At 45.4% G+C, this 72,089-nt stretch overlaps 1 protein-coding gene across 3 annotated transcripts; it reads right to left on the reverse strand.

The window, feature by feature from the left end:
- Positions 1-17,155: 17,155 nt before the first annotated feature.
- Positions 17,156-55,645, reverse strand: LOC130479173 (membrane-spanning 4-domains subfamily A member 12-like). 3 transcript variants are annotated; one of them, XM_056851521.1, is made up of 6 exons: positions 55,392-55,637; positions 48,861-48,980; positions 26,837-26,893; positions 20,621-20,752; positions 17,821-17,931; positions 17,156-17,482 (listed from the first exon to the last, which is right to left on the reverse strand). In XM_056851521.1, the coding sequence occupies exons 1-6, from the start codon at positions 55,479-55,481 to the stop codon at positions 17,360-17,362; spliced, it is 633 nt and encodes a 210-aa protein (XP_056707499.1). In that variant the 5' UTR covers positions 55,482-55,637; the 3' UTR covers positions 17,156-17,359. The 3 variants fall into 3 exon arrangements, with proteins under 3 accessions (XP_056707499.1, XP_056707500.1, XP_056707501.1); XM_056851522.1 differs by lacking the exon at positions 17,821-17,931 and having other exon boundaries at positions 55,392-55,645; XM_056851523.1 differs by lacking the exon at positions 48,861-48,980 and having other exon boundaries at positions 17,157-17,482; positions 55,392-55,635.
- Between the last annotated feature and the right edge of the window lie 16,444 nt (positions 55,646-72,089).

A 72,089-nucleotide genomic window follows, 5' to 3' on the forward strand; every position in this document is an offset into this window, starting at 1 on the left:
AAGTGTGAATTTATCTTACAATGAAATTCTCAGGATGCTTACTTGGGTCAGCATACATGCCAAAATATATGAACTAAGGAAGTCAGTCCTATCAAACTCAGTGGAACTCACGCCCACAAAAACATGCTAGGGATTGGATTGCCAGTCCTGTAAGCCTAGTTGCCAGATCATATTTTTCTGCTAGTCTGTTTTGTCCTTGTACATTATTTTTCACAGGGCACTTTCAGGGCACTCCAGTGTGCCATCACATACATTTTCAGAATCATATGTCAGTCTTTTTCCTGGCAGGGCTATTCCTCCATGAGATCTAGTCTCTGCAAAATTGCTTGAGTGGCTTGGAATCCTCCAGTTACACAAAGGTCATTTATGCATGGTCTAACCTCCTTTATTCCCCGTTTCAGCCAGGATCAAATTTTTCAGTATGCACAATACCTTATTCCTTGGAAGCTCAACGCTGTTTCGACACAAAGCGAACCCGGCTTTTCCCATTCCTCTTCTGGCCTGAATTAAACCTTTCATCCTGGCTCATTCTGGAGTCACGGAGCGTGCATACTCCATTCTCAGGTTGAGCTTCCCGCGCCGTCACGGCCCACCCTTTTTCAACCCCCTCCTCAAAGCAGCATGCCGATGGTTAAACAGGGGAAGCACAGAAGATTGGCTTCACGAAGCAGTGTGTAAAGAGGCGGGGATTCAAGGGCTTCCTGCTTCCTGCTACCTCGGAGCTCTCTGAGCAAAATAAAGGCTTTTTTAAAATGAGGCTTGGATTCCCCCCCCCCACTTCTTTCAGATTGCTCCGGGTTTTTCTTTTTTTTGTTCTTAAAATGCATTTTTTATGTGGCAATCGGGTCTGGGGGGAAGGAAATCTTCTCTCACGTGGAGCAATGCGAAGTAAGCCAATTACAGAGCAGCATTTATAGGGGTGGGTCTTGATTTGAGCTTGGGAGACTATTTTTCTGTATTCATGGTTCGATTAGCAAACAATTTCGTCCCTGATCATTTAAGTCAATGCATACAGTTTCCCCCAACCCGGGTTACTTTAAAGTGCGTTGAACCCAGGTCCAAGCAGGGAGATCCAACCCATGCATAAAAGACCAAAGAAGCAACTTTGGTCTAAGAGGCTTGGAACAGGGCCACATGTAGCCTTGAGCACCATCTGCTGGTATTACATTGCATATAATATACCTCTGCTTTACACAGATTTTTCCACATTGGGCTTTTGCTGCAGCTCAGCTTCTTAACTGCAGCATTTTACAGTCCCTTACAAGCCATATCGTTTGCCAGCCATTGTTCTCCCAGTTTTTCTTCGAGTTTTTGGCCTCCTGCCTAAAAATCAATATGTTGCTTTAATACATTCCATCTTCTATAACGTTGCCTTAACATTATATATACTCATATAAAAAAACATGGAATGTGATATACATAAATCTTTTGGAAGGAAAACCGTCTGGCTTGATATATGTAGTACTAGTATCCTTTACTTTAAAGTATTTCTAGATTACCAATGTGCTGCTGTGATTCATGTGAAGATTTATTTATTCATTCTTTTATGCCCCCTTTTCCCCAGAAGGGACCCAAACTAGCTTACAGCATTGTTCTCTCCTCCTCCATTTCATCCTTATAATGCCCACCTTGTGCATTTGGTTAACTGAGATAGAGTGACTGGCTCAAGGTTTCCCAGCAAGTTTCTGCAACAGCAAAGGGATTTGAAACTTGGTTTCCCAGAAAGATGCAATTATGTTAAGGGAATATAGCATTTTCCCAGGTGTGAATGCAACTGACACATGAAAACCGGAATAGTCTAGCATTAGGATCAGAAAGATTCAAATCTCCCTCCGCCCATGAAGGCTTTGAATCATACAATCTCAGCCTAATCTGCCTCACAGTGTTTTTAGAAAGAAAAGGAATCTAGGGGCGCAATCCTAAATACTCAGAAGTAAGCCCTGTTTTTTCACTGGGATTTACTCTCAGGAAAGTGTTCTTAGAATTACAGACTAGACTATGTTAATACACTCCACACGGATCTGCCATTGAAGAGTAAACAATACTGACCTAGATAGATCAATGAATGGTCTGATTCAGTATCAGGCAGCATCATGTGTGTGCGGTACACTATTTATTTAGAAAAACACTCTCCCTCGAAATGATTTGGCCAGGCTATTTTTCTAAATCCGTATCTTGTGCACCCTGAATAGTTTTGTGGGTCAGGCGTTCTCATATTTTTCAATCATACAGATGAGGAACTGAGGTTGATAGTTTTTGCCCCAAGACTATACAGTGAGCAGACAGGCTGCCCCATCAAGCACTTCATCTACTGCAAGCCCCTTCATGACTAGGGATCCTCATATCCGAAGGACTGCCTCTCCCTGACACTGCAACTGAGCCTGGTTAGGGAGAAAAATGCTTCAAGCAATAGGCAGTAGATGGAACGTACTCACAGTTCAATCCTATGCAGAATTACTCCAGTCGAAGTAACCACGCATAGATTTGTAATGTTATGCTCCACTTGCTCACACACTGCATTTCGTGTAAAGCAGGAGACCTTCCACTCCCCTTCCTGCCTTACGCATGAACAGAGCAGACATGGCGGCGCCAACCACATTAAGCGTGGCCCTACGGGTCTGGCTATTCTTAGAAGTGCGCTGGGCTAGTACGAACAAGGAGTACCAGCTTCTTGCTAGAGGCACCACATCTTTGGAACATCCTGCCTAGGGAGCATCACTGGCCACCACACTGTTCTGCTTTTGGTAATAAATGACCTCCAGTTCAGGAGTTGCTCTTTTCCATGGGAAATCGATCAAAGTCGAAACCGTTACTTGAAAACCTGTGATTTGCAACGGCCTCTTGTGGGTGGGGAGGGGTGTTGTTATTTTGCATTTGGGATCATTTTTAAATTGCATCAATAACGGGCTTTGTGTCAGGTTTTGCAAGCCGCTCTGAGACCATTGCCAGCAAGTGGAGTATAACTGATTAAATAATAACAATACATTTTAACATATGAGTAAAAACAGCCATGCCCAGAAGCCCAGTAAAGAACACTGCATAACTGAAAACCTTGAAGCTGGCATAATGAAAGGTATCCCCTTACAGTGTTTCTCTCCCTGGAAGACAGATAAAGTTTCCCGACTGAAAGAGGCAAGCAGAGGGTTCTGCATTATACATCAGGGTATTTACAGGACTGACCTAGGAGTGAAAACCAAGACTTTTTAGCTAAATGCTCTTAAGCATTATATGCACCTTGTTTCATTTGTTTAGCACCCTAATTCCTTATTTTTTTGTGTGTGTGTTATAGGACAGTACATTCATGACTCATCCTCAAAGGCGTTGATGTATCATATACCACCTCTGGTACTCAGGAGAGTACGTAGACAGTCAGTGGCAAGGAGTAATGACAATGGTAGATCCCACCCTCCCTGCTTGAAATTCCTGGCAGCGTTTGGTTTAGCATTGTCTGCAGAATCTCTTTCTCTGAATATCCCTGTTGATTGCATATCCCCGGGTTTGTCTTCCTTTCCGTCTGCACCTTGTCATCCCTGCAGGTTGCATTTCAGCTGCTCTCCTCTGTGAGGGATTAGATTCTGGCGCAGTGTCCGCTGCACAGCTAAGTTTCCATCTGCTTTCCCACTTTCACTGCTGTTGGCAGTTGTATAGAGGCAACACCTATTGTGTTCTGGTGAAATTGGGGGTTGGTTGGGGAGATCCTACTACCTCCGAACACATCCTGGGTTCTTTGCAGGGAAACCATGGCACTCGAAGCCGTTTGATTCAGAAGAGTAGATAGAGATTCCCTTAATGAAGACTCTGCAGTTAGCATCATTGCCTGGCTTTGGGGGAGGGAAAGAAGGGAGGCAGGATTGTTGCACCTTGGAGCAAAGCCGCAGGACTCTTAATATGCTTAATTGTTTTCTTTCTTTCTTTTAATGACGATATAGTGTTGGCTTTCTCTGGGACCCTTTGAGTCAAAAGAACAGTAAATGAAAATAAACCCAATGTAACTCTTATTTTAAAACATGCTCATCTACCATCAGGAAGGATGTGTGTTTGTATTCATCCACATTAACCAGCAAAAAGTGTGCTTTCTATTCTAACTAGATCTATCCATGCTTTAAGAGAGAGAGTCGGTTGTGCATTTGAATATAACACAAATAGTTGATATTATCTTAGAAATTACTGCCAGAGTTACTTTTTTTTTGCAATATGATAAATCAGATGAATATAAGTAGAATATTTCTCTCATTCTCAGTTTAAAAATCTGAAGAAGTGAGCTGTATCCGAAGAAGTGAGCTGTGGCTCACGAAAGCTCATACCCTGCCAGAAAATATTCTTGTTAGTCTTTAAGGTGCTACTGGACTCTTGCCCTTTTCTACTACTGCAGACAGACTAACACGGCTACCCACTGTGAATTATCAGTTTAAAAATATTTGTCTATTTAAGGCTTATGTTACATGGTAGAGCAAAAGACACCCAACAATTTTACTCAAGATTTTCAACTGGTACTTTCTGTCAAAAATCTCAAAAACCACACAACAAATGTAATCACTGCCGCTCTGCCTCATTAGGCAAGTGTTGAACTCTCATCAAAGATCAGTTTCACACTAGATATCTAATTTTAGGGATGCTTGAAACACACTGATTTGGCTTACATCCTGTTTGCCAGCTGTGAACAAGGCGTTGATTTTTTAAATAATTGTTGTTTGTGTTTGTTGACCCATTCATGGTTGTTTGATAGACTGCTTCAGTGTATTCTTTCATACCACTGCAGTACAGTACAGTTGGCCTTATTTATGGCCATAGCTGCCACTTTCCCTGTTGTGCCACTAGAAGGCTTTTGAAAGTTTTTAAAAAAGTAATTACTATTGTGCTTTTGTGACCTAACATTCTAACAATGTATTGCCATGATCGCTGCAGTCCCAGCCTTCATATTCAAAGTCATTTGCTAGCCCCTTTCATTGAGGAGTTATAAGGGAAAGGTACAGGCAGCAGGTTTCCCGTTATAACTCCACAATGGAAGGGGATACTGGCTTACTTTTAAAAAGTGAAAGCTGGGATTTAAGCAATCATGATAGTACATTGTTAGAATGTCAGATTACAATAGTGTAATAGCAGTTTTTAAAAAAAAAATAATAACGGCCCAACAACAGGCAAAAAATGAAGGTGAAATGGTGGGTTGCTGTTTGTATGCAAGTATAAATAGTAAATCAGTCATAAAAGATGCTGTGTTTTTAAAAACTCCTAACCTTCCATGTTTGTCTAAGTCAAGTCACAGCTGACTTATGGTGACCCCATAGGGTTTTCAAGGCAGGAGGTGGTTTGCCATTGCCTGCCTCCACATCACAACCCTAGTGTTCCTTGGAGGTCTCCCATCCAAATACTAGCCAGGACCTACTCTGCTTAGCTTCTGAGATCTGATGAGATCAGGCTAGCCTGGGGCTATCCAGGTGAGGGCTGCACATGTTTAGTTATTGGGGGGGGAAGAGATGTAAAGCTGTTCAGCAAGCATTCGAGTTATTCACTGCCAATCGATGAGGCTGAGGAAGTTTGACTGTCAAAGATGTTTGACATGAAGCTAGTACCATCCCTATTTAGTTTACAGTAGTAATGACTGTTTATTCTGTTTTTATGGACCATACAGATGATATGGTCAACTGGTTGCATTCCAGTATTATCTAAGTCATTTTTTTGTCTTTTTTTTTAGACCTCACTTGATAAAAGGATAAAACAGTAGTGCAGTGCCAGACTGCCCTTTGTAGACAATCAAATAGGGTTGCCAGTTCTGGATTTGGAAATACCTGGAGATTTTGGGGGTGGAGCCTGAGGAGGGAGGGGTTTGGAGAGGGGAGGGACTCCATAAAGTCCAATTGCTAAAGTGGCCATTTTCTCCAGGGGAACGGAGCTCTATCAGCTGGAGATCAGTTGTAATAGCAGGCGATCTCCAGCCACCACCTGGAGGTTGGGCAAGGAGAAAACAGCACAAGCTCTAAGTTTAAGAAAAAAACACCAATGCTATTTATAGAAACAAACTATATACAACTAAGTATATAGTTTATACAAGACATATCAACTACAATGCCATGGAAATACTAAGCAATATCCAATTGAGACGGATTATAATGAAAACTCGAGAAATTCCCAAAGTTGGCAAGCAGGACTTGAGAGGGAACGGCTTGAATGACAAGAAAAGGTAGGACATGCGCAGTAGCAAAGTTGAAGGCAAACACTATCTTGGACATGCGCAGTAGAAAGAATAGTTCACAGCAGAAGGGCTGTAAGGGCAATCAGCAGTTTGTCATGCGCAGTCAGCAAATAGAAGGTAAGTTCTGTCAGAGTAGTAGGATATGCACAATAGGGAAAAGGACGTCAGACGTAAAGCCTGGCAGTGGTATTCATGCACGGTACTGAAAAAGCCGTCCCAAGCCGTTTGTAGCGATCTCAAAGGAAAGATGAATGCACAAAATAATAGTCTAATAAATACCAAAGTCCATGGCATAGATAAAGAGATTCATGGCATGGAACGTGGTCTCTAGATTACATTCACGTTCCGCTAGGGGTCTTCATCAGCCATTAAATATATTCTTATACAGTCAATGCAGCATAACTAGGACCCATAGGTTCAAACAATGAAGGAAGGAAGAGTCTCTCAACTTAGAGCTTGTGCTGTTTTCTCCTTGCCCGATTGCTATTGTTACAGCACTATTCTACTTTTTGTACCACCTGGAGGTTGGCAACTTTACAATCAAAGCACAATCAAGGCTTTCCTCATCTACTGTTCCTTAACCATCTTTCCTCCTGGCACTTATCAGTTTTTGCTCTCTTGGGGAGGGGGGGCTTAAGAATTTGTTTTGCACTTTGTAGATCAATGGTACTCGCTGTGTGGCTCACAGAGAACCACATTTACAATTACCATCAGCAAAAACAGCCACATTTACTTCCATCCCTGTCATGAGGACTGCACCTTAGGGAGGTATGCACCAACATCTCCAGTTAAAAGGATCAGGCAATAGCCTGTGTGTACCTGGGGCCCTGGAAAGTTGCTGCCAGTCAGAGGAGACAATACTGACCTTAATAGACCAAGAGTCTGACTCAGTCTAAGGCAGCTTCATGTGTATATGTCTATTATAAAAGTTATTTTGAGGAAATGGTCAATAAACAGGAGAGTAACTGCCAGTGCTGTTTAGAAACGCATACGTACATATAATTACTCAGGCATTAACTTGATGACTTGTATCTAGGGTTGTGGAATATCAATAAACCCGAACCAAAAATAAACCTGAAATTAGCCAATTCAGCAATATTCGGGTTTCAGTTTTATTGGATACCAAAACCTGGGAATAAAGCTGAAGCCGAATAGCCGATCACCAAATCAGCCAAATAGGTATTTGGCTTTTTTGGGCACCCCATGCATGGTAAAGTTTACAATGTTTTTCTATGGGGAATGGAAGCTACCCATTCAGGACCCCATAAAATCGGACCCCCCTGCCCAAAACTTTACCAAACTTTGGGATTCATGCAAGGAGAGTCCCTTGCAGCTATGCTGTGAATTTGGTGACCTCGAAACATGTCACTACAGGAGCTTCGAAAAAATCCCCATAGACTACAATTGATGCGAATTTTTCAGTAAACCCGGAAATAAATCGGAAATACAAATGTACCATTATGGATATTTGGCTTATTCCGGGTTTACCAAAAAAATCTGGCCCAATAAACCCAAACCTGAAATTTACTGGGGGGGGGGGTTGGTTTTTTTTTTTGCACAACCCTACTTGGATCCAAAAAGAGATGTTCCACAGGCAGAAGTATTTCTACCCACACAGCATTACTTTCTTGTCTCCCCCCTCCTGCTTCAGTCCTAAATGCCCCTCCCCCAAGGATGCTCCCCATTTTTGGAGAATTTTGGGCTGCCGCAGGAGGGGCAGATGAAAAAGTTGAGCTCCTTCATAGTAAAAAATCGCTCCACCTGTGAAATGCTCAATTGGATCCAAGCCAAAGATAGTCCATACTTGTTAATACCAGCAAGTCTGCCTGTTTCATCAGACCAACCTAAAAAGGTCTAAGTATCCCTTCCATCTAACGAATGGTTGGACTGGCCATCTAAAGTTGGAAGGTGTCTATACAGCAGGTCCATTGACTGAGAGCATTCTGGGTTGTTCTCTATAATTTTATAGGCATGTGGCCATTGTTGTGACCAGTTTGGGTTGCACACTTTCCTTTTGTGGCCTGAATTTCTGTTATGCAGTCCTACTTCCCTTTGGAATCCTGAAACAAAATGAAGGCTCTTTCTCCTAGTGTAGCCCCTTCAGAAAACCACTACACAAGCCATGGTTGGTAGCAAAAATAGAATCATAGAATCATAGAGTTGGAAGGGACCACCAGGGCCATCAAGTCCAACCCCCTGCACAGTGCAGGAAATTCACAACTACCTCCCCGCACACACACACCCAGTGACCAGAAGATGGCCAAGATGCCCTCCCTCTCATCATCTGCCTAAGGTCACAGAATCAGCATTGCTGACAGATGGCCATCTAACCTCTTCTTAAAAACTTCCAGGGAAGGAGAGCTTACCACCTCCCAAGGAAGCCTGTTCCACTGAGGAACCGCTCTGACTGTTAGAAAATTCTTCCTAATGTCTAGACGGAAACTCTTTTGATTTAATTTCAACCCCTTGGTTCTGGTCCGACCTTCTTGCTCAACAGAAAACAACTTGGCACCCTCCTCTATATGACAGCCCTTCAAGTACTTGAACATGGTTATCATATCCCCTCTCAGTCTTTGCAGGCTAAACATACCCAGCTCCTTCAATCTTTCCTCATAGGACTTGGTCTCCAGACCCCTCACCATCTTTGTTGCCCTCCTCTGGACAAGTTCCAGCTTGTCTACATCTTTCTTAAATTGTGGTGCCCAAAACTGAACACAGTACTCTAGTTGAGGTCTAACCAGAGCGGAGTAAAGCATGCTTAAGTAGAGTTGCCAGGGACGTTTGGGGGACAGGGCATGGGGAGGGGGAGTGTTGCTTGATGTGGTGAGGTCACTTTTGGGTGAAAATTTGGAAGTGATGTCACTGTGTCAAGTGATACTCTTGGAATTTCTCAAATCTTCATAGTAGATACCATAGAAATTGGGGAAATCCTAGAGTGTCGCTCAACATGGTGACATCACTTCTGAGTCTTCACCTGGAAGTGATGTCACTGCATCATGCAACATCAACTCCCTCCCCATTTTTGCTCCCACTGCAGCACTGCACTGCAGCAAACTGTCCATCCTATGTATAGCCTGTTACAGGCTAGCAATAAAAAGTGTGAAATGCAGCTTTACCTGATGGGTTATTAATAACAGAAACAAGAGACCAGTGGCACCTTACATACCAGGCCAGATCAGTTTGTACTTCTCTGCATCTGATGAAGCGATCTCTGACTCATGAGTGTTTAGGCTAGAATAAATGTTGCTGGTCTTTATGGATTCATATTTTATTTTGCTGCTGCAGACGAACAAGGGTACCCATCTGGAAGTATCTGTGATGGTTGCCTGATCACTGCTGATGTGCTTTTATCAAATAACATTGACATCTGCTGCCATGGCACCATCTCTGCCAAGATACTATAAAATCTGACAGGGTCAGTTTATAAACATCCATGTCCATAATTCATTACATACCAGTGTTTCATCATGAAATGACTAAGCTAAATGTGTGAATTCATTGAAAAGCATTGTTTGTAATTATGTGGGATGCCATGAATGCTCAAGGATGACTGTTTCACACACCAGTTTGTGGTGCTGTGATTAAGTGGTAAACATTAATGTGTGAACTCATCCTTAAAATCCAGGTTGGCTCATTCTTGCAGATAATTCGTTTTGGTTGTATTACATCTTGAGAGTCCTATTGCTTTCAAAAGACAAGACATATGGTCAACTGAAGGTGTGAGACAACCATGACACAGACTTTATTGTTGCTTCCAAACTCTAAACGTGAAAAGAAAGGCTCGTGATTTTGCTCTTTTTCTGTTTAGACAACATACAGAGTGTGTGCATGACAGAGGTTTATAAAAGTATGCATGGGGTGGAGAGCCAGTATGGCGTAATGGTTAGAATGTCAGACAAGGATCTGGGAGACCCAGTTTTGAACTTATTTAAGCTGCTTTGGGTCCCATTGGGGAGAAAGGATGGGTATAAATGAAGTAAATAAATAAGAAAAGTAAGAAAGATAGTGGGTAAAGAGGACTTTTCTCTCTTCCCCAAGGGTATCTAATGAAGTTAGTGGGCAATAGATTCAGGACAGACAAAAGGAGGTACTCCTTTGCTCAACAAGTAATAAAATTTTGAAGTTCACTGTTAGTAGATATAGTGATGGCGACTTGCATAGATAGCTTTAAAAGTAGATTAGACAGATTCATAGAGGATAGGTCCATCAATCACTATTAGTTGTGGTGGTGTGTAAAGGGAACCCTCCATATTCAGAGGCAGTAAACTTCTGAATGCCAGTGCTAACAAGCACCATCAGGCCTGTATGCCCTGTTTCTTGGCCCCCAGGGCAACTGGTTGGCCACTGTGTAAAACAGGATATTGGACCACTGGTCTGATCCAGTAGGCCACTCTTACACTCTTATGTCCAGTTTGGTTCTGGCAATTCTATTACAAATACCACCTCTGCTGTTTTCTAAAACCTGGAAGCACCATACATGGAGAATCGACGGTAATTCAGCCGAACAAGTCAAGTCCTTCAGATACCTGGGCCTCCTTTTTCATTAAAACCTCAATTGGTCGCACCACCGGAAGGCAGTGACCATTGCAGCAAGAAGTCAATCCCAAGCGGTGGCACGCTTTCACTATAAAGACGGACATCAGTTTGCCCCTGCAGCGATTCAGATTTACATGCTGAAAGTCTCCAATCCATTACTCTATGGAGCCCCTGTTTGGATCCAAGCCTTTACTTTGGATGTTGACCACAGCTTGACCTTTTTGAGGCGAATACTGGGTTTGCCCAGTTCGATTAACCTTTACACTCTTTGCAAAGAGTTTGGCCTCCATCTTCCATCCACAAGAGCTTGGATTGCCACCGTTAAGCTGTGGCTACGTATCCACTTCCGCTCTGATCCCTCCGCTTTATTGTACGACATGTTAACAGATTCTTACGTCTCCCTGTGGTATCAGCACATTCGGCTGAAAATTAATCCATTAGGAATTAATTTAGACTCTCTAAATAATTGTGGTGAGTCCCATATCCTTTTTATCATCCGGCAAAGAATAAGGGACATTGAGGAACAGATTATATCGGCAGGCTCCAAGACGACATGCTCCCCCAGTTTTCACAGATTGTCAATCTATACCCCAGGGGGAGCCCCTTACATTCAAAACATCACCAATCCCCTCTATCGGCGGGCTTTTATGCTCCCCAGGCTGAATGTCTTTCCCTCGGCAGTCCTTTTTGGGAGATTTCATAATATCCCATTTAAAGATAGATTATGCAAATACTGCCTCCTTGAACCTGACTCTTTAACTCACATTTTACTGCTCTGCCCCTCCTTTTCTAGTCTAAGAAATCGCTTCATAGACCCAATTATTATGAATTTCCCTGGCCCAGTGAAGAGGACCACCCAACTCTTACTAGCCGATAAGTGCCCCTACTTGACCGAAGCAGTTGCCGAATATTTGGCAGAAAATTTAACTATGAATCTCTGCACTGACAAGCAATAGCTTTTATTCCATTAAAGGTTTGATGTATGATGTATGAACTAAAAAACTGTATTAAAAAATCTAGGGTGGATGAATCAGTGCTCCAGGTGGGCCATGTATCACCCCAGATTTGCTTATTTCATTTTGTGCCATTCCTGAAAGCCCAGGAGAATGCGCCATATTCCCAACACAAGTCAGGAATGAGGATCTCTGCTCCATTTTGGGTTGATTGTGGGTGTCTGGCTTTGGGCATTTAGCACCAGTATCACAAGGAAGCATTTTCATCCTTATCCATTTGGCCCCAGACAACTCACAAGGGAGCCAGCTTGGTGTAGTGGTTAAGAGCGGTGATTTGGAGCGGTGGAGTCTGATCTGGAGAACCGTGTTTGATTCCCCACTCCTCCACATGAGCAGCAGAGGCTAATCTGGTGAACTGGATTTGTTTCCCCGCTCTTCCACATGAAGCCAGCTTGGTGACCTTGGGCTAGTCACAGCTCTCTCAGCCCTACTTACCTCAAAGGGTGGCTGTTGTGGGGAGGGGAAGGGAAGCTGATTGTAAGCCGGTTTGAGTCTCCTTTAAGTGGTAGAGAAAGTCTACATATAAAAACCAACTCTTCTTCTTCTCTTCTTAGTCTCTGCTCTCTCTGTCTCTCTCTCTCTCTTTGTACCCATCTGTAAAATGTACTTTTGTCTCTTGGGTGGGTGAAAGGAGGAAGAGACAGAGTGTTTCCAAAACTAGACTGTGTCATGCTTCAGACCTTGCTTGACTTTCTCATTTGCCTGTCTGTTATTCAAAAGATATCTCTCTTTACCTGTTTGGATGGGTGGAAGAGGGGGGAAAGGTTCCACAACTGGACTTCATTTTTAGCCTTTGGCAAATCACTTGCTGTCAGATTCACCATATTGGTAAGGACCTCTGAGCAGCAACTGGCCATGATTGCAGTTATCTTCCAAGGTGACAAGGAGTCTAGTGATTAAGGTTGCCAACAATTTTCATGGCTCTGCTCCTAAACCTTCTACACTACAGTCAGATAGTACCTCCTAAAATAAAATATTACAACACTGATAGATTATAAACATATAGTCTTTTAAATAAGTTCAATATAGGTAGGTTATAACTCACCATGAAATGGTCATCAAAAATATTTCAACACAACTAATATACAAAAATTAACATAGTGGATGTTACATACAAAATCTGCTTACATAACAGTATATGAAATAATCTTACAAATATATATTCAACAGGTAGTACAATTCAATATGAATTCAAATTGTTGGTTCAACAGGTAGTGTTCACCAGGTAGTGTTCCAACTGGTCGTGGTAGCAGGTTTATTGGTGTAAATTTAGAATTAACAAATGATGTAGTCCTATTGGAGCAAATTGTTGGTTCACTAGGTAATATTCAACAGGTAGTGTTGACAAGTTCCCGGGTGTAAGCTTGTTTCGTATTAATACTTCTTCAGATATTTCTCTATATTTAACAGAAAATATTATATAGAAATAAGTTCTTAATTTAAATTCTTAGGTAGATTTGTCTTCTAAGGAAAAAAATGACTAGGTTTAAAATCTATATTAAACACTGAAATTTATGTAAACAACACTCTTATTAAAGTACCTGAGGTAGCCTTTATGATGCAATGTGCTTAATTAACCACTTGAAAAGACTCTGATAAACACAGGTGAGAATCAGGCTAGATTACATGACGAAGGAAGAGAGCATGAGAAATATTCCCCCCGTTTTTTTTCTTGGTTATATAGCCTAAACCTTCTACAGCAATCAGCTATACAAAAAGAAAAATAGCTGTATGCCAGGAAAAGCTTCACCAGCTAAAATGGCAACATGCCAGACTGCTGTTAAAGGCAAAGGAATAAAGCCAGTAAAAATGTTGGCAGCATGATTTGTAGTGCTCAAGTTTAAATATGACATTAAGACTCATTTTCAGCATGCTGATTACCCTTTTTCTGGAAATCGGGCAGTGTTTAGGTCTTACAGATGAAAGATAATTTTGTTCAATCCCTTTGGCTATATCATTTGTCAGATGGGATCCCTGACTGACTGTGACATCCTCATTTGCTTTGCAAAATATATTAGACAGATTCCTAAAGAATTCATGCTGCATGGAAATTCAGCAAATTAGAACATAAAGAAAGAAACAATGCTACGTGAATCTCCCTGATGCTACATTTTGCATGCTGGGTTGCTCTATAGCTACTGTATAATATTGCCTTGCCGCTTGACTGAGAATACAGCATGGTTGCTTGGCAAAGTCTGTGTGGGTTAATTTCTACAGAATTGTACAGTGGTTGCTTTAGATTTTGGTTCAGAGGAGCCCCGCACAAACAGTTACTGGAGCCTCCAACCATTCCTTCCCACTGTCAGAGCAGCTGGAAGGCCAAATTCCCAAGTGGGAGAAATCAGCCTCATTCCACAAGAGATCCAAAGCCGTTTACGTCAGATGAAGCCTTGCCCTGTGTTTCTATATTAAGCAGCCAGCCTCACACAGAGTCTTTTTTTTTTTTTTAAAGGAGCCGTTTTCACACATGCGTTCTTTTACAAACCTCTTATCTCCTCTGAGTAGCTTCTCCACTGGGTAAGGATATTAAAACTGAACAGACACTTTCAGGATCTGTCTAGCCAGCACTCTAATTAGGACCAGTGTCATGGGCCCAGTTTCCCAACTCACTGAGAGCGCTGGGGGTCACAGTAGGCTGGGCAAGGGCCTCTTCCCCATGGGCCAGGGTAAGAAAGATGAGCACTCACTACTCACAGAGTATCAACAAACAGGCTGTGGTTGAGTTCACCCAGCCCTGTTACAGAATGGCAAACCCAGACTCCTCCGCCAGCCACCCCAAGAATGGCATGCCACCCCCTTTAGTGTGCCCCCCAGCATCTGGTGCCACCCCTCCAGTCTTGGTCTCACCTCTGCTTGGAGGCAGTCACATCCACAGATTCCTAGGAGCAGACCCTTGCCTTGCAACACCGCTGAGGTCAATATCCACCCATAGCTTGTCCAGCCAAATGTGACCCATGGGAATGTCATGCTGCCTCCTGCCTTGGGCCGGTCCCTGCCTCTGCTCCCATTGTCTGCTGCCTTCCACCCGGCTAACCTCAGGGTGCTGGCACCACTGGCCCCGTGGGCTGTGTCCCACTCATACATGCCCAGGTCCTCCACCACAACCAGTCTAATATAAACCATTTCAGTAACCAATATGTTTGCACAGTGGAAAAGAGCCTGAGTGACCAGCATCATATCAGCATTGGGAGTGCACGCAGGATACATTCTGATGAAATGATCTCAAGTTGAATGTTACATTTGTTCAGACAGTGATTCCTGAATTAAATAGTCAATATTATTTTGGAATCTGAAGGCATATTTTAATATTGTATCTAGAGGAGGACCTGAAGCTCCATTGGAGAGCACCTGCTTTGCAAATTCCAGCTTCGGTCCCCAGGCTGAAGGCAAAGACCTTTCTCAGCCTAAGACCCTGAAAAGGTGATAGCAGAGTAGGCCATACGTAATTACATCGGGCTGATTCCGTGTATGGCAGTATGATGCTGAATTCTAATCAGCAATGTTATAACTGGAGATGTGCTGATTATTCCCCGTTATTTTATATGATCATCTACATTGAGCTCCCAATAGAAATATAGAACATAAATAATACAACACGGCAAAATTCTGTCTGTGGAGCAGCAGCTGGGCTGCAATTAAGAGGGCCATAGGATGGGGAGCTGGCTCTCTATGGCCCAAGTTGTTCAGGAGCAAGAGGACATCCTGCAGGTGACAGTAAAAGACAACAGAGAATATTCAAAATACAAAATACAGAATTATATTTGTTTAAGAGAAATGTTTTATTTTCCTTTTTTTAAAAAACAACAATGAAAAGCAAGATCCATCATACATAGATAAAATCAGCCGCAGAATCTAAAATCTAAATTTGTCCTTCGAAGGACCAAGTGAAAAATTAACAACTCTGAAAAGCGGATCTCTGCAAGGTCACCCAACATTAGGTAACCCTAGATCACAGACAGCCATCTGATAGTCAGTAGAAAAAAATCCCATGAAAACATGCTCTGAAGAAATATTAACCAAGATGCTTGGAACTCAGTGGAATGGATTCCTATCCAGCCATTCCCAGTTTCTTAACAACAATGATAAAATCTCTGAAAACACCAGCTACTACTAATACAATATGCAGAAAAAAACTCCCCAAACCAAACCCATTATCTTGGAGACCAAGGACATAGTCTACCACAAGTTCTCTTTCATACACCCCTTTGGAACGAATCGAAGCAGAGTAAGAGCATTACTTATGCAACTCTCATTCATTTCAATGGTACTTGCACAGGAGAATTTTCCAGGGAACTTTGTCTAGAGGTTACAATCCTGCACTTCATTAGGCACACAGAAATTATATTTTGTTCAGTAGGACTTCAAGCACATAAAACCAGGCCAGGAATGCAACCTACTTCCTACTTGCAGGAGAAACTTTTTTTGCTTAGAAAGTTACTTCCTACTAAACCAATAGGGATTGCCTATTAATGTAGGAGCAGAGATCAGTGCCAGTGGGACCTGTGACTCTTGTTCTTGGGCCTATATCTCTGGCTCATAGCTGACCGAGAATGGTCAAATGCTAGAAGACCATCATGGAAGCCAGTTAATATAAAAAGTTGCTTAAAGTTTTCCAGCATTCACTAAAAAATGGATCCCTAGTGAAAAGAGTGACGCATAACTGCTATGTTAGTTCACTCATAGCTGCCAGCTATACCATCACAAAGAGGCTGTGGTTTGATCCCTTTGTGGAATAAACCTGCAGAAATTTCCCTTGGCATGGGTTGCCGCCTTGGGCCTCTGTTATTCAGAGTAACAAGGTGAGATATAAAATATTTAAAATAAATAAATTGTTATTCTTTACTTGCATATCTGTACGATGATTAGAAATACATGTAGTAGGCAATGCCCAAATATCCAGCATTGCTGATAAGCTTTACAAGACCAACCAGCTTTGATGTGCTTTTCAAATTACTTCTCAGGTGCAGCTTTTCACACGGAACCCATGGTCCCATATGGAAGCACAAGAGGGACAATAGCAGAAATGGTGGTCCCGTTCACCAGTTACTCAGAATGAGTTCGATACAGAGTTCAGTAAAGAGTCTTCATCAACCATCCGCATGTGTTCAACTTCAAGAAGGAGCCTTTATCAACCAGCTCTAATACTTGGCACCAACCCATTCAAATCAAGATCACAGACAAGTTTCACTTTTGTTCTGTAGCTGGGTTAGCGTCAGAGCCAGACAGAGGCAGAAACGATCCACTAATGACTTACCCATGCTTTCTCTGGATCCCCAACTGTCCTGTGACCACCCCCAACACTGTATCTAGACAGTCCTCAAGCACATTTTTGACGTGTTAATAATCCATTTGCCAGACCCACTGGAAGTTCCACACTCAACCTATGCAAAGAGGAGTCTCTGTGTTCCCTCCTAGTCCAAGGCAGAGCATATCGAGCCACGTGTTTCTTGATCTCATACTGAGTCTGTAGTGGAGAAAGACAAGAGGTAGCCCCTTTGGCCTCACTGGCCTGGCAGCTAGGCAGTACTTGAAGGAAATCTGTCATGCAGGAAAAGGGCCAGCTTTTTTGTTTACCTCAAAAGAGGTGTAATTCCTTCTTACATGTTTCTCCTTGAGTCTTCTACACAGTCTCTACTTTTAGATCATAACTTACATCATTGGAATTTGGTGGATAATTTGCAGATGACTCTATGGAAGGGATCTCAGCATCTGTCCTAATAGTGTTTGGTTCGATCAATATGGCCTGGAAAACAAAAGGGCAAAGGCTCACATGTATTCCCATTGCCTTCCACATCCCTAACTCTGGAATGATCATATTCTGCATCCCCATCCCAACCAAAGCCATCTTCTTAATCATCTGAAATAACTGCCCCCGTCATATGCCCATTTTGTACCAAGTCCCCTCTCCATATGCCCAGTTTGTACTAACCTTGGCATCTTCTTCTTTGCAGATTATTACATACATGCTTATCATGCACTTAAACCAGAATACACCAAAAGCAAATGCTGTAATTGAATTCCCAAACTAAAAGGATGTAATTAGAAGGGAGCAATTATCATCCTGGTGAGAATCATAGTCACCTCATTGGAGTCAGAGCGGGTTGCCCGGCACCAAAAATAGGCAGTGGCAGATGCGATGCAAAATTCCAGGATAGTGAATGTCAGCAACACAATGGCAATCCTGTTGCCCGTCTACTCCACAAAGAAAGCATATAAGAATATTACAAGACATTGAACGAATTGAAATAGATTTTCTTTCCCAGGCTGCCTAGATTTATACATATTTTTCTCTGCAAAGGGAATGCACCAAAACGATCTTTCAGGATATAAACCACATGTCAGCAGAGGCTCCTTTTTTTATAATGGCAGAATTCAGCCCGGGTGGAAATCAACTTTGTGTGGGTGTTGATCTGCAAACAGCAGATGATGCTCTGATTCAGAATGTTCTTCCTAGTCTGGATTATTTTACTTGAGCAAACAACCTTTTTAGTATTTAATATGCAAGCTATTTGAGAATATGTATGTAGCTGCAAGTATGAGTAAGACAGGGAGGGAGAAGACTGTGTTGTTCCCAGCACAATCTGTCCCCAGTCTTTCAAGATTTGTAATGGAATGCTTCCATGGTGCTAATCACCTTGGGATAGGGTTGCCAACCTCCAGGTGGTGCCTGGAGATCTCCCACTATTACAGCTGATTTCTAGGTGACAGAGATCAGTTCACCTGGAGAAAATGGCTACTTTGGCAGGTGGACTCTACAGCATTATATCCCATTTAAGTCCCTCCTTTCCCAAACTCTGGTCAGGCTCCATCCCCAAAATATCCAGGTATTTCCCAACCTGGAGCTTGGAACCCTACCTTGGAACCCCTCTCAACTAGGATTTGAAACCATAATTTTAAGTTGGGTTAGTAAACCCTAGCTAAGTGAGAGGACTAGTTGCTAGCATTTACCACGGTTAACATCAGTGGTAGTTAAGGTGGGCAGGAGAAGGTCTGGAGGAAATAATGCTGGAGAAGGAGCCCAGGGGAAGAGACATGGAACAGCATGGCCTGCTCCCAATCTCAGAACCATGATGGGCTGGCTCCTCAGGCTTCCCGGACAGCTGCTGCTGCGAGTCGCCTTGTTTTCCCCCCTCCAGCAGCCCGCCCTGCAATTGCCCGCCAATCCACCTGGCTGCTCAGGAGCAGAAATAGCATGCGTGTGCGGCAGTGCACACGCAATTACGTCACTTCAAGGTTTACCCCCAGAAGCACAGCATCACCACGGCCACTTTAGCACTCAAGGAGGTTGAGTGCTAAAGCTGCTGCGCTTCTGGGGCTAAACCCAGACATGAAGTAATCGTGTGCATGTGGCCCCGTGTGCACATGCATGTGATCTCCCCAGCCCCGCCCCCTAAAACCTCCCACCGATCGAGAGGGGGAACCTGGCAACCCTACTCCCCGCTCATCAGAGCTTCGCCACCGATCAGCTGTTTTCCTGATCAGCTGTTTGGTGGCGAGGCAGGAGGATGGGGCATCAGCTCACCTGACGCAAACAGGCTTCCTGGCTTGTCAGCCTGTTTTGCTGCCGTTGCTCCCCACGTTGGGGTGGTCATCCGGGGCTGCTTCTTTCTCCAGCGCCCCTGTTGGGGCCACCCCAAACAAACTGTCATTGTGTAGATGATGCGGATCGCTCCCCCTCCCTTCCCTCACCTGCTTCCGCCTACCAACTTGCTGAGAGTCGGTGGGCAAGGGAAGCAATGGGCGGTAGATTGCCCACCCTAACCGGGCAGTTGGGGACCCTAGCTGTCAGGCACCAGGGCCCAAGCATAGTCTGGGTTTGTTACAAGTTTGAAATATGTCACAAATGCTCATCATCCTATCCTATACATACAATCTCATGAAGACAGTTTTATTTCTGAAATATAGGATTAGCAGGAGACCCAGCAGGGGACCTGCCTGAGCTTTAATATCAATGGAGACCTTCCTATGAGAACACAACTTGTTGGGGATAAGGTTGGCAGAGACCCACGCAAGGGCAGCTACTCCTTCCCCAGGAAGTGAGCTTGATGCCATCTCTGCAGGCCTTCCAGAAAAAGATGAAAACATTCTTGGTCAGGGCTAGTAGGGCTATCAGGAAATTCCCAGGAGATCACCTAGGGTGCCATGTATTGAGGGGGGCACCAAAGATGAGAGTTGAACCACTTGTTTCCCATGTGTTTTTCTTCTGAAGGCTGAACGGAAGCCACTTCCCACCTGCCATCCTTCTTTCCCTTCCTTCTCTTAGGCCTGTGTAAGTGCCAGCTGTTTCCACTGCTGCTGCGCCACCATCAGCATCCAATGGCCAAATAGAGCTTATCTATTTTATTGTTATATTGTTCATTTTGAATGTCCAGTAAGTAAAATATTCATTCTAGCCTTCCCACTTTTCTGTCTTTTGACGGGGAGAGAAAAGAAAGAAAGAACACTTTGGGACCAGCCCTGATTCTTGTTTCAGAAAGCTTTCAATCTGATAGATTCTTGATAGCACTGATTCCTCTTTTATTGCCTCCTGTTTTATCCTGTTTAGAGGTATGTTTTTAAATACAAAATAATATAGAAACATATCTCAAAACAGGATAAAATAAGACTCTTAAGTCTGATTAACATCAGGGGAACAAGGAAGCAGAGAAAAGTTGCCTAATAAAAGATAAGCAATTGGATCTGCATGCTTAACAGCCCTTCCCCCAATTCACCATCTGGATACATCCTAAGCAACTTGCAAATGCTATAAAAGTATTTGTCCTGCATTTTTTTCCCTGATAAAAAGAGAGAGAGAATGACTGTACCCACCCCCCTGAGCCTTCTACTGCTTCCAAAGGGTTATTTCTGGTGACAAGGCTGTTGTTAAGGTATAGAAACCTACCATGACCAAGGAATAGTGATGGTTATCTTCAGAGTAAAATGGCCCATTTATGCTCAGATCTACTATAAAAGTCAGTATTCCAAGTAACGCAAAGATGGCACTGATGATATTCATGGCTTGTGAGCCCTTCACCTGAAAAACACAAATACTGAATGCAGGTTACTGCTGGGAGGAGGATAGTGTGAAACAGGGTGCTAGCTGCTGTGCAGCTTGGAAGGCCTGCTTACTCTCTACTTCCCCATCTGTGGTCTTCAGGAATCTCTCTGTGCCTCAAATCAAATGTCAAGTGTTAATGATGATACTTTTGTACTTCACTGCACTATACACAGATCACAGGACTGTCAGCTACAGAAACTGGTTAGGTTCAGGCTGGCCAGGTCTACCACTATAGCTGCCTCCTGCAGCAAGCCAGCAACTCCCAACACCTCTCAGTAGGCCAGCAGAAGTAAAAACAATTAATTATAATACTTTTTAAAATTTAAAATTGCCATCATGGCAATGATGTGATGTCATTTCTGGGCTGCAAAATTTAAAATGGCCAACATGGCAATGATGTGATGTCATTTCTGGGCTGATCCCAGAACTGGCATCATGCCACTTCAGCAGAAATTTCGCTGCACCCAAGAACATCATGATGTCACTTCCAGGTTGGGCCCAGCAATAACGTCACTCTGTTGTGGCAATGGCACCTCCCTCCTATCCCTGCCTCCCAGTCTCCCACTGGTTATAAACTGTTGACTGGCAATCTGAGTTAGAAATATTGTCAAAGGCTTTCACGGTCAGAGTTCATTGGTTCTTGTAGGTTATCCAGGCTGTGTGACCGTGGTCTTGGTATTTTCTTTCCTGACGTTTTAACCTACAAGAACCAATCTGAGTTAGGTTTCTAGAGACAGAAAATAATCATTACAGGAGTTGTGTTATGATACAGACTATGCTTTGGATCTCATGCAGAATCTCCATTGATGGAAGGGATTTGTGTCAATAGAATAGGATTTCCCCCTCAGATGCCCCCCACCAAGGCTGCTCTTATGGGACAGGGGAACCTAGGAACAGCATCAGGGGAGAAATGGAGATCTGATACCAGGTGGGGGAATTGGCAAAAAAAAAAAAAAAAAAAAAAAACCCAAACCCCATTACTAGAAATATTCATTCCAGAGGATCCAACCCATCATTTCATGTTCTTTATACTCTTATTTCTTTTGGTCCATTGACATCACTGATCAAATGAATTAAATGGGTTTTGAAATATCCCCCCAAACCTGCATTATTTATGGCCAACAGCAGGATGGGTGTGCATGCCATGGGCAAAAATGCCCTATTGTGGCACTCCTAGCTCTCTGAAAAAGCTATTGCCTGTCTATCCCAATGAACCAGCTCTCCTCAGTATAAAATCTTGGCCTTCCAAACAGTGAGTTCATTCACAGCCCATTCCCGAGCTGGCGGCGTGTGGGACGGCGGGGAGGAGGTGCTGCCGCAGCGCAGCGGTTCCCGGCACGCTGAAAACATTTTAAAAGCCTTTTTGCGGCTTTTAAAATTTTAAATGGGGCTTTTTGCCCCATAGAGAATAGAAAGGCTGAGGCTGCTAAAAAGCAGACACAGCAACACCATCCTTAGCACTGGTGTCCAGGGCTGAAAGGGGACAGGAGGCTGCATAATGGCAGCTCTTCACCCCGGAACACCCCAGGAATGCCTCCTGGGGCCCCTGGAAAGCAAGGGCGGCCCTTTACGCCGGTGGATGCCGGCGGAAAGCCCTGCCAGCATTCCAGGGTGGCACTGCCCCGGCGGCACCCAGCATCTGGGCCTCCACGCTGGTGCTGAGGCCACTAACGCCGGGATAAGTAGCCCGGGCACCGGCACAGGGAGCCCGAACGCCAGCGCAGCGCCTTCCAGGCCTCCTAAGGACTTTTGCCCTTGAAGGTCAGGAATACGCTGTTGGTTTCACAGAGGTACGAAACCTCACCCCAAAAGACTTTCTTCATCATTCTTCCCATAAAACTGAAGACTGAAAAGCATGCCAAAATCTTGCCGCCCCCTCCCTTGGGTGTTTACTGTGTGATGTCAGCCCCATTACATTCAGTGGGGATGACTCCCATGTTATGTGTTCTGACCTAAAGCTGAGTATTTCTAATAACTGGCAGGGATGGGCTAGGATGCTCTTGGCAGCCTACGCCGGAAATAGGAAACATTTTTCCTTATTCCCATACAGAGTGAATTTTTAAGAAGTGGGACTGCTGCAAAGGTCACTATAAAAGGAAGTAACATAACAATTGGCATCCACATATTGCTTAAAGCGACTCTCATTCCTGAGGGGAGTGAAGCTCCATAAATGCCTGTTTAACCCAGGATAATGGGCACTTATGCCATCCTGGGTGGCACACATGCCGGTGCCTGTCCGCCCCGGAGGGTGCAGTCCTCCACCGCTACAGCCACCATGCCGGGCCTAAATCCTGGAAGCAGGAGGCTGCACCGGCATCGGGGTGGGTGGGATGGGGCATTCCCAGGGCATTCCCAGGGACGGAGCTGACATTAGTCATCTTTCTAACCCCTTTCGCCCTGGGAACACCCCCTTGAGCTGCGGCACGGTTGTGTCAACTTTATCAGTTGGCACAGCCTCACTGTTTTCAATGGGGCATTTCCCCCTTTCCCCCTTTTTTATTTTAAAAAAGCTTTTTCCCCTCTGTGGTGGCTGAGAAGCCTCTGAGGAGGCAGCATGGCTCCACCGCTTCCAGCCACCGTGGGTCTACCCCTCCCTCAGGAATGGGCTGCCCATCCTAAGGGGAATAGGGAATTTAATCTGCAGTAAAGGAAGCGGAAGTGATGCTCCAGTGTACAGATTGTACGCTTTGGCGTCTGATCAATGTGAATGGGGGCTTTTCCACATGCTCGGCTTATACCTGATTTTCTTGTGAGTTGATCCATAAGCACTGGAATCAGTGTGGGCACAGGTGTTTCCGCATGTCTGCATACTCTATGCATTTTCACAATTGTGGAGCCAGTTTACTTTCTTCTGCATGTGCCTTAAATGATGAGGATGGGTGCAGTCTTCATTGGCGGTGTAATCGATGGTGTCACAGCATCCCCCTCTTTTTTTAAAAAATAAAGACACTAAAATATTGATATATCACTGGAGCATTGTAACAATAGGCTTAGTAGGTTCTCTGAATTCCCAGTTTCCATTTTTTTTTTAAAGTAAGGCTCTAGTCCAGTGGTTCCCAACCTTTTTTTGACCAGGGACCACTAGGACTTTTTTGTTCGGTGCAGGGACCCCAAGGTTCAAAATAAAAATTCAGAGAATTTGAAAATAAACTTTAATCATAACTGTTAGTTAAACATTAAACTTACAATAATATTTGAATATATATATTTTATAATAGAGAACTTTTAATTGAAAATATTAATTTATTATGGGTTTATAACTTTGTTTCGCGGACCTTAATTTAGTTCCCGCGGACCCCTGGGGGTCCACGGACCCCTGGTTGGGAACCAGTGCTCTAGAATCTTCCCTCACAGAGCTATAAGGAAAAAGGCGAAGGACGGAGATAGAGACTTACTTTTTAAAAATGGAAGCTGAGAATCTGGAGAACCTCCTAAGCCTATTGTTACAATGCTCCAGGGACATATCAATATCTTTGTGTCTTTATTTTAAAAAAGGAAGGGGATGCTGTGGCACCAAAAAGCAAGCAAGCAAACAAACAAACAAAAAACAAAACCCTAGGTTTGTCCTAAGGGGACTGGAGCCAGGGTAAATTAAAAGAGAATTGTAATGCACCATAACATCTGTGAATATTTCCTCAATGAGGGATAATTGTTAAGAGATGGCTCTGTTCAGCTAAGAGTTTGGATAAGATTCCCCCTCCCAAAGAGGAGGAGAGGATGTTAAGAAATTACAGTTATTAGTGGGGAACAGAGAGACAGAGAAGCAGACAGCCATGAGTTAGGTTAGTGGGGACAAGATCTCTCTGTCTGGGAATATGGAGTGCCTCTTTCCTTTCTCCAGCCTTCTGCATGTGTAAACCGAGCATTACCGAAACACCAGACGACTCTATTTCTTTCTCCTCCAAAGGGAACTAGCTTAGGATGTGATGCCCCTGGAATCCACTCAGGAGAGTAGGGACGCACAGAACAATATCTTCTATCCTCTAAATGCCCTCCTCCAAATGGTCTGCACGTAACTGAACTCCATATAGTAGCCTAATGAATTCTAACTCCATATGGAAAATGTTCCAATTCACAATTAGGACTGAAGTAAACTTACCAAAGGATATAAGTGCCATTGCATAACAAATAAACCCACCACTGTGTTCACTTTAAAAAACATCTCCTGTTCCATAGATATATTCCAGAGTAGCCCTTGCACACCTTGTCTGCTCAAAAGCAAGTGTGATGCCATTGTTAATTAGACCAGGATCTAGAAGACCTGGGTTCAAATCCACACTCTGCTATGACATTTGCTGGCTGATGTTGGGCCAGTCACATTACTCTAGCAGCCTAAACTCTCAGGATTACTGTAAGGATGAAATGAGGAAGGACCATCTATGCTTCCCTGAATTCTTTGGATGAAGCATGTTATAAAATACACTCGCTAAGAAAATCTTGTTAATCCTATTGCCCAATATATTCATCATTTAGCACTACTAGTTAAGATAGTTACATCCCCCCTCCTTTCAGCAGGTGGCATCTGTCCATTCAGGGTAATGGGGTAATGATTTCCTCACATTTTGGCCTAGTGATTTATGTGCAGAGTAAACTAGAATATAGAATGAGTGTGTACAAGTAGCTGAACACAACATACAACTATTCTTGGGATGTACCACTTCAGACTTTAGGGAATAGACTGCATATTTGAATGCTTCCTTCCTGAAAAAAATCCTTTAATTGGGCAGGGTATGTGACTCTGCATTTTCCACTTGTAGTCAGATGCAGCACTGCCTAGAAAGTTATATCACATGGCTTTCTTCTTTTGAAGATTTATCCATATTGGTTGAGTCTATAAAAGCCTATTTAATAGATGCACCTACAATAAAATCATAGAATCATAGGATTGGAAGGTACCTCTAGGGTCATCTAGTCCAACCCTCTGCACAATGCAGGAAATTCACAACTACCTCCCCCCACACACACACCCAGTGACCCCTCCACTCCATGTCCAGAAGATGGCAAAAACAAAACAAAACCTCACCAGGATCCCTGGCCAATCTGGCTTGGATGAAGATTGCTTCCTGACCCCAAAGTGGTGATTGCCATTAACCTGGGCATGTGAGAAAGGGCCAGGAGAGAAAAAACATTGACCCAACCCTTCCTGCCCTCCCTTTCATGATCTGCCTAAGTTCACAGAATCAGCACTGCTGTCAGATGGCCATTTAGCCTCTGCTTAAAAACTTCCAAAGAAGGAGAGCCCACCACCTCCCAAGGAAGCCTGTTCCACTGAGGAACTGCTCTCACTGTCCAGAAGTTCTTCCTAATGTTTAGTCAAAAACTCTTTTGGTTTAATTTCAACCCATTGGTTCTGGTCCAACCTTTTGGGGAAACAGAAAACAACTTGGCACCATCCTCTATATGACAGCCCTTCAAGTACTTGAAGATGGTTATCATATCACATCTCAGTCATCTCCTCTCTGGGCTCAACACATCGAGCTCCTTCAACCTTTCCTCATAGGACTTGGTCTCCAGACCCCTCACCATCTTCGTTGCCCTCCTCTGGACACGTTATCCTCTGCTGGACACAATAGCCAGTGTGGTGTAATGGTTGGGTGTTTGGATTTGGACTGTAGAGTGCAAATCCCTAATCATTCCATGAGCTCAGTGGGTGACCTTTGGTCAATGACTATTTCTTAGCCTAACTTACATTTCATGCTTTTGTGTGATGATAAAACATATGTGTTGTCCCCTCCTGCACCTGCATGACCTCCTCCTGACCATCTTGGCGTTAAGGTGGGATACAGATGCGTTAAATAAGTCTCCCTCTACATATAGCTTGACATTCCCTTTGAAAGCTGTACAAAACCCCAGGGGAATTCCATGAAATTAGGTTACATGCTTCATGGCAACCAGTTTGGCCCCAAATTGTGCTTTGAAAGGGGCCTCCTTGCCCTCATCTTTTCAGCTGAGATGATTCTTTATGTTCAGTTGATCCCAGAGACCTTATATGTTCAGTCTGAGCGGGGCGAACAGTGAAACAACAATCACAAAAGAGAATAGAACATCAGTCTGACTCACTGCACATTCTGTGGGGCTCTTCTCAGCACCAATGGAGAGGCATCCAGAGACGATGTACTGTTTGGGAGGAAGAAAACAAGTGAGTGGTTGAAACTGTTATGGATAATATCCCTTCCCATCACAGGACCCACTTCAGAAAATTTGTGGCAGAAATGACGAAGGAGATTGGTATCATCCTTGTTGGTGATTTTTGATATTATTCCCACATCAGATTAAGAGAGACACAGAGAGCGGCCATACTTCTTTACACCTTACAACAAGATATTTTGGCATTTGACCTGAAGATCAGCCTTTCTTGGGTAAGTAACCCCTGTGCTCTTATATTTTATTTGTTTTTAACATCCCAATCTTCTCCTTCAATCTTTGGGGCTTCAGTATCAAAACTAAGGATGTTTCTGCATTTTCCCTTGATAGGAAGTAGCTATGAGGCAGAAACTGGAGGTGTTGGATGTATGATAGTTAACACCTCTGTCCTGCCCTGGAACTGTATGAAATCCTGGCACACAATTGTTCAAGTGATAAGTCTGAACCATGGTATAGATCCTGTGGCTTGGAGTCATAGAACAGCGCAGAGTGGTTGTTGATGTGGTTGTTAGGGATGAGCCAAAACTGTTTTGTGAGTCTCAAAAAAGTCTCCAATTTTCAGCATTTTTTAACACATGGAGGACATGTCTCCTCCCCGCCGTCCCCGGCTGCCAGCAGCTCAGGAATGTGCTGATAATGTAATTCAACCTGATTGGTTGTCATGACTCATGATTTTGGTCAATGCTAACACAATCCATTCTCAAAATGTGATTCTTGTATATATATTTATATATGACAGCTTGTAAATAGGAACATTTGTCACCACCACCAACTGGATTTTTAAAAGGCGTGGAACAAATGAAGCCAAGAATAATGAGGGCAGAAACATACCAATACTTGGTGAGAAGATTCCCCCCACTCAATACTTTCTTTGGCTGTGCTAATTTTGAGATGAATGTTGAAATTAGAAAATATTTGGCACAGCCCTATTTAGGAATGACAAACAAACGTACATGAAGAAGGTGGCTGTTTAGACACAGCCTAAAGGAGCTTTGATATGTGAAGGTTAAATCACTTTTGAACTGCTTCCTTATTATTTCTGTGAATGCATGTTCATTGTCAATGGAGCACAGAAAGCAGAACAGAAGCATTTGTAATGCCAATGTGCTCTCTGTCCAGTGGAGATTTTGTATTCACATCACAAAACCATTAAGCAAGAGCCACTTTAAGCCTTGCATATGAACATGTGAGACAATACAGAAAACAAGAACAACAAAATCAGTAAATCTAGTGAAAATCAGGCTGGGAAGAAAGATTACAAGGGAGAACAGGCTAGAGAGTGGCAGATGGAGAAATTAGGAGGCCTCCATAGACAGCGACATGCAAATGAAGGAAAGAAGTTGATGAAGCTGCTCCAAAAAGACAGTCACAGGTTGACAGTGGGAGTGCACATAAGACGATTCCATCCCTCCCATCGTTAAACAGCAGTTACTATTTGCAGTTGCTCTAAACCTAGTTCCGGATGCCTCCAGTTTGGAGTTGACATGTTTGTTGTTGTTTGCATGATCTGTTATAGATCACAATCCATATTTAGAACTCAACTTTTCCGTTTTAAAATGTGAACATTTGCATAAGGATGTAAAGATTTTTCTGCAGGTGGCTTGTGCAGTTTCATGTCATCTCTTTTCCTGGTCACTGTCCACACCTGCACAAACCTTTCCACAAAGGAACACTTGTTCTTTGTTTCTTTGCTTCAGATCCTATACTCATGTGATTGCACCCATACAGTTTTTCCTACAGGCACCTTAGTAATGCCTGTAGGCTGTTATTTTAAACCAGTGGTTCCCAACCTTTTTTTGACCAGGGACCACTAGGACTTTTTTGTTCGGTGCAGGGACCCCAAGGTTCAAAATAAAAATTCCGAGAATTTGAAAATAAACTTTAATCATAACTGTTAGTTAAACATTAAACTTAGAATAATATTTGAATATATATATTTATAATAGAGAACTTTTAATTGAAAATATTAATTTATTATGGGTTTATAACTTTGTTTCGCGGACCGTAATTTAGTTCTCGCAGACCCCTGGGGGTCCACGGACCCCCGGTTGGGAACCAGTGTTTTAAACAGAAGCTCAACTTGGCTTCACAAACTCAAAACGGAACTACCTCGCAATCTCTCCTCAAAGTTTTCTTTCCCCCCTCTTTTTCATATGACATTAAATGTGAATGGGGTACACATTCCAATTTTGCAAATTCAGAAAATTAATACGGAGTATCCGAAGCCAACAATCCCAGGAGGAGGAAGGATGCAAAAACAAACAAATAGTAATGCGACAGTGACCGACAAAAGAGGAACAGAAATTAAAGTGCTTAGTATGGCACACCTTTTAAAATTAAAACTATTGTTCTCCCCCCACACACACTCCATTATAAAAGGCCTTAGTAGACGTCATGGGGGACACATGGCTGCCACTGACCTGCTGAGCTCTCATGTTACACCCCAGTAAGGTTTCAGCAAAAGAAAATATGGCACAACATCATTCTGCTTAGCATCCCTATCACCACCACTACACAGGTTAATTGGTGGTGATGGTTGCCGGGATAGAGAACACTGAGCAGATGACCACATCACATATTTCTTTTACATGATGTTACCAGGGAAACACAAGAAAAGAATGTGTGGGAGGGGAGCACCCACACTTCCTCTGTCATATCCATGCTGTTTTCAGGCACTTTTCAGCATGTACAATGAACTCACTGGGGGCAGGGGGGGGGGCAGGATTGCCGTGGTAAGCATAGGTGCATGTGATCAGAAATCCTGCTGGCACATAGGCATTGCATATAGGTCAGGCAGGGCGTGAAGCTGCCAATGTAATGCTGTTCCCCCTTTTATTTTATTTTTATTTTATTTAGAACATTTTTACGCCACCGCTCTAGGAACCTGCCTGAGCCGGCTTAAAAAATAAAAAGAATAAAAAGAAAACATAAAAAGGTATTAATTAAAATTTAGCACTAATAGCCAAGCCCAGAATAAAAGCATGGCATAAAAAAGACCACTGACACCTTAAAATAACAGTTTACAGACTAAAATAGTGTTAAAAGATCAAGCCCTTAATTAAAAGCCTGGATGAACAGAGAAGTGTTGGCCTGGCACCTAAAAGAAAGCAACATAGGCACCAGGCAAGCCTTATGGGTAGGGTTGCCAACCTCCAGGTACTAGCTGGAGATCTCCTGCTATTACAACCGATCTCCAGCAGATAGAGATAAGTTCACCTGGATAAAACGGCCACTTTGACTATTGGACTCTATGGCATTGAAGTTCCTCCCCCCCCCCCGCCCTCCTCAGACTCCGTCCCAAAAACCTCCCGCCAGTGGCAAAGAGGGACCTGGCAACCCTACTCATGGGAAAGGGCACTCAAGGTGCCACTACTGGAAAACCATGTTGCTGGTTGCCACCCAACACACCTCTCAAGGTGAGAGGAGGGCTTGTGAGGCAGATCTTAACTTGAGGGCTGCACAATGTGGGAGGAGGCAGCCCTTCAGGTACCCTGGCTTTAAGCCATTTAGGGCTTTAAAGGTAAGAGCCAGCCCTTTTAATTGTGCCCTTTGACGCATGCTTATTGTGTGCACTTAGAACAGTGGTTCCCAACCTTTTTTTGACCAGGGACCACTAGGACTTTTTTGTTCGGTGCAGGGACCCCAAGGTTCAAAATAAAAATTTTGAGAATTTGAAAATAAACTTTAATCATAACTGTTAGTTAAACATTAAACTTAGAATAATATTTGAATATATATTTTTATAATAGAGAACTTTTAATTGAAAATATTAATTTATTAGGGGTTTATAACTTTGTTTCGCGGACCTTAATTTAGTTCTCGCGGACCCCTGGGGGTCCACGGACCCCTGGTTGGGAACCAGTGACTTCGAACGTCTGAAGAGGACTATGGTTAAGGCCTTAATAAGGGTCAATGTACCAGAAGAATAAGCATTTGTTGCTTAGCGTTTGATGAAGAGCCTGGAATCTAAAGCCACAGACAGCTGCATGAACCCAACAGCTCTCACTCTTAAAAACAGTTTTCTAGCCTTTATGGTGGTGTGCATGTTTCAACATGTTTGAGAGGACTCCTCTGGAAGGTCAGGAGGAAAGAGAATGGTAGGGGAGGACTTTCTCTGGTACTAGGGTGGGACTGTCTTACTTTGCACAGTTTCACATATCCTAGTTTCAGTTTCCTCAGCCTAGTTACTTCCAGAGATCTCTGTCTCTGCCTTTCTTGCTTTGCATCCCTGCAAGGTAAAAATGCAACCTCTGTAAAAGCCAACTCTGGTAATCCGAACAGATAGATAGGCACTCACACAGGGTTGCCAACTCTGACTGGTGATATTCCTGGAGATTTGGGGGAAGATCCTGGGGAAGGTGGAGTTTGAGAGGGGGGAGCTCATAGGGGTGTGATTCCATGAAAATTGCCCTCTGACGCTGCCATTTCCTCCAGGGAAATTCATCTCTGTCATCCAGCTATCAGTTGTACTTCTGGCAGAACTCCAGATCCCACCTGGAGGATGGCAACCCTAGTGCTCAGAGAATTAGCTATGTTCTGTGGCGTCTCGCGTTCAAATGTCACTTAAGTCACAAATTCTTGGGGGACCTTCAGCAAGTCATTTAGTCTTCATCAGCAATGTGAGGATGATAATAATACTGGCTTTCCTTACCGTTAAGGCTGAAAATTCTGGGTTGGGAAATTTGGGGGGTGGAGCCTAGAGACGGTGAGGTTTGGGGAGGGACAGGAGCTCAGCAGGGTATATAGAGTTACACCCTCCATATAACGCCATACAGTTATACCTTCCAAAGCAGCCATTTTCTCCAGGGGAACTGATCTCTGTCATCTGGAGGTCAGTTGTAATTCCAGGAGCTTTCCAGGCCCCACCTGGAGGTTGGCAACTCTACATGACTATTGTATAGATTGCAGTGATAATTGGCATGAAGCACTTTAAACATGGAAAGTGCAGTACAAATGATGCTAAGAATTTGAGTAATTTTGAGCAAATAATAAATTTTCATTACCTTTCTTAAAAACTTATTATTATTCATTATTTATTTGATTCTCCAAAATATGTCTATCCATGGTAATGGCTTAGGGTTGTCACATGCCTGCTGGCGGACAGGAGATCTCCCCCCTCCAGTGGCCCCTTGCCCACCTGCACTCCAATGGTGGTGGGAGAAAGGATTTAAAAAAAAAACCACTGTCAGTGATTGCATGATGTCACTTCCAGATTTTCTGACAGCGAAAACCCAGAAGTGACATCTGTCCTTTCTAGGAACCACAAAAAAGAGCAGCATTTCCAGTGATTCCAGGTTTTCCCAGAAGTGATGTCACACTCACTGCCAGTCTCCTGCTGCTTGCCAGGCTGGGCAACCCTATAATGGCTAGAATGTGCCAGACACAAATTTGCTGAATGCACATTTGACTATTCAAGTTTCCGCTGTGACCATTCAAACCCATACAGGATTTTATTGGCTTTTATCCCTGAATAGTCCCTTTCTGAGGTCCTAATGACAAAATATACCAGGAGTTCCATGTGCAGAGCACCCAGCATTTTTTAAAACTCACTTAGCATGCATTGGGCTTGCAGTTTGCCCATCCACAGTGGGCAAGCCCCCACCCTCAACTTTTTGAGGCTTCTGAAACCTGTCGATTCTACCCAATAAAACTGCTTTTGTGGATTGGTTGTCTGCTGAAGTCTGTTTAATGGGGCCGCAAGACTAGAGCTTACATTAGGACACTAGTCCTATCCTTACTTGCTGACCTTGGCTGGAGCCCTGGAGGGTTCGCCTGGACACTCATCTCCTTGGCTTGGGGCACAGGACGAGCTCCCCGAGGACCCTGACTTTCTGCGCGCAGTCTTGGAGGAGGCGCAGCGGACTTACGCGGAGTCCACCTGGCTGGTTGGGCTGGTGATTGATCAGTGGTGTCGCCTGGCAGCAGCAACCCCCTGGAGGACTCAGGACGCTGATCTGCGTGCCCACAACAAGCTTTTGGGACTGGATACTTTGCTGGAGGAGTCCCGGTTAGCGCAGGAGGACTTTGCTCTGCTAACTTGGTTATTGGCTGAGCTTATGTTCTGCAGGACGCAACAGGAGTCGGCGGCCCCAATCCAGGGTCTCGAGTTCTGTTTCCCAATGGCGGGGGCTCCCTCCCTGTGGAGGGAGACGTTCCGCAAACTGTACCGGATCCCACCCATGCCGCCGGGAAGCACAGTGCACTGCCACCAGGACAGTCCTGGTCCTCATGGACTTACCACCAACCACGGAAACGGCGGCTGATGTCGAGAAGGTACTAAAACCTGAGTTTGGTCCTTCCTCTGCTCAACTGGTCCAACCGCTGTTGGGCCAACACAAGAGATCCAAATGCTCTTGGGACAAGCAGCTGAACCAATTCTGACGGCCACTGCAGTTGCCAAACTCGAGGCGGACCGAGCGCTCGCCGACCAGAGGCAGGCGGAGGAGCAACTGTTGGTGGATGCGGCCGCCGCTCGGGCGCAAGCGACAGCAGGAACTGGAGCACGGTCGAAAGTTAGCGGGGGACTGGACTGGTCTTTCCCCTCATTTTCTTCGGGCTCCCTGGAACCTGGCCTGCCCCGGGAGGTAGCGCACAGGCAACGGCTCACCTTTGCTCCTGATGTGCAAGAATATTCGGAGGAGGTGGACTTGTATGCAGAGGAGGGCAACTGGAATACGAACTACCGACTCAGCCAAGCCCGATGGACTGGGGGGGCGTTGCCCTGTTTTCTGCATCAAGTGGGCAGTTACATGAGAGAACAAGGGCATACCTTTCCCATGGAAGACAGCTGAGTGAGATTCGTTTCCTCGCTCTTGGCTGGAAAGGCTGCAGAATGGATGATCCTCCAGTTTGATACTGGGGCTCGCTCCATAAGGTCGCTTAATGAATTCATGCGAGCATTAAGGAGACGTTTCGAGGATCCATTTCAAGGGGAGAAAGCTAAAGCGGCCTTCCTACAACTCCGTCAAGGATCCTCCTCAGTCCGAGTTTGTGGATGAGTTCCAAAGACTCGCTAATAAAATAGTAGATTGGACTGAAGCGACCCGGGTGCATTACTTCAGAGCAGCGTTGCATCCTGAGATTCTAAACTGGGCATACATGCAGCGAGACCCAGCCACCTTGGAAGAGTGGATTTTACTGGCGGAGGAAGTGGAAAGCCGCCGCCAGTTTATTTCCCTTGCCCGACGGCAGGCCAAGGAGGGGAGAAGCCAGAAAAACCCTCCCAAACCTGCCGCTCCTCAGGCCCGAGGAGGCCGGCTCTACCTCCGCAAGACTGAGTGTTGCGGTTTCAAAGGGGAGCCTGCCTCATTTGCGGTGCCATGGGTCACTTCGCTGCCACTTGTCCGTCACGTCCGGTACTGCCGAGTCCCACTCCCCAGCCAGAGGGGACTCCTTGCAGGAGAGGACGCGCTTGGGGGAGGGGTACCACAGCTGAGCGGGGCATCGCTCCAAGATGAAAAGCGCCCCCAGCTCTGCACGCTGGAGTAGTGACGACAGACCTTTCGCCAGCGGACCCGTCGGGGTCCAGGATTACAGTTACTACTCCTGGGGAGAGTAGCTCCGTGTCTTCAGAGGAGGGTGACCACTGAAACTCCCCAGCCCTTAACTTGGAGTCTCCCCTCGAACTGCCAAAAAACGGACTGGGTCTGCGGTAGAGGGAGCGATAACGCAGACCTCCGCAGGTGTTCCTGCGAAACCCGAGGCTCCTGTCATGGTGAGTGAAGTAGAAGAGACTGTGTATGTAGATGTGATATTACGACATTATAGAAAAAGTCCTCAATTACAAGTTAAAGCCTTAATAGACTCTGGATGTGCCCGCTCGTTAATTAACGAAACCACCTTTAAGGCACTCCAAGTGAAGTCAGTCCCTTTTCCGGCACCTGTTCAATTTGCTCAAATGGATGACAGTGATTTCAGGGGGGGCAGTTGATCGTCGCACTGACGGAGTGGCAATAGGAATTGGCCACCATTGGGAACAAATCAACTTCTCTATTGTGCCCAATGTTCGATATGCTGTGGTGTTAGGAGCAAATTGGCTCAAAGGACACAGCCCCACCATAGACTGGGAAGCTGAGACTTTAAAGTTCAATAGCCCGCTATGTGAGTTACACCGATATGAAGTGGCCATTAAAACCATAATCAAATCAACTCCTGCCCTGGCCTCGGACACCTCCAGTCCGACTCAATTGCCACCTGACTATCAGGACTTTGCAGACGTATTTAATGTGCAGGAGTGTGATGTGTTACCCCCCCCCCACCGCCGGACGGACTGTGCTATTGAGGTGGTGCGGGATGGAAAACTGCCAAAGAGTAAGATCTACCCAATGCGTCCTACAGAACGGATGGTACTCCGCGAATTCTTAGACAAGAACTTGGCTCGCTGTTTCATCCGACCCTCCACCGCGCCCTATTCAGCACCAGCTTTCTTCGTGCGTAAGAAAACAGGAGATTTGTGTTTGTGTATTGACTTTTGAAAACTCAATGCTGTTACTCAAACGAATGCTTATCCCATCCCCCTCATTTCTGATCTCTTGGGACAATTGAAGGAGGGACACATTTTCACCAAATTGGACTTAATCGAGGCTTATTACAGAGTCAGAATCTGGGAGGGGGATGAATCTCTGACAGCCTTTTCCAGTTGCTTTGGGATGTTCGAATTTATGGTGATGCCTTTTGGATTAAAAGGGGCCACGGGGGTCTTCATGCAACTCATTAATGAGATCCTCCATGATCTACTGTTCACAGGAGTGGTGGTTTATTTAGATGACATTCTCATTTACTCTAAAACCATGGATGAGCATGTTGCCTTGGTTCGAGAGGTATTGCAATGTCTCAGAGACAATCAGCTATATGCTAAAGTGTCTAAATGCGAGTTCCATAAGAAGCAATTGACTTTCCTAGGATATATTATCTCACACCAGGGATTGACTATGGATCCTGAAAAGGTGCAAGTGGTGCTCAGTTGGGAACCACCCTCTACTCGTAAACAGGTCCAAAGATTCCTCGGGTTCACAAATTTTTACAGGGCGTTCCTCCCACATTTCGCTCAGATTGCGCTACCCATCACGAACCTCCTTAAGACTAAGGGAAAAGGGAATACCGCCACCTTACCCAACGCCCGGGTGGAGTGGACCCCCCAGTGTCAAGTCGCCTTCGATAGTCTTAAGAAGCTTTTTATATCCGAGCCTGTTTTGCAGCACCCAGACTGCAATCAACCATTCATAGTGCATGTAGACGCTTCCGACGTAGCGATGGGGGGTGCGCTCATGCAGCGGGGGGAGGATGGACACCTGCATCCGTGCGCTTATTTTTCTAAAAAGTTCACTCAATCCGAACTCAATTGGGCCATTTGGGAAAAGGAAGCTGCCGCGGAAAATCATGCCCTGACAGTGTGGAGGCAGTTTTTAGAAGGTTCCAAGGTGCCTTTTGAAGTGTGGTCCAATCACAAAAACCTAGAGGCCCTAACGGCGGCTCGCAAGCTGTCCGCGAAGCACGTGCGCTGGGCGGACTTCTTTGTCCAATTTCGATTCGTTCTAAAATATGTACCAGGGAAGCAAAACCTTCTGGCTGATGCTTTATCCAGACTTCCCCAATATCCCACCAAGGTTGATCGGCCCACAGAGTCGCTCTTCACCCCTGCCCAACGAGGTCTATTGCCCACTTTGGCCGTACAAACCCGTTCTCACACCCGACCCCCACCGCCGCCGCTTTCAGTGGGAGGGGAAGCCCCACACCTGGCTGAGCCGGCAGCACCGCCTGCCTCACTTCCTCCTCCCCCTGAGCGACTGACAGCCACGATTCCCGAGGTGCAGAGACCCGAGCACCCCGTTCAGTCGCTCCCTGCACCTGTGTCGGCTCCGTCCCCAGTCAAGCTGCCCACCGGCACAACTCCGGAGGGGGTGGAAGGACTGACTGATTCCTTTAAGGAGACCCTCCTCCGCAGTTATCAAGCAGAACTTTCCTCGCAGGCCCTTCCAACTACTCTAATTAAATGCGGGGAGTTTTGGTACAAAGATTCTAAATTGTATGCTCCGGAAGTGTTGCGGGGGGAGGTTTTGGGTTTGGTTCATGGCGCCAAGACCGCCGGACATTTTGGTTTTCTCAAGACATTGCATTTGCTATGGAGACAGTTTTGGTGGGCGGGCATGCGGTCAGATGTGGACTCCTTCATCTGCAGCTGCCTCACATGTGCAGCAGCCAAACGATCTCAGGGCAAGCCACCCGGATTTTTACAACCGTTAGAGACTCCCTCGAAACCATGGGAATTAATTGCAATGGACTTCATGATGGACCTACCCCCTAGTGGGGGAAAGACAGTTCTTTGGGTGATTACTGATCTGTTTTCGAAACAGGTGCATCTTGTACCCTGTGCAGGTATCCCTCCTGCCGCGAAATTGGCCTGCCTCTTTGTGTCACATGCCTTCCGTCTCCATTCCTTTCCGCGCAAAATAGTCACGGACAGGGGTTCAAATTTCGTGGCCAAATTTTGGAAGGCTTTTCTCAGATTAGTCGGAGTAGAACAAGGACTGTCTAGTGCCTTCCATCCCCAAACAGATGGTCAAACCGAACGGGTGAATGCGGTGTTGGAATGCTATTTACACTGTTATGTTAATTACCATCAAGATGATTGGGTAGACCTGTTGCCTTTTGCTGAATATGCTTATAATAATACAATTCACCAATCCACAGGGTTCAGTCCTTTCCAGGTTGTCCATGGTAAAGAGTTTGGCCCCGCTGGTCATGTTGATGTTTCTGAGGAGGAGGGGGGAGCTGACGTGGCCAGATGGGTACGTTCAATTCTAACAACCTGGCCATGGCTGGTTAAAAATCTGGAGCGAGCCAAACGGCATTACAAGGCTCAGGCTGACAAACATCGTTCCCCTGGTATGGAATGCAAAGTGGGGGACCTTGTCTATCTGTCCACCAAGAACCTACGATCCACCTGCCCGTGCGACAAACTCAGTGCCAAGTATGTGGGTCCGTTCCCCATTTCCCGGATTATTAATCAAGTGGCTGTGGAACTCTCCTTGCCCAAGTCTCTACGAAGAATTCACCCTGTGTTCCATGTCAGTCTTTTAAAACCGCATGTTCCTTCCCAAAAATGGAATCCTGAGCCACAACCCGAAGTGCCTGAAATGGTGGGGGAGGGAGGAGCATTTTGAAGTAGCTAAAATACTGGATTCTCGCATTCGCTACGGTTCCCTTCAGTTCCTGGTCCGCTGGAAACATTTTAGTCCTGCCCAGGATGAATGGGTGCGCACCTGTGATGTCTCCGCCCCCCGCTTAGTACAAGAATTCCATGCCACCTACCCTCACAAACCCACGGTGGGAGGGTGAAGGGGGGTCTTTAGGGGGGCAGAATGTCAGGAGCAGGCCATGAGGATGGTATGCGGTAGTGCGATTGTGCTGCTTCCAGGTGCTGTTGTGCTATTCTGTCCAAGGCCAGTCTATGCCCCGTGTTTAGTCTTCATAGATTCCCATACTGTAGGAATCACCAAGTACTCCTTCCTGCCTCCTGGAGGGGGGGGTTTGCCTGGGTAACCGGTTATCTCCTTTTGCTCTTCCATATATGCTGTGTACCTTGCCTTTGACCCTTACTAGTGTCCTTTTGAATATGGCTTCTGAAACCTGTCGATTCTACCCAATAAAACTGCTTTTGTGGATTGGTTGTCTGCTGAAGTCTGTTTAATGGGTCCGCAGGACTAGAGTTTACACCTCCCCAGGCACCACCGCTAAAATCTCCTGGCATTTGTTGGTGTAGGCCTGGCAACCCTAGCATGCATGCAGGAGCACAATTTGTATCGGGACCATGTCATAGGGGAGGGGGCTTCTAAGCTTTTCCCCTTCATTGTTTTCCTAATCAAAAACAGCCCCTAGAGAGTGCTATTTGTCCTGATGTGAAAGTGCACATGCCCAGTACAATGCCACACCTTGGGCATTTTGAAAGTGCACATGCCCAGTACAATGCCACACCTTGGGCATTTTGATCAGGAAAATGAGTCAGCAGCGCTTAAAACAATATCCCCTCCCTTCACACCATGGTCCAGGATCTGAATTTGACCCCAACATGCTTGCTAAGTGAGTTTTTAAAAAAACTGGGTAGGGTTGCCAGCCCTTGGGAGATTGGTAAGGGTGAGACTTACCATAAACATGACCATGACCTTCTGATGCCGCAATATTGTGTCTGGCTGCGTAGAGTATGCTGTAAATCCTTTAATGCCACATGATGCAGTGATATCACTTCCAGCTATGAAGCCAGAAGTGATGTCACGGCATCAAAATATCACAATTTTGCCCCCACATTTCCCCCTACACTTGCTGTTTGCCCACTTAGGGTTGTCGGATCCCTCTTTGCCAGTGGTGGGAGGTTTTTGGGGCAGAGCCTGAGGAGGGTGGGGTTTGGGGAAGGGAAGGACTTCAATGCCATAGAGCCCAATTGCCAAAGTGGACATTTTCTCCAGGTGAACTGATCTCTATCAGCTGGAGATCAGTTGTAATAGCAGATGATCTCCAGCTAGAACCTGGAAGTTGGCAACCCTATGCCCACTGGAGGCAGGAAATCTCCCACCCCCAGGAAATCTCCCAGTTTCTGTTGCCTGCTAGCGCTCCAGCAGCTGGTGGAGGGGAAAAATCACTATCAGATGATGACACTACATCACTTCTAGGTGAAACCAGGGAGTAATGTTGCATTGTTCTAGGAATCTCCAAAAGCACTATCTCTAGAAGCACTATGGTAACATAGTTTCCAATAATACCTACAGCAATATGACATCACTTACGTGTACCCCCCAGAAGTGACATGATGCCGTCACTTTACAGTTCCGTCCCCCCTCCCACCAGTTGGCAGCCAGCAACCCCCACTGGCCCATTAAGTGCTGGCAGGGGATGAAGCACCAGCACCTCTTACAGTGGGTGCTGCTTACATGGAACTCCCCACATATTGTATAGTTAGTGTCATGACCGCTGCAGAGTAGGCTCTAGATTCCAACTCAGAATCCTCAGTAGGGTTGCCAGCTATGGGTGGGAAAATACCTGGAGATTTTGGGGGTAGAGTCTGGGGAAGGTGGGGTTTGGCTGCGATCTGAGCCTCCAATAAGGTGGAAGTTTTGCCCAAGCTCATAGACACCAGCTCCCAAAACCAGGAATCCTTCCTCTCTAGAACAGCCTGACTCAGCTCCTGCAATTGTAGTTTTGCAAATGCATGCTTCTTTTGCTTTAGAAGCTTCTAAGAGATATTAGGTCAATAGGGAGGGCTCCAGCTTCATAGTTGTGTATCTGGAGTACACAATGAACTAGCTTCCTCCTAGCTGTTCTACACTCCTGGTCAAACCAGCTTACAGAATAATGTGATTTAGATTTTGGAGGTCTATCATTAGAAAGGAAGGGTCTAAACTGACAAACAATTTTCTCAACGAGTTCCAGGGTCCAAACCATCCTTCAATGTTTCTTGGCGCATCTTCCAAAATAAATGCAATATTAGAATACAGGTGAGTTGACTACCTGATTCTTCTTGCTCCCTGTTTGACCCCTTCAGGAAGGTCCTGCAATCTTTTAAGAAAAATTGCATCTGAGAAGCCAAGTGACATACTTAAGGGACAATGATCACTCTCAGCCCTATTGCCTACCTCAAAATGGTGAATATGTTGTAGTAGCAATGATAAAACTGAGATGTAACCTCTTGTCCTAATACCACGAGTAGACAGGAATGTATAAGTGCCATGAGAAGAGGCAGACATGGTTCCAAGAAGGCAATGTAGATGATAAGAGGATAGTATTTCAAGGTTCAGGTTCTGGTACCTTTACTGGCATAACAACAGTTGGCAGAATACAGTAAAACACATAGAAATCTATTGTAAGGCAGAAAGGATTGCAATCATACCAACAAGAAAGTTAGCCACGATTTCTATAATATTAGGGTCCTGATTATTAAGAAGAGTGAAAAACATTAAATAATTAGGAAATTCCTCAATCTGAGTTAAGATAGAATTTAAGAATTTTAAACGTAACGTTTGATAAAAGGGGCACCGGAAAAAAACATGTTGGATAGTTTCAACCTCTTCGTTTGAACAAGGGCAAAATCTATCAGAAAGGGGAACACCAAGATAATGACCAGTTAATAAAGCTGATGGTAGTACATTAAATCTGGCTAAGGAGAAAGCCCTGCATAAAGCTGGGGTATACAGTTGATGTAAATTCAGGGCAATTTCACCAGACTTAGGAAAAATTCCATGATAAAGAGGTGAACAAGTCTTAGTGGCAGCCTCATATAATAAGTGCATTTCAGATCGAAGTAAACTAGCTCTTATAGTTGAAATGGCCTCAGAATCAGAATCCAAAAGAAGAGAGTCGATGGTAATATCTAAGGACCTAATTTTAGATTCTATACAGGAAACACAATTTGAGTCATTAGAGTCTAAAAGAAATTGAAAGAGATAACTAGAGGGATCTGAATGGAACAGGAGTTATCATCAGGTTTTGACCATTTTCTAATCAGAGAGCAGCATAGGGCACACATGTAGGTACACCAAATATTTTCCTCAATAAGCACGATTGAGGCTGTTCTAAAGACTTATCGGCTGCCTGAATCCAAATAGGGGCGCCATAAAATAGTTGGGACCCTACTTTGGCATTGAAGACTTGTAGAGCTGCCGGGATGTATTGATTTCCTCTTCCAGAAAAATAAAATTTAGAGATCGCTGTTATATTTACTTTGGCGGTATTGATGACTTTTTTCCGTTGGTGGGTCCAGGAAGCATTATACTGAAAATGAACCCCCAAGGTATTTAAAAATTTTCACCTTTTCTAGAGAGTGACCCTTGATTTTCCAGTCAAAAACCTTCCAAGACTTAGAAAAGACCATTATTTTGGATTTGTCATAATTTAACTCTAAGTAGTTAGTCACACAGTAATCACAACAATGTTGTAATAAGTGTTTCAACCCCACACGGGAAGAAGATAAAAGAACCACATCATCGGCATAGATAGTATTTCAAGGAACTTCAAGCCAGACTTGTTCAAGAGCTTGTCCTGAGATGACCTAGCCAAATAACATGCTTGTAAAGCAACCCGGTTATTTATGCCCTTTGAGACGCCAGAAGAACCAGCGCCAATCCTTGCACTGAAGTCACTACAAAGGACTATGTGGGAGTGGAAAACTAGGAGTCTAAGGGGAATTTTTCACAGAGGTTTGCTGCTGTTTCGACGCTGATTTGCGTCGGAGTCAAATTTTGGTTGTTCACTGCAGATCCGGCTTTTCCCTGACAGAGGTATAAAAGCCGCTTTATGTCAGCGGCAAACCAAACCACTTCTGAGCCATACTTTCCAGTAGAAGCGCGTTTTGTTGCTCGGATGCCCATGAAAAAATGTTTGCTTCGGTTCCGCTGTCCCTCCCCGGGACGTCTCCTTTCTCCTCCCCCAAGAACGGTGATTGGCTGGGGGAGTTTCGCGCTCGGACAAGAATACCACCCCTTTTGCTGCCTGCCTGCCTGCCTGCCTAGAGTCCTGGCACTTCTCTCCCTACATCCTGGAGGCTGGCGGGCGGGCAGGTGGCACGCCTTCCCCGCCCCTCGCCCGGGATGGGCCTTGGAGCTGGGCCCACACTTCCAAGCCCAGGGGGATGTCGGAGGGATGGCTCCAGGGGGAGACTGGCGGGGCCACGCCATGTGCTCCTCGCTCGCTGGGGGTGGTGGTGGTGGCAGCTCGGTCTAGGGCAGCTGGACCCGTGGGGGAAATGTTCAAGGGAAGGGGCTGTTGGCCCCTCTACCCCAGCAGGGAGGGGAGATTTTTGAGAAATCGGATGGGAAAAATGCGCATCCTGAGAGCAGAAAACCCAAGGCAAAACTCCCTCCCATCACTCTTCTGAAGAGGGGCGGCCAGCCTGCTCTTATCTCCCTCCTCTCTCTCGATGCACTGTGGCCGGATCATGGCCGGCGCGCAAGCCAGGGGCCTTCTTTCCTCTCCCCCCCCCCGCCATTCCCACTTTCAGCTAAACACTTCTCTGGGCACATGGATGCAATTCCTGTTCCCATGAAAAACCAAAGGTACAGATAATTGACGGGGATAAATCGCGGCCATGAAAAACACATTTAAATCATGGGTTTTTTTTAGTCCGTGGCAAAACAGAAGCAAAATCTACCATGAAAAATGCCCCTAAAGCATCCCAGGTGGTGGACTGGTTAGCCCAGATAGCATCTACACTCAAGGACTTAGAGCCTTTGGGAGGAATATATGTATTCACACAGAGAAGAAATCCAATGTGTTTACCTTTAATTTCCAGGACCTGGATGTGATTCTGGGCACTACTGTTCAGAACGTAAATGTCAGCCTTGAGCTCAACTGAAACAAAGATTGCCAGACCCCCACTGGCTTCCTTCCCCTCTGAACATTCACCGAAGCAAGCTGGCCCACTCCCTGATCCGTATGCTGTGATGTTAGCCAGAGGTGCCTCGGTTTGAGGAGCCAAGGCAGAAAACTGGTTAGAAGTGGGCACATTGAACACATTGAGGGATTAGTATACACACACACACACAAATGTTCAGTTCTGCTCTGTTTGAAGGCTGGAGGGGGAATTAAATCTAACCACCATCTAGAGCATTTTCTACATAAGGTAGAAACATGAGGTGACGCTGTGCCAGAATGGTTGCTCATTAATGTCACAACCACTGCCGAGAATCCATATGACATACCATTTTGAAGCCAGTACTGCAGTGGCAGAGCCAGATGGTAGCCCAACATGATCCCCCATCAGACTCAAGTTCAGTGTGCCAGTTGGCATTGGCACGGGGTACTTCTCTTTTCTTACACTGCCTCTTTTCAATTAGGTATAAAACATGGTAATGCACAGGAAGATGCCAGTAACTCCCAAAGAACAAGCATCTCTTTAAATACCCACTGTACTCTATTGTAATCTAACTTATTGCTACAGTAGGTCATTGCTAGAAATTAATAGCTCCTTATTAAGTTCAGAATATCTCAAATTGTGACTGCTGTTCCCACTACACACTGCTGCCTAGGAACCATACTTGGGCCTACCAAACCACCAAATTGCCTCTCTTCATGCCTCACAGCCACCTAAAACTACAGCCAGACTTCATAATGAGTTCCTCAGCCCAGCTGCAACATTTAGATCACATTCCCATAGAAATTACCCCCATCACAGTGAGACAGGCTAAGCCCTACCAGACAGGGCCAGCAGCCGCTGGCTGAGAGACATTAGGCACAATGGTAAACTGTGCATAAGGAAAAAAGGGGAGGAGCAGATCCTCAAGCCAAAAAGAGAAGTGCCAAGGATGGTATAAATGTGTATTGCATATTTTTTGTACAACATTTTAATACAAGGGTGGGGAACGTCAGGCCCGGGGGGCGTATAAGGCCCGCGAAATCATTTGGTCTGGCCCTTCATGGGTCCTGGTAGATTCCTAGCTCAGAAGGATGCTGCCCTGCCTGAATCTCTTGGGCCCAGCTGGGGCAGCAGAGCTCAAAAGCCAGTCGCTCTATGTGGCAGACACTCGGAGCCGTCTCTGGTCGTGCCTCTTGGCTAAATGTTTGACCAAATATAGCAGGCTAATTTTTAAGTTGATAATTTTGTATGGCCCCCGAATAATGTTATAAATATCCAAATGGCCCTTGGCAGAAAAAAGGTTCCCCATCCCTGTTTTAATACAATAAATAAGCAAAGAACATTAAAACATTGTGATGAGATTCTGAGTGATTAACTCATTTCAAATCTTCTTCAGATGAGTGTGTATGTGTGTGTGTGTGCGCGCGCGCGCGCGAAGGGTGTTCAGCTGCCACCCACAGAACTGAGTTCTTATAAAATGGTGTTCACACAGTGATAAGTGTTTCACTCACATCTGAAAATATGAAATGAGTTGATCATCCAGGAGCCTTGTCATAACATTTTAATGTTCTTTGCTTATTTATTATATTGCATATTTCTGTACTAACATATGCAACACATGTTTTATAGTTTCCTTGGTCCTTAGCCTTCTGCGGATGTTATAGTGGCATTCCATTCACATGGCGCAGAAGCCTGTCTGCTGCACATTTTGAGAGTATGTACATGTGGTCCTGTAATGCGATCATCACATGCGCTTCTGATACATGCACCTTGGGGGTCCAACAACATGTGAATGGAATGTCACTGAAACATCTGCAAGGAGCTCTTCCCTTGGGCGTTGAACTAAACCATGTGGTAAGCCTGTCTGTGACTCCATATCAAGGCTTAATAACTGTCCAGCCTCACTTCCTAATCTCTGAGGGCCAAACTACACATTTGCTTTTTTAAAGAGTCGGGTCTGGGTTCCCTCCAGCCACACAGCAGCTGTGGGGAATGGCTATTTAAAAATAAAGCAGAGCCTGTTTGGGCTCAGAACACCGCACAGGGAGAGGAAGAGGCTCCTGCCATCCCCCAGCGGCACTCCATGCAGAAACAATGCTGGGTGGGGAGTCATTCCCCCATTTTTGCTGCTTGACACACACTCTCTGGTCGAAAACACATGGCAGTTTTGTCTCTCGATTCTCCTGCGAATGTAGCGAATCTCCCCAGGCAACACGCCTGGTTGTTGCCAGCCTCCAAGATCAACCCACCTACTCCCGAAACGTCCCCAGGTTTTCCTGTTCCTGCCTTGTCCTGATTTAAAAGGAAGCCTCGCAGCACCCGTGGGTGTTTGCTGGTGCGTGTCAGCATTCAGGTTGACTCCCCACCAGGAGAAGCCACTGCTCAGCCCCAGTAGCGGCAGCAGCAGTGGTGGCACCTTTCTGCCGCCGGTCCCTGCGCCTCTCTTTCTCCCCCTCTCCCCCCACTCCCGTGTCCTCCTCCACCTCCCCCCAGCGCCAGCTGGGGTTTCAGCTCACCTTCCTGCAGCCCGCAGCCCGCAGCCCCACCATCAGAGGTGGAGGGGTGGCAGCTCCTTCTGGCACCAACGTTGCACACTTCCTGCCGCCACCTCCATCCGTCGCCTTTGACAGGTGGGGGCGATGGCTGGAAGTGTGCATTTGTGCCAGAAGGAGCCACCGCCACTCCGCCTCTGATGGTGGGGCTGCAGGCTGCTGGAAGGTGGGCTGAAACCCCAGCTGGTGCTGGGGGGGGGAGGCGGGGAAGGGCACGGGAGTGGGGGGACAGGGAGAGAGAGGTGTGGGGTACGGGGTCAGAAAGGTGCCGACACTTCTCCTGGCGGGGAAGGTGCCCCTTTTGTCATTTGTTTGTCCCTATCCCTGTCCCCATGCGTTCAATATTTTGAATCCGGGATTAGAAAGCGTGAGACAGAACAGGGACCAAAAAAAATGACAACCTAGCCATGTGTTACTGGCCTCTGTGGAACCTGGACCCAACTCTCTTAAAAAGTGAACATCTAGTTTGCCCCTAATTGTTAATGCAGGAGAGAAAGCAGAGGAGATAGATTTGTAATGTGAATTCTGGCTGCAATTGGCTTTACATTTGCATTGCAAAATGACTGACACCAGAGTCACTTGAAGTCTCCTATGTTAACATACCAATGGAGTATGAAAAATTTGTCATGTGAGCACCACTATTGGTGTCTAAGAAGCATGTGAGTGGAAGAATTGTAGGTTCATCCTCCTTTGCCTTCACAACACCATCCTGTCATGACTGCTACAGCTTAGGTATATACAAATAGCTTCAGAGCTATTTCACACATTTCAGAAGAGGAATTTGTATTTTAAAGATTGTGTGGAGTCCAAATAAGGTTGCCAAACTCTATCTGGGGCCTCCCGGAATTACAACTAATCTCCAGACTACACAGATCAGTTCCCCTGGAGAAAATGGATGCTTTGGAGGGTGGACTCTATGGCATCATATCCTACTGAGGTCCCTCTCCTCCCTAAACCTCACCCTGCCCAGGCACCTCTCCCAAAATCTCCAGGAATTTCCAAACCCAGAGTTGGCAACCCTAAGTCCAAAGCAACTGCGGTCTCCCTGGCACATGACCCATTTTTAACATGTGATCACATGAAGCTTCTTTATATTGAGCCGGACACTTGGTCTATTACAGTGAATATGTGCCTCTGACTGGCTGTGGCATTTCCGGGTCTCAGGTAGAGGTCTTTCGCTTCACCTGCTCCCCATGAGAACCAGTGTGGTGTAGCAGTTAAGGTGCCAGACTAGGACCTGGGAAAACCAGGTTCAAATCTTCACTTGCACCATGGAAGCTTGCTGGGTGATCCTAGGCCAGTCACACTCTCAGCCCTGACCCTAGGGTTGCCCACCTCCAGGTAGTAGCAGGAGATCTTCTGCTATTACAACTAATCTCCAGCCAATAGAGATCAGTTCCCCTGGAGAAAATGGCCACCTTTGGCAACTGGACTCTATGGCATTGAAGTCCCTCCCCTCCTCAAACCCTGCCCTCAAAACCTCCCGCCGGTTGTGAAGAGGGTCCTGGCAACCCTACCTGACCCTGGCTAGTATTTGGATAGGAGACGTCCAAGGAATACCAAGGTGACACAAAGGCAAGCAATGGCAAACCACCTCCTAAGGATTGGTTGCTATAAGTGAGCTGTGACTTGATGTGACAACTCTTTTAACTGGAGGTCAGGGATTCAACCTGGGACTTTCGGCACACAAAGTAGATGCTTTACTACTGAACATCCACAGATAAGGACTGTGTCAGGGCGCTTTTGGGTCTCAGATCTAAATCTCTGATTGACAAAATATGCTTGGAAATACAGATCGCTCAATCTGCCCCAGAAAGAATGGGGGCCGCCTCCTCCTATTTCCACTGTTCCTTGGTTCAGCGGCTGCTGGGTTGGATAGATCTGCTGCAGAGTTTCCCTTGGGTAGTAGATTCACAGTAGATTTCAGCTCCTGGGGACAAACCAAAACCAGCCTCTGGAGCCTGCAATTTGGGGTGGGGGGAGGGAAAGCATGCATTTAACCTTTTCCTTGCCAGTTATTTTTCTGTTCAAAATCTCCCTCGTCTGTATTTCTCCCAAATGCCTTTGTATCTGCAATCCTCCAGGGAGGAAAAACAGCTGGAGGAGCAATTTTGAGCAAAAACACTACTGGTGAAGAAGAGTTAAATGCCCTTTGATCTTGCTGCTCATCCAGTCAAAATTTCAGCTTTCTAAGAGCATTTTGTGGTGTGTGTTTTTTTAATCAGGACTTCATTAAACACGTGTGCATGTACTGTTTAGTGTATCTCTCAGGTGTTCCAGGCATAGCCTACACTTCATAAATCTCATTAATCTTGAGTCCCAGGGCCACTACAATAAAAACAAGGAAAACAAGGATTTGTGTAGAAAGGAAATTGGGTCTTTGGGTCTTGGTAGATATTGTGTCAACACTCCTCATTCAGGAAAGTATCCAATTACTCTAACATGAAACTGATTTGAAAACTCTGATGTTAGCTTTTTAAGGGCAAATGATATATCCATTCTTCAGAATTCACTGGGTCTCAGTACAAACTTTGTACAGTCTTGGATAAAATTTTGATTTAAAAAAATCAAAAATGAACATTTATCAAAAATGGAAAAAAAATCATTTTTAGTAGAAACATTCCAGAAATATAATAAAGTAATGTAACCAAACAAAATTAATTCTTTTGAAGGAAGGAAGTCCATTCAACAGTATAGCATACTTAAGAACATACAGGACATTTTTAGGTAAAACACTTAATGAGATTCAAAATGGATTAGACACAGTTGAAAGATGGAAAACATCATCTGTGCTGTTTTCAGAAACCAGGCAGACAGTGGATGGTATCACACTTCAGAATTAGCTAAAATCTTCATCAGATAACACATCCAGGAACTTGGATGGATCTGTAGATATTTCCTCCAGCAGTTGGTACCCCTCCCAAGCCATCTCTGTCTCTTTCTCACAAGAGGTTCTTCATGGGCAGTCTCACTGCTCCTCCCTGAAATTAGGACATCAGTTTTCCCCATCTACCCAGAGGTTTGGTCCAGTCCCACATATGATACTCACGGATGCTCCTCCCAAGAAGGGGATCTCTCCAGACACAAAGAATGAGGTATATACACTGGTCAAGGTGCTGAGAATGATCCCAAAGCTAATATGTATGAAGCCAGTCATGATCTGGATGGTCTGTGGGAACAATCAGGGGAATAATGCTAGGCACTTCATGGGTTAAATTCTCTCTCTCTCTTTCTCTCTCTCTCTCTCTCTCTCTCACACACACACACACACACACACACACACACAAACACACTTTCACATCACTCTCTTTCTGGCTGCAATGACTTCCAAGGGTTGACACCAGGAAATCGAAAAGTTCTTATGTGAATAATTTGTATCTATTTTGTTCTATAACTTCCTTCCATGGAGAAAGTATTTTACCATTTGTACTTTTTTCATATTTCAAAAGATATTTATTCTCTAAACAGTTCCCAGATGCTCATGGGAATAGTTAATGTCCTTTGCTAGCAGACTGAAATCTGACATTTAGAAATCTGCTCTAATTAACACTTTTTATTGTTAAAATGTGATCAGACAAGTCACCTAACAAAATCTACACCAAAATTGGCCAAGCTGATCCAGAGTCAACTGTTGAATAGGGAAGTGGAGAATCATTACGATAGCAAGCGTGGATGAACTTGATTATTTCCAAATTTCCCAGCAGGCAATACCCTGCTGACTGGGTTATTTCTCATTAACCTGGGAACAATGGCACATGATTGGAGGTCGGGCCTATGCATGCAACCTGGTAAGCTATCACCCACCAGCCATTGTATGGCACTCCAACTGAGACTCTTATAGGGTTGCTTTTGCTAACTTCGTAGGAAAGCACAAAACTGGAATCTTCTCAAGCACCAGGAAGCTGTCTGTCTGTCTGTTGCTGGTGGTCTGTGTTCATCTGGATCATAAATTGTAGCAGTCTGTCATGGAATAATCTAATAGAAGTATCAAATAATAATATACCCACTGTTTATCTCTGCACACTGGCTTCCCCCCAGATCACCATAACCTGGTTTGCCACAATTTTATAAAATACATGTAAAATGGCTCATTTTAAGATCCAAGTTTCAATTTAAATTTATACTGATCCAGACTATCGGCTTATCTGGATCAGCAATTGTCTAACTGGCTAGAATTTGCTGTTTGTGATCTCAGGCACAGAAGGGTCTTTCCCACCACTTGCTGCCTGAGTTGCTCTCAATTGAAACTGGGATCTTCTGGATACCCAACTAGGGCTGCCAGGTCCCCTCTCTTGTCTGGCGGGAGGTTATGGGGCTGACAACACAATCGGGACTGAGTGCGCGTCACTTCGGGTTTACAACCGGAAGTGATGCCTCGTGAGGGGCCTTTTCCTCTTAGTTTGAGTGGTAAAGCAGTGACTAGGGTTGCCAGGTCCCTCTTCGCCATCGGTGGGAGGTTTTGGGGGCCTGAGGAGGGTGGGGTTTGGGGAGGAGAGGGACTTCAATGCCATAGAGTTCAATTGCCAAAGCAGCCATTTTTCTCCAGGTGATCTGATCTCTATCGGCAGGAGATCAGTTGAATTAGCAGACCTCCTGCTACTCCCTGGCCAAAAAAAAAAACATTGGCAGCCCATTCCTTTGGGAGCTAATAAGAAAACAAAAATAAAAAGATAAAATAAATAATTAAACAAGTTGATGAACTGAGAAACTCAACCTAAATGACCTCCCAGAAAGAGCACCATCCTGTGGGCTTAAACCTTATTGCTGAGGCTGACGAAGCCAAACAATTGGTGAAACCGCTATAAATATCCGGGATAGCGTTCCCTCTGTCATCTTATTTGGAGCAGCAAGAGGTGTTCCAGCAGACGTTGATTCTCTGAAGCTTGTTATTGGACTTTGTTCCGTTGGAAAAGAGCCATTGAGCTCCAAGCAAGATTGCATTCACATTGTGAATAGCTGTGTATATATTGTACATTTAGATAGTTGTTTTGATTATTGTTGTATTAGCACATTGTTTCATGTAATGCACTTTGAATATACGTTTTTGCTACTATTGCCTACACTGTTTTCTTCCTGCCACTACCTGGCAGTTGGCAACCCCAGAAGTGATGCGCACGCGCGTCGGCACGCACGTGCACATTTGCCCGCCGACCGTCAGGTGGTCGGCGGGCAGAGGGGCGAATTGCCTGTGGTTTGCCGCCACCACCGGGCACCTGGCAACCCTATACCCAACACATGTTCCATCTTTGAGCCTCAGCCTCTCCCAGGCTAAATATCCTATTAATACTCTCAATTTGTGAAGCAAGGTAATTACTGATATTGCCACCACACTACAGCTTGAGAAACTATGACAGTTTGGTAACATAAACCTCTTGCATTCTGGTCAGCAGGACAGAGGTGAAAAAGCAAGAAAGATTCCTGAAGACCAAGCTTGCACCTCTCTGTCTCCCAAGGCCTAGATATTCTTTCCCTGTCTCCTGTCCCTGCTGGCAGGCACCTAAAAGAACAAGGCAGAAAAGGATAAAGGGGGAACGAGAGAGCACTAGGATTGCCAATCTCCAGGTGGGGCATACAGATCTCCTGCAATTAGAGTTGCCAATTTACAGGTGGTGGTTGCAGATCTCCCGCTATTACAACTGATCTCCAGGCAACAGAGATCAGATCACCTGGAGAAAATGGCTGCTTTGGAAAATGGACTCTATGGCATACCAGACTTTATGGCTTGGCCGGGGACATAGGGCAGGATATAAACAGAAAAATAAATAAATACCCTATTGAAGTCTCTCCCTCCCCAAACCCCACTCTCTCAGGCTCTGCTCCCAAAATCTCCAGGTATTTCCCAACCCAGAGCTGGCAGCCCTACCTGGAATTACAACTAGGTTTCCCAGGTGGCTGCTAATAGTGGCCAATCTCCCAAGGCTTTCTGCTGCTGCCCGCCAACACTCAGCTGTTTGGTGGGCAGAAGCAGGCCAGCTGAAAGGGGGGGAGCGATCTGCATCCCTGTGCGTAGATGTCATTTCCGGTGTGATGCAGAAGTGCTGGCATCACTCTGGGGGGACGCTTTGTCACTCTCCCCAAAACTCCATGGAAACCATAGAGTTTTAAGGGCAAGTGCTAGAGCATCCCCTGGTTTGATTCCCCACTCCTCCACATGAAGCCTGCTGGGTGATCTTGGGCCAGTCACAGTTCTCTCAGAACTCTCTCGGCTCATGTGGAAGCAGGCAATGGCAAACCACCTCTGAACTTCTCTTGCCTTGAAAACCCTACAGGGTCACCATAAGTCATCTGTGACTTTTCGGCACTTTCCAACACCAAACCCTTTACAGGATAGGATAGGGATGCGTGAAAAAAGTATCGGGAGGCAACATTTCTCCTAAATCATCCATTTAGTTTCTTATTGGTTATCAAAAGGAAGGAAAGGAGTGATGGGGGTGAACAAATCTAGGGCCCTGACTGTTGCCAGATCACTTGTTCAGAGTTAAGAAATACTTGTGGATCCAGTGTAACAGATAGTTGGTCATAAAAGCTTACCCAATAATCCAACCAAGACCATATCTTTACTGGTGGCAAGCTACTTATTTATTTAGCAAATGTATAGAGACCTGTATTTATTTCATGTCTATCTCATCATAGAGCTCAGGGCAGCTGACATGGCATTCCCAGGAGATCTCTCATACAGGCACTAGCCAGACTCCTAACTGCCCTTTAACATTATCCCAGGATGCATTTAGAATTAGGTTGTGTTTCATGAAATATGGTTTTAAAAAAGCCAAGTACAATTTGCCATGGCTAGACTTGCCACCCACACCCACATAGAGTGATTCTGGGGCAGTTGGGCTTCCCCCAGCATGGTTTGTGGGTGTTGCTTTAAAGTAACCCAATATTTGCTGGCTTTAAAAAAAAAAAAAAAACCAGTATGCATTGTAGACTCCCCTTCCATTTTAATAGGAATTTTAATGCATGTATGCTTCCATGCAACTGTAGATTGGATTGGATCCAACTAGCTTTATTGTGCTGTAAAAGGGAGGGGGAGTCCCCCTATGTGGTATCTGCAAGAACAAAAGGCAGGTGGAATAAAAACTGTAGCGAAGAGAGGAATTAGGTGAGATTGGCTGGATCCAACTTTATGAAATCAGGAATTAAAAAGATAAATAACATTTGTGACAGCTTCTGGGGCAGAAAGAATACACATGTAATCCTTTTCAGACAGGTACAATTTAGGACAACGGAGCAATGTGGTGTTGACACAGATTCTGCTGACACCAGGTGGAGACCAGAACTACTTTCCTATCATCTCTTGATCCCTTGACAGCCCAGGAGCCCACACTAATCTCCTACCTGTCTGTCTTCCAGATAGGGACAACTTGGGGCCAGGAAAGCCTATAGAACCTGAATGAAGGAAATCGGTACGCCTGATCTAGAAATTCCCAGCATAGCAGCATACCTATTTTTAGCAGATGCAAAAAAAAAGTATCTGCGTGGGAGCTTTCCATGCTTCTAACGTAGCTTTAAAGCACTTAATCATCAGCATGGGGTTTCCTCTGTAGGTGCACCTATGCCTTATTCTGCACCTGTGCAGGACTGGGGCATATTAGTGTGAAGACTCCAGGGGTTCTGTGAAAAGTCAAATTGCCATTGGCTTATGTTTAAGCTTTAGCCTTACAGGCCACAAAGTCTGTTTTCTTTCTGCTGCAGAATAAGAAAACATTGCACTTAGACAACGTTGCACAATACAAGATATCTGGCAGGTATATTCAGTAATGTGGTCATGGGGTGGGGGCCTCAAACCTTCTTTTCCTCTATCATATTCATCTCTGTCTTTTTTTCTTCTTCCAAGATTCTGTGAAAAATCTGGGGGGTTTGGGGGAGGGGGTAAATTTTCTGGATTGCCTCCTAACCCAGGTTCACAAAAAGGAAGCAAAACATAATAAAATGAAAAGCACCATAACGATTCAGTAATAAAAGAAACAGCAGTGAACTATCAGCAATAAGCCAGCTGAAACACTAAATGATTAGCAATTAAAAGCAGCAAAAAGGCAGCAAAAAAACAACAACCCTCCAGTCAAACAGTAAACCTCTAAAGACCAGCAAGTGTCTGGAAAAGCCGAAGCTTCCCCTGGCACCTAAGAAAAGTAGATGCCAGGTCAATTGCTGCAGGCAGGGAGCTTCATAGGAGGGAGGCACCACTACCGAAATAGCTCTGGCTGTCTCTTGTTAGTGGAGGACTGCTGCTTCTCCACGTGATCATACTTACAACAAAAGTATGCCAGCGTGTTTATTTATTTGTTTGTTCGGTTTTTATCCCGCGGTTCCCAAATGAGTCAGCCAACAATATTCCATGTTGTCACAAACATACAACAATATAACCAATATATCTCTGAAACTGGAAATTAACAACACATCTAAAATGCCCACTGCCCTCAATTTCCACTGCCCTTAAAGTGTGGAAGTGAAGGTGGAGAGACTCTCTCTGTCTTTAAGGTGTGAGGCAAGCCTTGGTTTGAACCAGAGCTCGACAGAGTCCTTCAAGGTACACAAATTTAAAAGCTTGGCCTGAAGTCTGACTGCAGCAAATGAAAGAATAATGATCCTGGCACGAGCAAAGTAGCACTAAATAATCAGTACTAAATAATCACAGCCAGCACATGTGTATGCACATCTGGGATAATAGGTGAGGGCTTCCAAGTCACATTTCTTACAGTATTCAGGCAATACATGAATTGGCTTGCTTGATCGGACCAACTATCCATCTAACCCAGCGTTGTGCTTCTAACGTTGGCCAGCCAGATGTTTCTGGTAATCCCTCAGGCAGGGCACAAAGGTGACAGCTCTCCCCTGTTATTTCTCCCAAGCATCTATCATCCAGAGGAATACTTTCCCTGAATATGGAGGTTCCATTTATGGTTCAAGGCTAATAGCCTCTAAGACACCAGTTTTTCTTGCGAACACCACTAGTAGGCCTAAATCTTTTCCTTGGGTAATGCTGCTCTCCTTCCTACATACACCCCATATATGAAGATGATACCACTCATCCTTCCTCTCTTCTAAATTTAAACTGAAATCTGTGTCCCACCTACACAGACCCAGGGTACTGGATATGCCAGAGGTAGAAAGTAGCTGTGTCTTGCCATGCTCCTTGCTGGCTTCAGAAATCACTGCTTTCCGGGAACATTTCGCTTGCTTACATATGCACACAGTATACACAGGCACACATACGCGCACACACATGGCTGGTCAGAATCATCCTGAGAATGAGCTGCCCTTAGAAAAGGATTTCGACCAAATGGCCCATAAATCCCCAATAATCCGACACAGGAGGGGCTTAACAGATCTGCAAATTAGTTCAAGAGACCATTATAATTATCTGACCGAAGAGCTTCTCCCTCTCTTCTCCCTCCCTCTTTTCCTCTCACACATAGACACACGAGAAATCTAGAATAACGCTGTCCCTGCAATTAGGAAGCAAGATCAGATGCCGTTTCAGGTGAAGCCTTCCCAGTCTCTCCCGCCTCTGTCGTGTCCCTCCGTGCGCCCCCAGGGCTCCCTCCCCAAAGTGCTCCCCCACAGCTCTGTCACTCACCCCCAGCACTCGGTTCTTCCCTTTAGGAATGGTTTCCACTGTGTACATCACAGCCCTTCTCCCCAGCCGGATGGTCCCCATTGCCTGCATGGGATTAGCCGGTGTGCTTGCTCCAAAGCCTACAGGGTCCCTAGCAACTGAGCCCTCCGCTGCATCAGCCCCACAGGCTGAGCGGGGATGACAGCTTGTTTGACCTGGCTGCTCAGCTCCGGCACTCTTCAAGGGAAAGGAGAAAGAAGGGTCTTATTGGCTTCTGTCAGTGATGATGTCACACAGTCAGAGAGATGCTGCAGAAGATGCACAACAGAGGAAAGCATGTTACGAGGAGGATTCAGACAGACCCTGCTCTCGGATACAGGTGCTGCTTCCAATAGAAGAAAGAAAGGCAGAGCTAGGTGTGTGTGAGTGTTGCAGGATATGCTAGAATCCCAGGGAACGATACATTTAGCAAGGATGGGAATCATGCATTTAGCAAGGAAACTGTAGCAATCCCTATATGCCAGGGCAGGGCTTGCCATAAAAGCCAAAAAGATGAGCATTTCATGGGTACATGAAAGAAGCCAGAAATCCTCATGCAATCAGTATGAACAACCTCCCTGGATCTTCTCCATCATAACGTAGGTACATCTGGAAATATGAGATTTAGGCTACGATCCAAGGGCACTTTCCTGAGAGTATGTCCCATTGAAAAACACAATGCTTACCTTTGAGTAGACTTGTTTAGGATCGCTCTCTTGGTTATCTAGTTCAAAGGTGTCTATTTAATCCTGAGCTCACTTTTGTCTTCCAGTGTGTGGCTTGGCTCTCTTGTTCAAGTTACCTGTAGAACTCTCTGCTTTTGGGACATTGCATGACATCAGCTGGGGGGGGGGAGGTCTGGGGGAGTAATGAGAGCATAATGCTGTCTTTGAGCCATGTTCCCTGGTGATGGGCTGGGAGTATAAACTAGTAATTGCCAGGCACAGCTCTTTCCAGTTTGGAACAGTGCTAGTGAAATTGGATTAGTCTGATGACCATCTATTGGGCATCTAAAATCAAACTGTTTTTGTCTCAAACCCATTCCAATGCAAGGCCTTGTCATGCTCCCATGATATCATCAGAAGTAAAACAGGGTCTAGCGCGGGGATCCCCAACATGGTGCCTGTGGGGCTGCACCATGAAGACAGCTGAATGGCTGCACAGATCAAAATAACATTTCAGCAGCTGCTGGTTTTAGCCTCTCTCACAGCTCTTTCCCACTTACACCTTACCCCTACTTCTCCCCTATGCTCGGGCTTCATCTGTGTGCATGGCTCCACCTCCTGTGGCAGCCATTTTGTAGCTGTGCCCATTACCCTGTGCCAGAACTCCAAAGGTGCCCACAGGCTCAAGAAGGTTGGGGACCCCTGATCTAGAGGCTTCCTGCCACGGACCCCACCCAAACCTTCACTGCATTCTCCTTTCCTCAAATTTACAGAGATATGGGAGCAAAAGAGAAGGCTCACTGCAGCATTAAGGTATCGGTCTTCAGGCCTGGGTGCTGCTGCCTGCCCTAAGCATTGCAGCAGTATCCAGGCATACTAGAGTACATGGGAAACGTGGCTGTCAGTCTGGGTGTACATGATCACAGAAGCTACAAGGGATGTTAGGAATTCCTTTCTCATTCCCCAGCACACCTGGATGCTGCCACAACTGCGGTACAGCTGACCCAGGCTTAAAGTTTAAAGCAGTATGGTTGTTGTGAGTGCTTACCACCCCCTTCATTTTGGTAAGTTTGGGAAGGGTTGGGCTCAGAGTAGCCCTCCATTGATCATATTTGAACTGACTCATATTCTGGAGGGGTTTGGACCCAATCCAACGTCTAGGGTGTGTTTCCATAAAAAGTGTTCAGTCCAACTTCCTCAATTCTGGATTCTCATGCATCACTAGTGAAATCAAATAATCAGAAGCCAATTATCATCAAAGACCAAGAACATACATTTGAATTAAGCCCCTCGTTTTAGATGATATTTTCAAAATCTATCCCATGAGGTATGAATAACATATGTCAGTTTTGAAAGCCCATAATATGTGGTCAAATGATGTGGTCTATATAAAGAGCTATAACTTCCTCTTCTCCATTACGCCAGGTTTCCCTTTTTATAGTGAATGAATTGGAAGTAAACTACTTGATCTCATTGTTTTTAAAATGTTCGTCCAAATTTCCAACCATAGCTCACTAAGACACACACAACAAAATACTATTTCATGATATTGTCAAAGGCTTTCACGGTCAGAGTTCATTGGTTCTTGTAGGTTATCTGGGCTGTGTAACCGTGGTCTTGGAATTTTCTTTCCTGACGTTTCGCCAGCAACTGTGGCAGGCATCTTCAGAGTAGTAACACTGAAGGACAGTGTCTCTCAGTGTCAAGTGTGTAGGAAAATATAGTCAGAAAGGGGTTGGGTTTGAGCTGAGTCATTGTCCTGCAAAAGTAATGTGCTAATCATTGTCCTGTAAGTATCAAGATAATGTGCTAAACCCACCAAGAAAATACAACAAATGCTACGATCAGCAAAAGACAAAAGAGACCCCCTCACCTCTGCAGGAGTATATCGTATACCTTGCAGCTGTGGAGAAGTTTACATCGGGACCACAAAACGCAGCATACAAACAAGGATAAAAGAACATGAAAGATACTGCAGACTTGGCCAACCTGAGAAATCAGCAGTGGCTGAACATGGACTGACCCAAACAGGACCCAGGGTCTTATTCCAAGACACTGAAAGACTGGACAATTCTACCAACTATTTTGTCAGATTGCACAGAGAAGCCATTGAAATTCATAAACATCAGCACAACTTTAACAGAAAAGAAGAGAGTTTAAGAATGAATAAGGCTTGGCTTCCTGTCCTAAAAACCTCCAGACTAACAAAGACTATAGTCAACAATAGCCATGGAGATTAGCTTTGGACTTCACACATTAACAGATCACTTCAGGATACAATGGTTCCATATTAACATACCACACCGTCATTAGCACATTATCTTGATACTTACAGGACAATGATTAGCACATTACTTTTGCAGGACAATGACTCAGCTCAAACCCAACCCCTTTCTGACTATATTTTCCTACACACTTGACACTGAGAGACACTGTCCTTCAGTGTTACTACTCTGAAGATGCCTGCCACAGTTGCTGGCGAAACGTCAGGAAAGAAAATTCCAAGACCACGGTTACACAGCCCGGATAACCTACAAGAACTATTTCATGAATTAGCCATAAAACCATTTTGTCCTTTTGTTAAGGTTGTCATCATCCATCCCTCCATGTGCACATCTGTGTCACACCATTCCATTCCGTTGCTTCTTTGCATGGGAGTTTTACCTGAGGTTTGTTGCTCTCTGGACCCACACTTACCTGTTGGGAATCTGTGCACCAGCAGTCTCCAAGCTCAAATCAAGTCCCCGCTCCTTTAAATGCTGCTTTGTAATTGGCTTACTTTGTAGACCTTACTGTGAGAGAAAAGCATAGAATCATAGAGTTGGAAGGGAACACCAGGGTCATCTAGTCCAACCGCCTGCACAATGCAGGAATTCCACAACTACCTCCCCCACACACACCCAGTGACCCCTACTCCATGCCCAGAAGATGGCCAAGATGCCCTCCCTCTCATGAGCTGCCTCTCATGAACTGCCTAAGGTAATAGAATCAGCATTGCTGATAGATGGCCATCTAGTCTCTGCTTAAAAACCGCCAGAGAAGGAGCTCTTATCACCTCCCGGGGAAGCCTGTTCCATTGTGGAACCACTCTAACTGTTAGAAATGTCTTCCTAATGTCTAGACGGAAACTCTTTTGATTTAATTTCAACCCGTTGGTTCTGGTCCGACCTTCTGGAGCAACAGAAAACAACTCGGCACCCTCCTCTATATGACAGCCCTTCAAGTACTTGAAGATGGTTATCATATCCCCTCTCAGTCTTCTCCTCTTCAGGCTAAACATACCCAGCTCCTTCAACCTTTCCTCATAGAACTTGGTCTCCAGACCCCTCACCATCTTTGTTGCTCTCCTCTGGACACGTTCCAGCTTGTCTACATCTTTCTTAAATTGTGGTGCCCAAAACTGAACACAATACTCTAGATGAGGTCTAACCAGAGCAGAGTAAAGTGATATCATCACTTCACGTGATCTGGACACTATACTTCTGTTGATGCAGCCCAAGATTGCATTTGCCTTTTTAGCGACGGCATCACACTGCTGACTCATGTTCAGTGTTCAGTTTACTAAGATCCCAAAATCCTTTTCACACACACTACTGCTCAGACAAGTCTTCCCCATCCTATAATTATGCATTTGATTTTTCCTACCTAAATGCAGAACTTTACATTTATCTTTGTTGAAGTGCATTTTATTGGTTTTAGCCCAATTCTCCAGCCTGTCAAGATCATCCTGTACCCTGGCTCTGTCTTCTACCATATTTGCTATCCTTCCCAATTTAGTATCATCTGCAAATTTAATAAGCATCCCCTCTATTCCTTCATCCAAATCATTTATAAAGATATTGAACAACACAGGGCCCAGGACAGATCCCTGAGGCACTCCACTAGTCACTCCTCTCCAAGTGGATGAGGAACAATTAACAAGCACTCTTTGGGTGCGATCTTCAACCAATTACAGAGCCACCTAACAGTAACAGGATCTAAACCACATTTCCCCAATTCGACAACAAGAATATTATGGGGAACCTTATCAGAAGCCTTACTGAAATCTAGATAAACTATGTCTGCAGCATTCCCCTGATCCAGCAATGTAGTAACTTTCTCAAAAAAGGAGATAAGATTAGTCTGACATGTCTTGTTTTTGAGAAACCCGTTCTGGCTCTTAGTAATCAGGTCCATCTTTTCTAAATGCTCAAGGACTGACTGTTTGATGATTTGTTTGAAAACATTTCCCGGTATAGAAGTCAAACTGATGGGTCGGTAGTTACCCGGATCCTCCTTTTTCCCCTTCTTGAAGATAGGGACAACATTTGCCCGCCTCCAGTCTTCTGGCACCTCACCTGTTCTCCAAGACTTCTCAAAAATAATGGTAAGAGGCTCAGAAATTACATCTGCAAGTTTCTTAAGTACCCTTGGATGCAATTCATCTGGCCGTGAGGACTTTGTTTCATTCAAAGAAACTAGGTGTTTGTGCACTACCCCAATGCTAATTCTAGGCTGCAACTCCCTTCCCTCATCATGTGTTCTATTTATATTATGTTGAGCACCATTTCCCTCGCAAGAAAAGACTGAGGAAAAGTAGGAATTGAGGAGTTCTGCTCTCTCTTCATCTCTTGTTACAATTTCACTTTTTGGTCCCCACAATAGGCTTATCTTGTCCTTGTTCTTATTCTTACTCTGTACATAGGAAAAGAACCCTTTTTTGTTGTGTTTAGCATCTCTCACTAGCCTACGCTCATACTGAGCTTTAGCTTTCCTAACACTCTCCCTACAAGCACTAGTTATTTGTTTGTATTCTGCCCTCCTTCCACTTCCTAAATGAGTCTTTTTTATTTCTCAACTCTTTAAAAAGCTGTTTATGGAGCCACCCTGGCTTCTTTAGGCTCCTCCCATTTTCCCTTCTCATAGGAATGGTTTGTGATTGCGCCTTCAGTATTTCATTTTTAAGAAACTCCCACCCTTCTAGAACTCCCTTCTCCTTATTTCTGACCATGGGGTTCTACCCTGTTGGGTCGTAGGAAGTTTATTGTTTAACCCATGTACCTTACCCTTGAGATTAGTTAGTAAAGAATTGATTTGATTAAGAAAACGACTCTGTGGTGTTTTTGTGTGTGACTAACCTTTACTTTCAATAAGCCAAAAATCCAAGATCCATCACTCTAAGTGGTAGCAGATTAATTAAATGAGTTACAGAATCTAACATACCCAGCATCAGTTTAAGCTTGATTTCCTAAAGTCCAACCTATATGTCTGACTACGTACAGTTTTTCCTTTCCCCAAGATTGTAAATTCCAAGATTACATGGTCACTACTACCCAGGGTGCCTACTACTTTAACCTCATTGACCAGTTCTTCCCTGTTGGTGAGAATCAAGTCTGAGATAGCAGATCGCCTTGTTTCCTTGTCCACTTTCTGGAATATGAATTTGTCAGCAAGACAAGTCAGGAATTTATTGGATCTTGCATTTTTAGCAGAGTTGGACTTCCAACAGATATCCGGGTAATTAAAATCTCCCATGACCACCACGTCCCGTCTCTTCAAGAACTTTGTAATCTGGTCTAGAAGTGTCCCATCCAAGTCCTCTGCCTGGTTTGGTGGTCATTAGCAGACCCCCACAATAATATTATTTCTTACTCCTTTTATTTTTACCCATAGAGTTTCGACTGCACTACCATGCTCAGATTCATGTACTTCTTCACAAGTGTACACATCTTTGACATATAATGCTACTCCTGTCAGGCGCGGCCTGATGCCCGCCAACAGGGAAACGGTGGACAGGCCAGATGGCTTTTTCAAGGTTGTTCTGTTTTTCTGTTTGTTTTGACTTTGACTTTGTTTTGACTCGCTGTTCTCTGAGAACGGGAAACCGTTATCTTATGTTGCCTAGGCAATCCAGAAAGTCTCTTTTCACCTACTTATCGTTTGCACCCAAAACCTTCCCTCATTCGCGTCCTTGCTGTTTCCTAGTCTGTTTCTGCATCTCACTGTGTATTTTCTGAATAAACCAACTTTCTACGGAATCCCTGCCTAGAGGTTGGTTATTGGATTGTGCCAAGTGGGCCCAGAGCTGATATTAGGACACAAATCTGAACTCATTACTGCGCTTTTCGCGTCTTCGACCGCCGTCCACACCCTGGCTGGGCAAGCCGGAGGAGGCCTCCAGCGGGAGCTCCTGGAGGAAGCGCGCCACACGCATCAGGAGGCCTTTCGACTAGCGGGTTTGGTTGCCTCACAGTGGGTCGCCCTTGAGAGAGCGGCTCCAGTGGAAACTGTAGAAGCCGCACAACGTGCTTGGAGCAAAACGCGTTGGCTGGTCGGTCTGCTTGAGGAAGCCCGTCTAGTCCAGCAGGACGCGGTACTTCTGACATGACTAGTCGGGGAAACCTGTGTGTTAGGAGGAGGTGAAGAACTGCTACAGAGAAGCGGTCCACCCCTCCCAGACGTTATGGTGGGAGCGCAAGGCGAGGCGGGTCCGCCGAAGGGCCGGGAATGGTTCCACCTGGAGACCGAAAACGTTGCCTCCAAAGCAGTCTTGAGCTTAATGGATTTACCAGTGGGCACTACTACCGAGGCCAAGGTGCAGCAGATGCTAGAAGCAGCCTTAGGACATCCCGTCCCTGTGGAACTTGCGCGACAGGCCTCATTACAGCAGGGTAACCGCTACGAACTGGGGTTGTTGTTACGACTGGAATTCGAGCCGCTTTTGATGGCGGTGGCCATTGATCATGCCGCCAAGTTGGAGGTGGCCAAGCAAGGGGCGACGTTGGCTGAGCAAGCGGAGGCACTGGTGACCGCGCAAGCGAAAGTGTTGGCGACCGCGGAAGCGACTGTGACACTAGCTGTACGAACGTCTGCCCTGCTCGGAGCGTGGGCCAAGGACACAAGGGTGCCAGATGCGGGGAAAAATGAATGGTCGTTTGGTTCATTTCCCCCCGAACTCTTGTATCACCCGCTCCTGTCCAGGGACACGGCCCACCGACAAAGACTGGCTGACGCCGACCACCACAGCAGTTTTGAGCAGGAGGGCAGAGGGTACCTGGGTGACAAAGGTCTAGGAGATTGGAACACAGGTCTCCGAATGTCCCAGGCTTGGCGTACAGGAGGGGCTGAGGAGGTCCAGCGCCTACGGTCCCAAAATCAGGATTTACAAGAGCAGTTAGCTCAAGTGCGAGATCAAATGGCTACTATGTGGAGAGAGATGGGGAGGTTGCAGCGGGCTCAACTGACCCCCGCCCCGGTCCTGCCGGCCCCAGTACCGCCACAGCCGGGGCTACCGACTCCGGCTCCACCGCCGCCGGGACAACCGGCACCAGTGTTACCTCCACCAGGACAACCAGCACCGGCACCTCTACCACCCTCGTGTTATCCCTAAGCACCCTATGCTCCCCCACCACGCCCATATGCTGCATACCGAGAATTGCGGGCCACCTTTAACGGCTCTGCAGAAGATTTGCCATATTTTCTACACCATGTTGACAGCTTTATGAGGGAGCAAGGAATGACTTTCCCCACTGAGGACAGTCGGGATTCGATACGTATCGTTCTTACTGCAGGGGGAGGCGGCGGAGTGGATGATTCAACAGTTCGATACCCGGGCCCAATCCGTTCTTACATTGAATGAGTTCACCATGTGAGCTCTTCGGAGATGTTTTGAAGATCCCTTCCGGGGGGAGAGGGCCAAAACTACCATCCTCCAACTATGGCAGGGAACAAAGTTGGTCAGAGAGTATGCTAGCGAGTTCCAAAGACTTGCGAGTAAAATTGTGGACTGGAGCGAAGCCACCCGAGTGCAGTGCTTTCGTGAGAAACTGCACCCCGAGGTTCTGTACTGGGCTGTCATGCAGAGGGATCCGCCACACCTCGAAGGCTGGATCTTGCTTGCAGAAGAAGTGGAAAACTGCTGGAAGGTACTCTCTCTCTCCAGAAGTAGGGCAAAAACCGCCGGGCCACAGCAGGATCAGGCAGTTCCAAAGGCGCCCATTCCCCCATCGCGACGCCCGCTTGTGCCAACTACCGACCGATCCCAACGATTCCAGAGTGGAGCCTGTCCCATCTGCGGGGTGATGGGCCACTTTGCAGCAGCTTGCCCATCACTGCCTGGACGCTCAGACCCAAACCCCCGTGCGGACAGCTCGACTTGGGCAAGAAGGTGAAGAAGCGCAGCTGCTGGACGGGGCGTCGCCACCAGACGCAGGGCTCCCCCCACTCTCAATCTCGGCGCGGAGGCCGCCGTGGTAAAGCATGCCTTAACGGTGTGGAGACATTTTCTAGAGGGGGCGGACACCCCCTTTGAGGTGTGTACTGATCACAAGAACTTGGAAGCCTTAACAGGAGCTCGCAAGCTCTCCGCCAAACAGGTGCGTTGGGCGGATTTCTTTTCCAAGTTCAATTTCATAATACGCCATGTCCCAGGGAAACAAAAGCAGCTGGCCGATGCTTTGTCCAGGCTTCCCCAATACCCAAGTAAGCTGGAGCGCCCCACAGAGGGGCCTCCCGCACAGAGGGGCCTGACGCCTATGCTAGCTGTACAGACCCACGCCCAAGCACAACGGTCCCTCGAAGTCCAGGGCATATTGCCCCCAAGTGAGATGCTGGCCCCCCTCCCTCCAGCACCGCAGGCTGAAACATCGGGGGGACCCACATGCCCTATGCCCTATGCCTGAGGAACCTCCAGAATCCCCTCCCCGGTTCTCTCTCCTGATTCCTTCAGAGACACATTGGCCCGGGGTGCCAAACGGAACAGTTAACCGATGCATTTCCTGCCAATCTTGTTAAGAGTGGGGAGCTGTGGTTTAAAGACACAAAGTTATATGTGCCTGAAACGCTTCGGGGGGAGGTATTGGGTCTTGCTCATGGAGCAAGAGCTGCAGGACATTTTGGTGCTGCAGGACCTCCCCATCTACACTTGCTCCGTCGGCAGTTCTGGTGGCTGAAAATGCGATCGGACTTAGACGCCTTTATTCGCAGTTGCTCCACTTGTGCCATTGCCAAACGGCCTCCAGGAAAGCCCCCCGGATTGCTGCAGCCATTAGAAATGCCCTCAAGACCATGGGAGGTTATCACCATGGATTTCATGATGGATCTCCCTCTTAGCAGGGGGAAAACGGTACTATGGGTGGTTACAGATCTATTTTCCAAGCAAATGCATTTGGTTCCTTGTGCAGGTTTACCCTCCGCCCCAAAATTGGCCCGCTTATTTGTATCACATGTCTTCAAATATCATTCATTTCCGCGCAAGGTGGTCTCCAACCGCGGACCTCAATATGTGGCCAAATTTTGGAAGGCTTTTCTCAAGTTGATGGGGGTGGAGCAGGGGCTTTCAAGTGCATTCCATCCCCAGACTGATGTGCAGACCGAACGAGTAAATGCTGTGTTAGAATGTTATCTACGTTGTTATGTTAATTACCATCAAGACGACTGGATCGACCTCCTTCCTTTTGCAGAGTATGCTTACAATAATGCGGTGCATCAATCTACAGGGTTTAGCTCATTCTACACAGTATACGGGAGCGAATTCGGACCCTTAGGCAGTATCAATGTTTTAGGGGAGGAGGGGGGTGCCGACATAAGCGAGTGGGTCCAGGCAATTCAGACCACCTGGCCATGGTTACAAAAGAATTTGGAACTGGCCAAACAAAGTTACATGATTCAAGCAGATAAACATTGTTCGCCCGGTTGGGAAATCAGAGTGGGGGATCTTGTGTATCTGTCCACCAAAAATCTACGTTCCCTGTGCCCCTGCAGGAAACTCAGTGAGAAGTATGTAGGACCCTTTCCCGTGTCAAGGATCATCAATAAAGTGAACGTAGAGCTCTCCCTCCCCAAGGCTCTGAGAAAAGTACACCCAGTGTTCCATGTTAGTCTCCTTAAACAGCATGTGGCCTCACCCGAATGGCACCCGGAAGGTCCTCCAGAGGTGCCTAGCATGGTGGGAGGGAAAGAACAAGATCCTCGATTCTCATGTCCACAGGGGGGCGCTACAGTATGTGGTTCGTTGGAAACACTTTGGTCCTGCATATGATGAACGGGTGGCTCACCACCACATCTCCGCTCCCCGGCTAGTCCATCAATTCCATGCGTCATACCCTGATAAACCCTCCCCGTCCAACTGGGGAAGTGGGGAGGGCCTTAGAGGGGGCAGAATGTCAGGCACGGCCTGATGCCCGCCAACAGGGGAAATGGTGGACAGGCCAGATGGCTTTTTCAAGGTTGTTCTGTTTTTCTGTTTGTTTTGACTCGCTGTTCTCTGAGAACGGGGAACCGTTATCTTATGTTGCCTAGGCAATCCAGAAAGTCTCTTTTCACCTACTTATCGTTTGCACCCAAAACCTTCCCTCATTCGAGTCCTTGCTGTTTCCTAGTCTGTTTCTGCATCTCACTGTGTATTTTCTGAATAAACCAACGTTCTACGGAATCCCTGCCTAGAGGTTGGTTATTGGATTGTGTCAGGTAGGCCCAGAGCTGACACTCCTCCCCCTTCCTTATCTGTCTATCCCTTTTAAACAAGTTGTACCCCTCAATCCTAATATTCCAATCATGAGTGCCATCCCACCAAGAAGTTTCAGTAATGCCTATTAGGTCAAAATCCCCTTCCTGTATTAGAACTTTAAGTTCTTCCTGCTTGTTTCCCATACTCTGCGCATTAATGTACAGACATTAGAATCCATGGTTTACGTGCCCCGTGGTTTTCGTTTCTGTATTACCTATGAGTTTATGTTTCCTTGCATACATGCCACTCCCTGCAAATCTTTATTGTTCTCATCTCCAGTTATTGTCAGCATACTAGGCTTTAAGTTGTTGTCTCACTCCCCCATAGGATTTAGTTTAAAGCCCTCCTGATCAGGTTTGCAAGGCTCTCACCAAACACATTTTTCCCTACCCTTGTGAGGTGTAAACCATCTCCCAATAGAAGAGCGTCCTCTCGAAAGTGGAAGCCATGGTCCAGAAATCCAAACCTTTCTTGATGACACCATCTATGCATCCAGTCATTAATTTGTAGTATTCTTCTTTCCCTTCCTAAGCCACAACCTTCGACAGGCAGAACAGATGAAAACACAACCTGCGCCCCCAGGTCCTTCACCTTCTCACCCAGAGCCATGTGGTCTCTTTTAATACGTTCTGGGCTGTGCCAGGCAATACCATTCATTCCCACATGAATGAGCAAGAAAGGGTAATAATCTGTGGGCTTGATGAGTCTTCTTACCCTTTCCGTCACATCCTGGATGCGTACACCTGGTAGACAGCCGACCTCTCGAGACAAGAAGTCTGGTCGGCATACTTTAGATACTACCCCTCTCAGTAGGGAATTCCCAATTACCAGGACACGCCTCTTCCGAACAGGAGTAACTGTAACACCCCCCCAACCCAATTGCTGCATTAAAGAGCATTTTAAGAACAAAAAAAAAACAAAAAACGGCTCAATCTGAAAGGGGGGGAATCCAAGCCTGTTTTAAAAAGCCTTTCTTCTGCTCAGAAAGAACTCCAAGGAAGTAGGAAGCATTTGAATCCCAGCCTGTTTACATGCTGCTTTGTAATTGGCTGTGAGAGAAAGCAAGCTTCTGTGTCCCGCATTTTCCTTATGCATGGGGATTTCAAGTGGGCTGAGCTCAGAGGAGAGGGAAGAATCGTGTTAGCAGAGGAATGGGAAGTGCCAGATTTTAGATTTAGATAATTTATTTGCGGCCCTTAGCCAGTCAAAACATGATAAAACGGAAAGCATGGACTAATAGATTCTTACAATCACAGAATTACAGTCCGAGTCTTAAAACATTTTTAAAACATTTAAAAAAGAATTACAGCTAGGACAAATAGTTGGGATATAGTTAACTTAGCTTGTTCCCACCCTAACTGAAGTAAAACTGGGGGTGTAAAACCCAAGTTGTTTAATTTGACTACTATAGGCTTGTTTAAGGGCTGTTTTTGCTTCAAGGCAGTCCTTGTCAAACCAGGGCTTGGATTTAATTATCGGCCTCTTTCATTGCTGACATGAGCTAAAAAGCAAGGGTCTTAATCTCTGGATAAAATCCCTATAGAGAATTAATGGGTTTTGATCTGGGGCTGGATTTAAAAAGGCTGTACAGTATGAATATACCTCCTCCGCTGACAGGTGATCTTTCAATTTAGATTGCAGCTCATTCGACCATCTTATACGTTTGCCCATTGGGTTAGATTCTGATGTGGCCGTTGTATAAAGAACGCTAAGGTGGGCGTCCCCTAAAGGTAAAGTGGCCTGTAAGCATAAAGGAAAATTATCTCCCTCTAAATAAGGAAGAATTTGGAAGGACTTTACCATTAACAATAGTTGAGAGCACACCAGCATATAGTCAAGGGTACTGGCTCGAAAGCCCGCCATGCAAGTATATTCCCCAGGGTGATCCCCTTCGGAGGAGCCATTTAGAATATAAAAGTGTGATTTGAAAGCGAATTTTGCCAGGCACATACTGGCGAAATTTGACTGTTGATTTTTGGAGACTCGACTATAGGGGAAATTTCTTAAATCATCTTCCTAGGGAAGTGCCAGGATTTGTGAGGGCTGGCAGCAAGGTCATCGTTAATGGACGGAAAACTCATGCAGAACTCCAAGGAACAACTGAGACAGACCGGGGGTGAACGTGAGTGAAAGTACCCACGAATAAATGACCTTTATGTTTTTAGCCCAAAGGTTTAGTCACTGGGTCAGAAAGGTATGGGCTTTTTTTGGCCATTTATGCAGGGCTGATTCCTCGCCGTCACCCCCACTGACTGCTTCAGGGCTTCCTTTTGATTATACATGCTTTTTCAACCAACAGAGGTCCTCACGCTTTCCACGCATTTCCAAGTGATTTGCCCGCCTTTTTTGGGGATTCTGGCTAAAACAGCATCTGGAAAATATGGGCAAAACAAGCAGAAACGCGCGGGGAGAGAGAGGCAACCTCTGACTGTCAGGAAAGGCACACATAATCAAAAGGAAGCCCCGAAGCAGTCGGCGGGGTGAGCGTGAGGGAAACAGCCCTGCATAAATGGCCTTTGTTTTCTGATGGGAACTTGTGTCCACCTGTTATCTGTGGAGCTCCAAGGACTGCCCATTTCTGCTTTGCATCGTTCATCACTTCTATTAAATCAGTTACTCCTGTTCATTTCCACATGATGCCTTTCCATCGCTGTCTGAGTGACAGCTAGTTTTTTCTCTTTCATTTTAATGGCTGAACAACTTTCAGCTCTGGACACCACTGCTAGCAGGACAGTGGAGTTCATAGAATCATAGAGTTGGAAGGGACCACCAGGGTCATCAAGTCCAACCCCCTGCACAATGCAGGAAACTCACAACTACCTCCCCCAACCAGTGACCAGAAGACGTCCCCAGTGACCAGAAGATGGCCAAGATGCCCTCCCTCTCATCATCTGTCTAAGGTCACAGAATCAGCGTTGCTGACAGATGGCCATCTAACCTCTTCTTAAAAACCTCCATGGAAGGAGAGCTTTCCACCTCCCGAGGAAGCCTGGTCCACTGAGGAACCGCTCTAACTGTCTAGATGTAAACTCTTTTGATTTAATTTCAACCGGGTTCTGGTCCGATCTTCTTGGGCAACAGAAAACAACTCGGCACCCTCCTCTATGACAGCCCCTCAAGGACTTGAAGATGGTTATCATATCCCCTCTCAGTCTTCTCCTCTTCAGGCTAAACATACCCAGCTCCTTCAACCTTTCCTCATAGAAGTGGTCTCCAGACCCCTCACCATCTTTGTTGCCTTCCTCTGGACACGTTCCAGCTTGACTACATCTTTCTTAAATTGTGGTGCCCAAAACTGAACACAGTACTCAAGGTGAGGCCTAACCAGAGCAGAGTAAACCGATACCATCACTTTGCGTGATCTGGACACTATACTTCTGTTGATGCAGCCCAAGACGACATTTGCCTTTTTAGCTACAGCATCACACTGCTGACTCATGTTCAGTGTTTGGTCTACTAAGACCCCAAGATCCTTTTCACACAAACTACTGCTCAGACAAGTCTCCCCCATCCTATAATTATGCATTGATTTTTCCTACCTAAATGCAGAACTTTACATTTGTCTTTGTTGAAGTGCATTTTATTAGTTCTAGCCCAATTCTCCAGCCTGTCAAGATCATCCTGTATCTTGGTTCTGACTTCTGCCGTATTTGCTACCCCTCCCAATTTAGTATCATCTGCAAATTTAATAAGCATCCCCTCTATTCCTTCATCCAAATCATTTATAAAGATGTTGAACAACACAGGGCCCAGCACAGATCCCTGAGGAACTCCACTAGTCACTTCTCTTCAAGTGGATGAGGAACCATTAACTATCACTCTTTGTGCTAGTTGAACGGTTCCTTTCTTTTCTTCATAGGCACTTCATTCAACAGGGAGGTGGAAATTGCCCACACCACCTCCCTTCTCCCCCTAAATCTGTTTTGAAAGAGTTGGCTTAATTGAGCCACTTCATCTTCAATGTTTTCGTTTCCAGCCAGAAGTCATGCAAAAGTTGCTGCAGTACTTGGTCTACAGTTTCACTGTATCCTTTGTGAATATTACACAATTGTCAGCAAAGAAAAGGCATGTTAAAAGCTTCAGCCCCATTCATCTTCTTGAGCAGAGACTCTGACACTGCTGCAAAAAGCTTTGGTGAAATTGTGTTTTCTTATCTGAAGTATTCACATATATGAATGATCCAGACAATACCGAACAACATTATTTCCATCAAGCAGTTGCAATTGATTTCTTCCAGCAAATTTAGATACTTCAAGTCAATTCTGATTTTGCTAAGTGCATTGAATGTGGCATTAAACTTGGCTGAATCAAATGCTTTTTGTAGTTGGCAAAAGCAAAGTATAGTGGCCCTTTGTATTTATTGCAATTTTGATGAGTTGTTGTACTAAATGAATGTGCCCAGTTGTCAAGTAGCCTGAGCAGCATCCTTCTTGTTCTCTGCTTGTGCATATTTTGAGATCTTTCTTAATAGAGTTCAGTACAGCTGGAAGACTTTGTACATGCCTGAGAGAAGGATAACTCAGAGGTAGTCATTGAGCTCTTCTGGATTGCCTTTTATGAGGAAGCGGGGAAGGAGTTTCTTTGTTCTTTCCCCACCACCACCATATTTTTGGACGCTCACAAATTCCTCCCTGTTATCAGTAGCTGAGAGGAGGATTTAATACTCTTTCTACCCCACAGTCTGTCACCCTTGCTTTTGTGAGGAGAGTTTCCTTTGCCTTCCTCCCAGTAGAAATAGAAAGGCTTAGAGGCTGAAGCTGAATTTAAAAGGAGGAATAAAAAGGATGTTTATTATTATTGATGGTTATTCTTCAAGAGAGGCACAATGCTTAAATGGTTTCAGGCAGCTCAGAATCTTAGATGGTTTCAGGCACAGTTCTTAGTTCAAAGTTCAGTATCTTCAGGATATCCCTCCAACACTAGATATATGCTTCTCAAGATCAATCGATCAAGGAGCTTCTAAGGGATAAAAGGAAAGGTATCTTCAGGATACTCAGTATTATACTCAGATGTTATTCAAAATATTTCCTAGACTCAAAATACTTGGTGTAGACTCAGACTAACCTAGCACACACAAAGTACCAGTGAGTGGAGGTTCATCCACAACCTTTCCCACTCCTTAGATTTGCCCACCTCCTGTGGAAACAAACCTCTCTTCCCCAAAACACCTGAGTTAGGAGTCTCCCTGTTTCAGAAGCCACCTCCCGCCAAGTGACTGAAGAAAGGGCCGTCACAGACTGCCACAATCTTCCCCTTGTCACCACTCAGGTTTGGTTTTAAAACCAGCTAGGTGGTATTTGAACAAGTGTTCTCAGAGTCTCTCCACACCACCACACAGTTCAGGAGCTCAGAGCTAAAGGCTCAAAATCTCTTCTCGCCCTCCAAAAAGAAGCTTGTCAGCTTTCCAGACACTGCCCACTGCTTGCTGGCATGGGCTGACAGTGATCAAGACTCTCAGTATAACCCTATATCCGTCACACCTTTATTCACCAATAGTACTGTCTTCGATCCATTGCATACAGTTGAAAT

This window comes from Euleptes europaea, chromosome 6 (genome assembly GCF_029931775.1).
Source record: "Euleptes europaea isolate rEulEur1 chromosome 6, rEulEur1.hap1, whole genome shotgun sequence".
Lineage (NCBI taxonomy): Eukaryota > Metazoa > Chordata > Lepidosauria > Squamata > Sphaerodactylidae > Euleptes > Euleptes europaea.

Bases quoted from the DNA above. Each gene is read 5' to 3' on its own strand.
- LOC130479173 (XM_056851521.1), bottom strand. From the start codon at position 55,481: ATGCAGGCAATGGGGACCATCCGGCTGGGGAGAAGGGCTGTGATGTAC. The intron at 48,981-55,391 runs GTGAGTGACAGA...TTGTTCCCACAG, and splicing joins GGAAGAACCGAGTGCTGGGG to ACCATCCAGATCATGACTGG. The intron at 20,753-26,836 runs GTGAGTCAGACT...TGTGTTTTTCAG, and splicing joins AGAGCCCCACAGAATGTGCA to GTGAAGGGCTCACAAGCCAT.